General features: G+C 44.3%; 4 protein-coding genes and 1 long non-coding RNA gene across 6 annotated transcripts; 3 read left to right on the forward strand and 2 right to left on the reverse strand.

Annotated features, from left to right (window-relative positions):
* The first annotated feature begins 4,095 nt into the window (after positions 1–4,095).
* Positions 4,096–4,713, forward strand: LOC109767859 (uncharacterized). Its single transcript, XM_020326584.4, has one exon. The coding sequence runs from the start codon at positions 4,285–4,287 to the stop codon at positions 4,492–4,494; it is 210 nt and encodes a 69-aa protein (XP_020182173.1). The 5' UTR covers positions 4,096–4,284; the 3' UTR covers positions 4,495–4,713.
* A 9,244-nt stretch (positions 4,714–13,957) lies between these two features.
* Positions 13,958–15,265, reverse strand: LOC109767857 (glutenin, low molecular weight subunit 1D1). The gene is given in 2 exon segments (XM_020326580.4): positions 13,958–14,304; positions 14,307–15,265. Coding segments are annotated over 2 exon segments (945 nt in total). The 5' UTR covers positions 15,211–15,265; the 3' UTR covers positions 13,958–14,263.
* A 534-nt stretch (positions 15,266–15,799) lies between these two features.
* LOC120966771 (uncharacterized) lies at positions 15,800–17,336 on the forward strand. Its single transcript, XR_005761013.3, has 2 exons — positions 15,800–16,436; positions 16,665–17,336. It is a non-coding gene; the product is annotated as an uncharacterized lncRNA (long non-coding RNA).
* Positions 17,337–28,730: 11,394 nt separating this feature from the next.
* LOC109767858 (glutenin, low molecular weight subunit 1D1) lies at positions 28,731–29,922 on the reverse strand. Its single transcript, XM_020326582.4, has one exon. The coding sequence runs from the start codon at positions 29,868–29,870 to the stop codon at positions 28,953–28,955; it is 918 nt and encodes a 305-aa protein (XP_020182171.1). The 5' UTR covers positions 29,871–29,922; the 3' UTR covers positions 28,731–28,952.
* Positions 29,923–30,021: 99 nt separating this feature from the next.
* On the forward strand, positions 30,022–40,224 carry LOC109767861 (putative disease resistance protein RGA4). 2 transcript variants are annotated; one of them, XM_073503417.1, is made up of 6 exons: positions 30,022–30,953; positions 31,041–31,129; positions 31,310–31,398; positions 32,081–36,851; positions 37,044–37,493; positions 37,596–40,224. In XM_073503417.1, the coding sequence occupies exon 6, from the start codon at positions 37,633–37,635 to the stop codon at positions 40,210–40,212; it is 2,580 nt and encodes an 859-aa protein (XP_073359518.1). In that variant the 5' UTR covers positions 30,022–30,953; positions 31,041–31,129; positions 31,310–31,398; positions 32,081–36,851; positions 37,044–37,493; positions 37,596–37,632; the 3' UTR covers positions 40,213–40,224. The 2 variants fall into 2 exon arrangements, with proteins under 2 accessions (XP_073359518.1, XP_073359526.1); XM_073503425.1 differs by having other exon boundaries at positions 32,084–37,493.
* The last annotated feature ends 31,672 nt before the right edge of the window (positions 40,225–71,896 follow it).

Consider the following 71,896-nt stretch of genomic DNA (forward strand, 5'->3'; position numbering starts at 1 on the left):
GTATTATCTGCCCGTAAAGTAAGAATCATCGATTGTTTTTTCTTTATTATCTGTGATGATATTATCCATGCGTATATATGTATATCCGACATGTCCTTTGAGATGGTTGCAGCAAATCAATTAAATTGTCAATGTCTGTGTGGCCTTAGGTGTTACTTATCCTCTACACAATTAAGCACTTTTTCCTCCCACAGAGGAAAAAGTGCGAGGTGTCCAGCCAGAGACACCTAGCTCTCACCCTCTCACTGCCCACCTGCCTGCCTGCCTGTCTGTTAACAACAAGCTCATTAAAAACAAGTGAAATCACTCTTCTCCTTCTCCTTGATGTTAATCTTGTGTTGAAATCACCTAATTAGCTAGCTAATCATAATCCTCATTTTCTTAAAAAAAGAAAGGAAAGAAAGTCCCATGCATGGAATTAAAAAGTGAAATTTTAAGAAGTTTTCTTTCTTGAAGTTGGTTGTTCTCTTTATTGATGCCCTAGTGCTTGGTGTTGTTGATGTTGAAATCACCTACTTAGCTACCTAATCATAATTAAGAATTAAATAAACACATCCATGGAGTTAACAATATGCTAGAAAGAAAAACGTTGATCTGCCTAACTGAATGGGAAAAACATGTCTCCATCATAGCATCAACAAAAAGCATGTGAATACACTTGGGTGGATCACGCATTCAGGAACGAAAGGGGTTGAGCTTGTCTGGTGAATTTTATTTTTGTCTTCTTATCATCGTCGATTTTATGGGAGCAGAGAAAGACTAAGCAAGCAAGGAGCCGGCAGGAAAGAAAGTGTTTCATTGTTTCCCCACGATATGAGAATAGATGAAATCAGGAATGAGTATGGCTGAGTTGCGTAAACTGTAGATCGGCCTAACTGAATGGGGGAACCAGTCAACATCATGCAGCAAACAAAAGCCATACTGCCGTTTCGATACACTTGGATATAATTAAGGAGCACAAACTGATATGCAGCAGATCTTGCTTGGTAACTCTTGTCAGTGTTCTTTTTCTTGTTATATCCTCGACGATATATTCATCCATGCAAATAATGGCTATTTTTTTAAAATAATACATTTTTTAATTAATTTTCATAAATATTACGCTGGATAAAAAAATTTCAAAAATAATACACCGTCGGCCCGTTGCAGGCCGACTGGGCCTAGTCGGCCCACAGCAGGCCGATTGGACTCCTGTCGGCCAGCTGTAGGCCGACTGGAGCTAATTGGCTCGCTGTGGGCTAATTTTTTTGCAAAAAAAGTAGGCATAAAAAATATATGTTTAAAAAAAGTTAATTATGTAATTAAAAAATGTTAAATGTGTATAAAAAAAATGTTCCTGATGTATACAAAAAATATACAATATATATGCAAAAAGTTGACATAAAAAATATGTTTTAAAAAGTGTTAAGCATGTATTTAAAAATTGTTAAATGTGTGTATAAAAAATGTTCCTTATTTATACAAAAAATATAGAATGTGTATGAAAAAAAGTTGACACCAAAAAAATATGTTTGAAAAAAAATATTAATCATGTATTTGAAAAAATGTTACTTATCTACACAAAAAATATAGAATGTGTATGAAAAAAGTTGACACCAAAAAAATATGTTTGAAAAAAAGTTAATCATGTATTTGAAAAAATGTTCAACGAGTACACAAAAATGTTTCATGTATTGGAATGAAAGGTTAAACGTGTATAAAAAATGTTCCAGCTCCGGATCCGGTATGGGAGCATCACAGACCTAAGTATGATTGGTTGCTCTTTTTGTATGGAACTGGAATATTTTTTTCAAACATATTTTTTTGGTGTCAACTTTTTTTCATACACATTCTATATTTTTTGAATAGATAAGAAACATTTTTTATAGACACATTTAACAATTTTTAAATACATGCTTAACACTTTTTAAAACATATTTTTTATGTCAACTTTTTTGCATATATATTGTACATTTTTTGTATACATCAGGAACATTTTTTTATACACGTTTAACATTTTTTAATTACATAATTAATATTTTTTAAACATATTTTTTATGCCTACTTTTTTTGCAAAAACAATTAGCCCACAACGAGCTAATTAGCTCCAGTCGACCCACAGTGGGCCGACAGGACCCAATCAGCCCACAGTGGGCCGACAGGGGCCAGTCCAATCGGCCTGCTGTGGGCCGACTAGGCCCAGTCGGCCTGCAACGGGCCGACGGAGTATTATTTTTGAAAAAAATTACCCAGCGTAATATTTATGAAAATTAATAAAAAAATGTATTGTTTAGATATTTCGATACGTTTTTTAAATATAAGTTTCTAAATAATGTATTCCCTCCATTTCTAAATATAAGTTTTTTAGATATTTCAATAGGAACTACATATGGATGTATATAATCATATTTTAGAATGTAGATTCACTCATTTTGCTTAATATGTAGTCTGTGTTGGAATCTCTAAAAAAGGCTTATATTTAGGAACGGAGGGAGTATAGCATATCCACTGTGTCCTTTGAAATGGTTGCAGCAAATAAGCGGAGTTGTCATGTCAATATGCCATGGCATGGACCAGCTAGCTAGCTAGCATATTGTTTTTGTGTGTGTGGCTTTAGGTGTTGCGTATCCTCTACACACACATTTTTCTTCTCCTCATTTTCCTCATTTCGCCCTCCGCCACTTGTTCTTGCTCGGTGGAAAGCGAAGTTTCAGGCACGGCCATAAAACATGAGAGACCATCATCATCTTCTTCATGCAGCTTCCTGAAGGTTAATCGCAATTACATCTCCCGCATTGGTTCCACTGGATTGTATTCTAGATTAAGGTACGATATGCTCGAATAGATAAGAAAAGTTCAGGCCAAGTCGTTGTCAGTTGGGAGGAGATATTGGTCACGCAATGAGCATTGCCAGTTGACCTCAGCACTCACTCTCATGGAGGACAGGACGAGAGTGAGAGGTGTCCCGCCAGAGAGACCTCACTCTCACACTCACTGTCCACCAGCCTGCCTGCCTGCCTGCCTGTCTGTTATCAACAAGCTCATTAAAAAAAAGCAAAATTGCGGTTGTTCTCCTCCTTGATGTTGTTGTGGCATTGAAATCACCTAGATATAGCTAGCTAATCATAATTGTTTGAACTCCCCATCCATGGAGTTAAACAAGTGAAATTTAAAAAAGGTTTCGTTTCTGAAGTTGTTCTCCTCGCTCCTGTTGTTGTCGAAATCACCTATTTAACTACCTAATTATAAATGGTCAAAGAAAATACACAAACCTTCCCGCCAAGTTAGGGTTTCCTTTTCACTTTCGTGACTCCGGCGGCTAGGGCACTCATTCCCTTCAGGCTTCGCCGGTGAGCCCATGGATCCACCTCCCCTCTGCGTGCCGCTCAGGCGGCCGTGATGGGGAAGGGGGATCTCGGTGCCTCGACTTTGGGTAGTAGTTTAGGTTAGGGTTTTTGTTCTCGCATAAGCGGCGTTTAGGTAGATGTCGGTGGTTCATTTCGAGTTGGTCTTCCGGACATCGATTCTCATCGAGTTTGTCCATCGGGATGGATTCGATGGAGCTCCGGTGTAGATCCATGATGTCTCCTTGGTGTGATGAGGTTACAGTTTCTCGTTGTTTGTGTGCGATGATTAGATTTGGAGTCAGATGTTTTAGATCTATTCAAGGGTTCAGTGGCGATGATATCAGCTCTAGTACGCCGCACCTTAGGGGCACGTGCATGAAGACTTCCCGACTGTCATCAACGAAGTCAAACCGGCTCAGGTAGAGGAGAGCATCAATAGCTGCGCATAGATGGCCACTCCGACGGTGGCAGTGGTCCTTCGGTTGTGCTCGATTTTATTTTATTATGTATATAGGATGCTTTGCCCTTTTTACAAACCTTTGTAAAAGATCTAGGTCCTTTTTCGCAAAAAGGACTACCTAATCATAAGATTTGATTAAAAAAAATTCATGCATGGAGCTGCTAACAGTATATAATAATTTAGAAAAAAACTTTTCTTTTCTTTTCTGAAGCGCAAGTGCAAAAGGCGTGACTAGAAAATACAAGTGCAAAAGGTGTGACTAGAAAACGGGCGATGTGGTCGTAGGCGGTAGGGAAAGCGAGACGTCACCAACCGAATGGCGATGAAAGGGAGCCCTCACGCCTTTCCCTCCACAATCACACCATCCTTCTCTGCTCTACTCTGCGCCCCCGCTCCTGTTCTGCTCTGCTCCATTGCCTTCCTTTCTCTGCCGCGAGGAGCTAGCTAGAGAGAAAGAAAGAAGCTTGCCGGAGTCGGAGAAGGGGAGGGAGAGGGAGGATGTCGGACTGGGGGCCGGTGGTGATCGCGGTGGTGCTGTTCGTGCTGCTGTCGCCGGGGCTGCTGCTGCAGCTCCCCGGGAAGCACCACTTCGTGGAGTTCGGCAACATGCACACCAGCGCCATGGCCATCCTCGTCCACGCCATCATCTACTTCGCCCTCATCGCGCTCTTCGTCATCGTCATCGGCGTGCACATCACCACTGACTAGAGACCGGCTGAGCTCCATCACCCCGGCCGGCCAGCTCCAATTAAGCTGCTCTTCCCCTTCTTCCGTTTTCTTTTTTTCATCCGATCCATCTGACTCCTGCCTATCTTCTGTTCTGTTCTGCTCTTGCTGCTTGCAACTACTTGTAGTAGTACATGTGATCATGTTTGTTTGTTGCCGCGTATGTAGCTTCTTGATTAATAAAGAGATGTGTTTACTCAATTTTCCATGGAGTGGCACATACAAAGTTATTTAATCATCTGAAGCTCTAGATTAACCGGTAGATGTGTACATATAGTAAGGTTTGCATTATTTTTTTTCTTGCAAAGCAACGACCTTCTTTTCAGCTACAGCGCTTTTCAACTACCCCTACAACCCTCCCTTGTGATATCCAGAGTATGGATTGATTATAATCAGTAGTTTTACCCATGTGTTATTCTTGGGTTCATGATTCTGCTGATACAATGAATTAGCTACTTGATGATAGCTGAATTTAACCAAGTAATTATGCAATACTCCATCAATTAAGTACGTACGTTGATCAATGAGAAAACTAGCTACCCACACATACGCTTTCCATCACACATAATACATGCTTGAATACTTTTTAAAATTTTGTTAGTCCTGTGCATTCCAATCAAAGAGGAAGATGAGGGAAATCATTGTGCTGTTGATGCCTGCCCGGGTCGGGTGGGCGGCTGGCCGGTGTGCACGTATGGCACGCCCTAGTCTCACACCAATCAGTCGATCAGTCGTGATCAAGCTGACGGTGATCACTGCCGGTCCAACCACTACCATGGCAGCTACCGCCTTAACGTTGATGCTGCGAGAATGTTGCCTAGCTACAAAAGCAGCTCTTTATATTAGTAGTAGTATTCTTTCTCCTTTCATTTTCTTTCTGGCGATTAAGGAGATTTTCTTAATTATAAAACTGAAATGTTTTCATAATCAAGCACACACGACTTGATCGATTCGAAAATAGTTACTTCCTCCGTTCCAAAAAAAGAATGTCGCGGTTTTAGTTCGTAGTTCTCAGCTGACTACTTGTACCCGTCTCCTCCATTAGAAGAAAAAAAAAAGGCTAGATTTCTCTTTCATTTCGTGCTTCGCTAATCTCAGTGTCCCGGATCAAACCGACGGCCCTCCGTGGCGTTCACGTCGTCGTCGGAGAAAATAGAGGAGCCACTTGAAATCTCCTTGTCTCGATTGTGCTAAGGCGCCTTCACGACGTTATTAATGTTTTGTTTTTGTGAAATATGCAAGCATTTCAGAGGGAAGAAAATAAATTAAGCGGGAGATGAATAAAATAGGTTGTTTTGTAGTAGCTGCTACGCAAGCGTCACCTTCATGCGTCTACACTTCAATCGACGATCGTCCTGGTTAGTGGCAACGACAAAAGGGCATGACGATTCCGGTTACCACTAGCAACTTGTCCTCCTGGAAGGAGCTATGGCGCCTAATCCGCCTAGGTGGCCTGGTGCGTGGTCTCGATCAATGCAGATAAGTTGGATGAGAAGAAGAAAGCCGTGATGTACACATGGGTGGCCATGCGCTCATGTAGCATGATGACTTTCTCTACCGGGACATCCCCATCGATCGACAGCATTATTAACATTGGGAAACCTCATTTACTAACACTTTTATGGAATATGGGCTTTGTTTATTCCAATTTAGCTACTTGTAAGTTGCCTCAAAATAATATATGGGTCAGTCGAGTTCACATGAAGGAAACAGCCGCCGGCTCGCCAGCGAAGCCCTTTGTGTCTATCTTAGGATGGCAGGCGACCCCGGTGTCTACATTAGGATGGTAGGCTCGCCGGCTATCTATTTTAGGGGGGAGGGTGCTGGTCCGCCGGAAAAATCTGTTCATCGCCAGGGTTAGAGGGATGGCCAGAGACGATGGCAGCGCGGCGGTGCGCGGGGAGGCAAGGCAGGTGCCGGAGCGCCGCTGGCCGCGGACGGCTTAGGGTAGAAGATGAACAGGGAAAATGATTGAGAGGTAGAAAAAGGCATCTACACCGTTGGATCTGTATCTGAAGGGTGGAAACGATTCGACAAACGCAAAATTCATTTTCACTCAACTGGTCTCTAACCTATGTCAGTTAGGAATCAGCAGAGCATGTACGGCCAGGCCTTGGCTAGCTAATTGGACGACATAAATCGATGAAATTGGCCAATGTGCATGTGACAACAAATCAATCAGTACCAAGCTAAATAGTTATCTCCATTAACTTTATACAAATTTAGTTTGCATTGCTAATCTAACTAATGATGTTTCATACAACCAATTCTTATTAAAATAATTACAACCAAATTCCGTGGCAATCGCGTGGGTATTTATCTCCCGCTTATTAATAAAAAAAAGGTAGGAACAAGGTAATTAAGGAATGTAATGAGTGCAAATTGGTTAGTATTTGGCTTGGCTGGATTATATAGAGAGCTCAGCCTCTGCATTTGTTGGAGCTCTCGCAGCCGCGGGTGTACTTGTTGGCCTCGTCTTCCACGTGGGTCAGCCCGTTACGTCCCGGCACCTCGTCCCCCTGCATCACGTCGTACAAGATCATCTTGGCGTCGGCGCGCCCCGCATGCTGCGCCAGCAACAGCACCGCCATCGCCACCGCCACCACCAGCACCTGCCCCGCCGCCGGCGAGCTCTCCTTCCCGTGGTACGCCATTCTAACTAGCTTCCCGACGATGACGACGTCTCCTTCTTATGGTTTTTCAAACAGGGCGATCTCCTTTCCATTGATTGCTCAGCGAGAATTTAGCCGGCCGGGGTAGATTTGCCTCAACTTGACCGGTGGCACGGTGATTAAGCTTAGCATGCAAATTAAGTGATGCACGCCGTTCGTTATTCTTAGCCTCTTAGGCTCCGGCCATGCAATGGACAGTTAATTAGGGACCGTGCCTATATTGCTATATCAGAAATGGCGCCAAACAGAGGAGGCAGAAACAGAAACAGGGCGACGCAGCAATCGGCTCTACATTTCTAAGGTCGATGAAAGGGAAAAAAAAACCACGGCTAATCCGAGACATTGACACCGAACCGTGTTTTAGGGTAGGAAGTACAAATATGAAAACCATGCCTAATTAATAACCTCGATGACAGTGTTCCTCACCACCCCGGTCCAACTATCGGTTCCGGTGTCACGTTTGAATTATGCTGCGCTAGCTGTACTTAGATGCCTTTTTTTGGCGGGGAACAAGTGGGATCAAGGGTGCTTCGGCAATGGCCACGATCAAAAGACTTACGGTGTCTTATCAAGTGGGACCGGGGTGCATTACGGTGTCTTCTTTTTGTCAAACTATTTCATCTTTCATTTTAAGTGTGATTGATAGGTTCATGTTATGACCGCAGTTGCTTTGGTAAGAAACTGAAAGAGCAAACCGTTGTCGTGTTACGACAAAAACCATCACTGAATACAAGCTGCTTGCCTACAACAGCCACACCTTGTGAAAGATGGCAAACACCCAATCATGTCTGGTTCGATATGCACGCGGCTATGGGTAGCTTATAGCGACACGAAAGCCAGCGTCTCCTGAAGAAACGCCCGGGTGGGCCGCCCTAGAGACAGATTTGTTCAGTTCTACCCTCAGTTTTGTTTTTTCTCAGATTTTCTCTATATTTTTTACTTCTTTTTTTTCATATTAAAATAAATAAATATATTCCACAAAAAAATGCTGAAACTTTGAAAAAATCTTTGTGCATTGTTAAAAAAAATATTGACAGCATTAAACAAATTGTGGTAACAAAATAATCTTCACTTACTTAAAAAATTGTATGTCAAATTATAAAAAATGTTAAATTTGTTTAAAAATATTCCTAATGTAATGTACAACATGAAACAAATTATACATCAAAACATATATTTGAAAAGTGTTAATTGTGTATTTGAAAAAATGTTAAATGTGTATAGAAAAAAATGTTCCTAATATATAAGACAGATGTAAAATGTACATGGATTTTTTTACATCAAATGATATATTTTAAAAGTATTAATCGTGTATTTGAAAAATGTTAAATGTGTATAGAGAAAAAATGTTCCTGGTGCATACAAAACAATTTCTAATGTGTATGAAAAAATTAGACATGAAAACATGTATTTTTTTTAATATTAATGATTCTATTTAAAATTATTTCTCATGTAGATGAAAAGAAACCCGACTTAAAAAAGACTCGAAAAGAAAAAGAACGTACAGAGATATGAGAGAACACGTTAATGATCCAGCCCATACATGCGGACTCCAGAGGTGAGCCTGAATATGCGTGATATAGCTATGACGATTTGACACCCTTCATTGCTTCACGAATGCTATATCTCGCTGAAAGCGAGATTAGCATTTGCCACGCCTGAAGGTGCAAGAATAGCATCAGGTCGTTGTAAGGTTTGCAATCCTACCATCAGAACTACTATCCGATTCAAAATCATGTTTCTGACAACCTTGGGTCGTTCGCTCATGCTCAGGTCATTCGCTCACTCGGTTCCACATACTAGTTTGGTTAGTTTTTTCTTCTTATTTTCTTTCTTCTTTTGTTTCTTCATTGGTTATCTTTGTTTCTTTCATGTTTTACACTTGTTTTCCTTTTTTACTCGTTTATCTATCCTTTTTTTTCTTTGTTTCTTTCACAGTTTTCTTTGTTTAGGGTTTAGGGATTTCATTGTTTTCCTTTCTTTTAGTGTCAACCTTTTGACATATATTTTTTGTATATATCAAAAATATTTTTGATAGAGAGGTTCAACAGTTTTCAAATACATGATTACCTTTTTTAAACTTATATTTTTTGACGTCTACTTGTTCCATGAACATAGTATTGGGGTTATATATAAGGGATAGGCCTAAGTACACATATGGCCCAGCCAAAAGCCCAGGCTAATCAAGGATACGGTCCCAAATGGGGCATTGGAGCTACAAGCCCAGGGCATCAGATACAAGGGGAATACTCGCTAATTAAGGAGTCCAGTGTCTAAAGTAGGATCACACGCCCCCTAACAGACAAGACTCGATAGTCGGTCATGAGCAAGATAGGAGCAGTAAGATCATCTACAGTCGGACATCGGCAAGACAGGAGTAGTCGGACCATCTACAGTCGGCTACGTCCTAGGATGCCGTGACCCCCCATGAGCATTCATCATTGCCGTTACACCAGTTAGCAGTAATAATAGCCACGAATAGTCAATCATGCATGTGACCATCAATAGTATTTACACCAGCCCGTTATGGCACTCCCTCCTAGCGCACTCCATATATATAAGACAAGAGTAGGACATCACACTGAGGGTTGAACTCTCTCACATTGTAATCTACGCCAAGAGCGAGATCACACAGGAGTAGGGTGTTACCAACACCGTAGAGAGCCCAAACCTGTATAATTCTGTGTGTTTAATCCCATCTGCTTTACGTACCAATCAGGTAATAATTGCCTCTACATTCACATCACCATAGTATTGTCATGATTATATCCATGACAAGAACTATTTTTTTTTCCAAGCGTGCAGTGGACGGTCGAGGTTATTACTTTCAGCATCGACAATTAATGTGGTATAAGTAATTCGAGGACGGTCGACGACGCCTCCTTTGTGTGGTACGCCATTATCGCTTGTGGTAGTTTATTTACTGTCTTGTCGCCTATGGCTGTCTTGTCGCCTATGTAATTTTGTGGAACATTGATCTGCCTAAACTTGATCGGCTGCACGGCGATTGAGCTCAGCAAAATGCTACACGCCCTCCGTCTATTCTTATTGCCCGGCCATGCAACCACTGTATTGTTATGTGGGGTATTACGTGAACCAGACGTGCCTATACCAGTCGGGAGGTGATGATGAAACGAACGACGAATGCACCATGTGATTAAGTATTTGGATCAGTCCTCGTCTTCTTTGTCTCGATCTATGGTGTAGACGTTGCTAGGTGGTCTACGGATCTGGTTGTAATTTTTATTATTTCTCGTGTTCGTTGTACTGTCGTGATTGAAGATGAATATATTATATGTTTTCTTGTAGAAAATATTCTACGCGACTTTAACACCTCAATGTCTAAGTCGATCGGAATCCCACATGACCGACTATCATCGATCGATGGGTTTTGAACCAAGTTGGACCCGCGTGTTTTAATGTTTGCAAGGGTGCTCGAGGTTATTAATTTCAGCATCAACAATTAACGTGGTATAAGTAACTCGAGGAAGGCTGATTCTTGAAAGAGAATATTGTTATCGTGATAGGATGGAAGTTACCATCAGTGATTTGCAGCACGTAAGGTCGATACGAGGTGTTTGTAGAGAAAAAGAATACTCCTTGGTGTTGAAGGAGACATAGTGGACTAGGAGGAGAAGACGGCAAGAAGAAAAGAAAACGCTCCATTATGTCATGTTCGATGGTCTTCTTAGACTAGTGATGCTCGGCTCTTACGGCCTTCGTGTCGCGAGACAAACCCATTTTGGTTGACCCATGACCCATTCGAAAGAATGATATTGATGTGACAGAAAAAAGAGAAACCAAAACACCACTAGCTCTAGAACCTTACCATGTAAGGCGCGTGGGGAAGGTGCTTAGATAAATAAACTAGTATTTCTTAAAGCATCGGTGTTTATTTGTATAGGGTAAACGCTTAATTAGGTGTCTCTCATTAAAAATAGACACTGGTGCTTAGAAAACGCTTTAAAAACTTGGTTTATTTTCCTAAGCATCTCCCTAAACACGTAGCATTATACAGGGCCTAAGAAGGCTATCAGAACATATATGGATCGAAACAATTATCCGTCCACACATGTCGCCTCTAACATCGAGCAGCCGCCGCCAACAACACATGCTACTAACAAAGAAAATCTTATGTACATGCCATGCAAAAGAAAGATGCAAGGATACTGGGGTTTCGGATCCCTCGGGACAAGATGAGTAGATTTTTTTTCTTGTTGTTGTTTTTAATAAAACTTCATCTTTATTAATTAGAAACAACTGTTACATCGTCAATAAAAAAAAGTACAATCTCATTCATAGGCTCCTCAAACCAATCACTAATAACAAAAAAATTCGCTAGCTTAGCAATTTCATGAGCCACCTTATTTACTTTCCTGTTACAATGTTCAAATCTAATAAAAGAAAAACCACAAGCCAAAAAATAGCAATCATAGAAATCTATAGCCGCCACACCGGCCGAGTGTCCTGCATTCTTCATTGTGTCAATCACTTCTATATTGTACGAGTTAACAACAAGACGATTGCAACCCGCCTTCTGTGCAAGGAATAACCCAAACTTTAGCGCCACAACTTCTGCTACTAATACATCAGCACGACAATCAATCCTCCAATTTCCACCGACAATGAACCTGCCTTTGTCATGTCTAAGAATCACCCCCACTGTACCCTGAAGCAGATCATGATCAAAAAAGGCATCAACATTCAGCTTCCCAAAAACCCTAGGAGGGATGCTCCATCATCCCCTCTTTTATTAGTTGCCTTAGGGGAGTAGGCATTAACATAGTTTGCCATTATGGCACGAGCTCCTATCGAAGTTTGATTTGTATCTTGAAACTTTCCTTCGTGTACCAGTTTATGTCTATCCCACCATAAATACCAAGCTGTTATAGCGATTAATTCACGTGCATTCTGAATGCTCCTTATAGATATTTCCTGATCTTGCATATAGATATTTTTGTTGTTGTTGTTGTCATCAAGGGGGGGGGGGTGAGAAGGGTTGAAGCTTTTGTTTTCTTTGAGGGGGAAATCAAAGTGGGGGGCTGGAAGTGAGTGATTAGGCCCAACATAAACGCTCAGTGTGTGTCGTCACGGGCACCAAATTCGAACTGGGCTATAGTTTTCTGAGAACCCAACGTCACAAACCCAACCCACAGTATGCCAATCTGCATCTTCCTCTCCCTTGTTCACCCTCCTCATCGGCCAGACCGCCTCGAGCCGCGGCCGCTCGCTGGCACAGCCTCCTCCCCTTCCTCCCCACCCCCAACCTCTCCTGTATCCTCTTCCGATCTCCCTCCTTACTTCTCTACCAGATGGTCTCTACAAGAAGGTCTTCGAGCTCCTCGTCGGTTTCAGGCCGTACGTCGACGCAGCCTCTTTGGCCTCCCCATGAACATGAGCTATCGACCCTGAAAGCCTGTCTCTTCCATGATTCGATTCAGATAAATTCAGGAGCCGCATGAATCAGGAAGGTCATGGAGCAGAATTCAGTCGTGTAGCCTGATAGTGATGTACATTTGTGGCTTTTCTAGCTAAATAGCTTTGTACACTATATGGATGCCACTTGAAATAATCGTCAAAATAATTCTTCTGCATGCGTTATACAGATGGAGAAGAAGAAGTTCGCGTGGAACATTTCGTTTCTTATCGATGTCCGAGAGAAAGGCTCCTAGGAAGTTCGTCCGCTCGGTGGATTATAAGTTTAAGTTTGTTAAAACATCCAATCATCCATATAATCTCTGTGTTTCTTCTGTTTTCTACCAGTCATATTTCATATGTGCATTAGAGGAAAAATGCTTTCAGCGGTCATGTTGGAGCGTGCATACCAATCGCACATTGCAAATATGATCCTAGCCATTAATATGTTTAATTCCACATTTTCTTGATCTAATTTGTAAATGATTGGACAGCCTGCTATAGTCTTATAGAATTATGAGCCGCCAAATCCACATTTCTCTTGGTCTAATTTCTACTCCCTCCGTTCCAAAATAGATGACTCAACTTTGTACTAACTTTAGTATAAAGTTAGTACAAAGTTGACTAAAGTTAGTATAAAATTGAGTCATCTATTTTGGAATGGAGGGAGTAAATGATAATGTGCAGCATCTATCTCCTGGTGAACCTTTTTTTCTTGCGACTGTATCTCCTGATGAACCTATTTTACGATAAGATTTTTTTAGGGCATTCTTTGATGATTTTTTTCCTGTAGCCCTAAATAAAATTAAATATAATCAAGTGCAATTCACGGTAAGTTTTCTGCTCCTAGCTAGTTGTGAAGAACAAGTTCAATTCAATCTGATTTAGTTCTTGACATGACCGTGTTGCCAGCAACTCCTTTTCTCTAGGTAGCACAATAATTGTACTGGTTTGATGTAAAGGACATAAATACAAGGAAATAAATTGGAAGCTTATTTCAAATTAACTAGCTAGTGGTGTTTGTGAAGTTCAAGAAAAAGCTGGTCTTTTCTCGACAAATAAGTTAAGATGCAAAGAATGAATGAATGTATTTGCAAGAAAGCAAACATGATTAACGATAAAACTGGTTGTGATTGTCACTATAGACAATGGTAGTAGTTGGAACTAGATACAAACCAATAAAAAACAAGATCTCAAATCTCAAACCGATAAAGAGTTCAACCCAAATTTTACAGTAACACTATTATATTTAAATAGTAATTATTCCAATACATGCATAATTAATTAAGGCACCAGGTTGCGCTTGTGACCAGGAAAGACAAACTTATGAACTTGCAAGCATGGCAATCAGATGGACATCCACACAATGCCAATATGAACATTGTCTTGATACAACTTTATTTGTATTTTATTTCAGAATTTAAACAACTAGTTTGGGCGGGTCACACACAAGGTTGTGTGACACTTTATTTGTCACCGCTGCATCGACATATCCATCGACTAAACAACGGTGATCCAACTATATATTACTAGAGACCTTTCCTTATCAGTAGGCACCAACTCCGGCGCCAACGCCGAATGGCACACTAGTGGTGGTTCTATACAACGGCACATTGACACGGCACATCGTTGGTAGGGTACGGAGCGCAATGGAAGTCATCACCTCAAGCTGAGCTATCTGGTGTGGCTGCAAAAAGGTACCCTGTGCCAATTGTTGTTGTTGAGGTTGTTGCCCGAGTTGCTGCTGCGACTGCTGTTGGGGTTGGGAAACACATTGGCCCAACTGTTGGGGTTGCTGCTGCTGAGATTGGATGGAACCCTGAACCTGTTGTTGTTCTTGCAGGATGATGGAGTAGATGATAGCACGGATTGCCTCATAGCGGGATTGCTGGGGGATTTGCGGCAACTGCTGGCAACATTGTTGTTGCATCACATGGCAACTGCTCTGCTGCAACATTTGCGACCTAGCAAGACTTTGTGGCATTGCCACAGGGCTGCATTGCTGCTGGAGGAATACCTTGCATGGGTTTAGCTGCTGCAAGATAGATGGATGAACAAATGGTATTTGTTGTTGCGGTAGAACTGGTTGTTGTTGTTGTTGCGAAAATGGTGGTTGTTGCGGTAGAATTGGTTGTTGTTGTTGCGAAAATGGTGGTTGTTGCGGTAGTACTGGTTGTTGTTGTTGCGAAAACGGTGGTTGTTGCTGTGAAAATGGTGGTAGTTGTTGCTGCGAAAATGATGGTTGTTGCGGTATAACTGGTTGTTGTTGCTGCGAAAATGGTGGTTGTTGCTGTGAAAATGGTGGTTGTTGTTGCTGCGAAAATGATGGTTGTTGTTGCTGCGAAAATGGTGGTTGTTGTTGTGAAAATGGTGGTTGTTGTTGCTGCGATAATGGTGGTTGTTGTTGCTGTGAACATGGTTGCTGTTGTGGAAATGGTTGTGGTTGTTGTTGGACGGGTTGTTGTTGTTGGTGGTGCGATAATGTTTGTTGCAGTGGTAATGGTTGTTGCTGCGATGGTTTCTCCAAACCAGGGATGTGGCTATTCTCAATTTGTGCAATGGCACTTGTTGCCGCAACGGCGAGGAGGGCAAAGATGAGGAAGGTCTTCATGGTGGATTAGTGTTAACTAGTGTTGCTTGGTTTTGATGCTTGTGCTTGTGATGATCTTTATACTTCATGCCTATTTATAGTAGCCTGGGCACCACCTCTTTTCTTCTTTGCATTAGCTTTAATTATTCTGTTTGGATGCATCTGAAATGATTTTTGGTACAATGCGTTAGGTTGCACTAGCTACACACGTACTTTTGGATTGATCATCAAAGTTGCTTTTTAATTGTGCATATGATCACACACAAAGTACAGAAACCCTGATGTTTGCTATATATGACTCACCTTATTCACTTTACATGTCACACACTTATCAGGATAGTATCACTTTTGCAACCGAGTTTGGAACCTTGTATAGACTGTCAGCCGTAAACAAGAAAGGCAAAGCTTGTGTAGGACTAAGTTTGCAATCGTGTGTGGGCTGTTAAGATATGCTCGATTATTAAAGCCTTGCGTGTGGAGGGTTCTTCTAGAGTTGGTTGCTTTTCATAAAAATAACTTTGTAGTTTCCTCTAAGATGATAAGATGAACTGACGCCTCTAGAGCATGACATGACTCATCGAATTCCCGTTATATGTAAAGGATGGTAATTTCTTACAAGCTACTCCTACTAGCATATATCCGGTCCTAACTCTAGACACGTCATCATCAGTTCCATCTTTTTTTCGGAGATAAATCATCAGTTCCATCTATGTTTTTTTTAGACAATCAGTTCGATCTTTTTTTTAAGACATGACACAATCAGTTCCATCTCTTTTTCTTTTGAGAATCATCAGTTCCATCTATGTGTGAAGGATTTTTTTTGGGGAATGATAGATGGAGCCAGGAGGGAGTGATTAGGCCCAACGTAAGAGTTGTGTGTTAGGGCACCAAATTCAAACTGGGATATAGTTTTCGGAGGCCCCAACGTCACAAGCCCAGCCCACACTCCGCCGATCTGCGTCGTCTTCGTCTCCCCTTCCCCGTCCTCCTCGCCGGCCGGACCGCTCGCCGGCGCAGCCTCTCCCGGACCCCACCGCTCGCGGCCGCTCCTCGTACGTCCGCGGCGACGGAGGCGTCAGCCTTCCTTCCACCCCCCGCATCCGGCTTCCCACCACCCTCCGCATCCGGCACCCCACCACCACCGCCACCGCTCGACAAAAAGGTCACTTTTGAAGCTCCTCCGTCGGCTGCGGGCCGTACGTCGGTCGACGGCAGCCACTCCGGCCTCCCCTCCCCATCTACACAAGGTATCGACCCTGTCCGTCCATCTGTTCCAACGATTAGATTCACATGGATTCGAGAGGCGTACCCATCTCCATGCCACCCGCATGAATCAGGAGGGTCAGGAAGCAGAATTTTCAGTTGGGTAGCCATACAGTGATGTACATAGGTGCTTTGCTAGCTGAGTAACTCTGTGCTTTATGTGGATATCACTTCAAATAATCATCAAATTTCCTCCTATGCATGCTATGCAGGTGGAGTGGAGGAGAAGCAGTTGGCATGTGTTAGCGTTCCAGGCCCAGCTCCCAACCTCTGGCATATGTTCGAACATTTTCGGTGCGCATCGGACACACCACTATAAGCAAAGAGTCCACCACATCCCAAAAGACTAGCCTGAAGGGAGTGTGGCACTCCTCCTTATAAGGTGGTCCTAGCCCCCTCCCATATTCGAGGTGGGACTAAAGTCACTGGCAACGCCCAATGGCCAGCGTCTCTGACACCCCATCCCCCTAAAACAGGGCAGACTGGGGCCCAGCTATGATACCAATTGTTAGCGTCCCAGGCCCAGCTCCCAACCTTCGGCATATGTTCGGACGTTTCCGGTGTGCATCAGACACATCACTATAAGCAAAGAGTCCACCACATCGCAAAAGACTAGCCTGAAGGGAGTGTGGCACTCCTCCTTATAAGGTGGTTCTAGCCCCTCCCATATCCGAGGTGAGACTAAAGTCACTGACAACGCCCAATGGCCAGCGTCTCTGACAGCATGGACACTCAGTTTCTCTCTGATGTCTGAGAAGAAAGTCCGTCTTGGGTGCAGCGATGTCCAAGTTAGTTACATCATCCAATCATCTGTCTAATCTTAGTGTTTGTTCTATTTTGTACTGTCATATTTCATATGTGCGTCAGAGGAAATTCGCTTTCTAGAGGTATCTTGCAGCTGGCCGAGTCCCAGATCTCATTTCAATGGCCATAGGCAGTGATCAATAAAAGGGCACTGGAATATATCCAAAGCATGATATTGATGTGACAGAAACAAGAGAAACCAAGACGCCACTAGCTCTCGAACCTTACCATGTAAGGTGCGTAAGAAAGGTTGTTAGATAAATAAATCAGTATTTCTTAAAGCATCGACGTTTGTTTGTATAGGGTAAACGTCTAATTAGGTGTCTCTCATCATTAGAAATAGACATCGGTGCTTAAAAAATGCTTTAAAAACTCATTTTATTTTTCGAAGCACTTCGCTGAACACCTAGCATTGTACAGGCCCTAAGAATAAATGGAGTCGAAACAATCATCCGTCCACACATGTCACCTCTAACATCATGCCGCCGCCGCCAACAACACATGCTACTAACAAAGAAAATCTTATGTACATGCCATGCAAAAGAAAGATGCAAGGATACTGGGGTTTCAGATCCCTTGGGACAAGATGAGGATATTTTTTCTTGTTGTTGTCCTTTTCAATAAAACTTCAACTTTACTTATTAGAAACAACTGTTACATCGTCAATAAAAAAGGCACAATCTCATTCACTCCTCAAACCAATCACTAGTGACAAAAAATTTCGCTGGCCTAGCAATTTCATTTGCCATCTTATTTACTTCCCTATTACAAAGTTCAAATCTAATAAAAGAAAAATCACAAGCCCAAAAATTAACAATCATAGAAAACTACAACCGCCGCTCCGGTCGAGTGTCATCCATTCTTTATTGTGTCAATCACTTATGTACTGTACGAGTTAACAACAAGACGATTGCAATCCGCCTTCTGTGCAAGGAATAACCCAAACTTTAGCACCACAACTTCTGCTGCTAATACATCCGCACGACAATCTATCCTCCAGTTTCCACCGACAATGAACCTGCCTTTGTAATGTCTAAGAATAACCCCCGATGTACCCTGAAGCAGACCATGATGAAAAGATACATCAACATTCAGCTTCACAAAAACCCTAGAAGGGATACTCCATCCCCCTGTTTTACTAGTTGCTTTAGGGGAGTAGGCATTAACATAGTTTGCCATTATAGCACGTGCTCCCCTTGAATTTTGGTTTGCATCATGAAACTTTCCTTCGTGAACCAGTTTATGTCTATCCCACCATAATATCAAGCTGTTATAGCGATTAGTTCACATGTGTTCTGAATGCCCCTTATAGATATTTCCTGATCTTGCATATAGATATTTCTGTTGTTGTTGTTGTGATCATGGGGAGTGAGAAGTTTTGTTTTTCTTTGAGGGGAAATCAGAGTTGGGGGCTGGAAGTGAGTGATTAGGCCCAACATAAGCGTTGTGTGCGTGTCGTCACGGGCACCAAATTCGAAATGGGTTATAGTTTTGTGAGAACCCAACGTCATAAGCCCAACCCACAGTTTGCCGATCTGCATCTTCCTCTCCCTTGTTCGTGCTCCTCGTCGGCCGGACCGCCTTGAGCCGTGGCCGCTCGCCGGCGCAGCCTCCTCCCCACCCTAACCTCTCATGTATCCTCTTCTGATCTCCCTCTTTACTTCCTCTCGTAGATGGTCCCCACAAGAAGGTCTTCGAGTGAGGGAGTCCTGGACTAAGGGGTCCTCGGGCGTCCGGCCTGTTATTCATTGGGCCGGACTGATGGGCTGTGAAGATACGAAGGCCGAAGACTACACCCGTGTCCGGATTGGACTTTCCTTGGCGTGGAAGGCAAGCTAGGCGACCAGCTGTGAAGATTCCTTCTTATGTAACCGACTCCATGTAACTCTAGATCTCTCCGGTGTCTATATAAACCGGAGAGCATAGTCCGGATAGGGGACATTCATTACCATATACACATAGGCTAGACTTCTAGGGTTTAGCCATTACGATCTCGTGGTAGATCAACTCTTGTAACACTCATATTCATCAAGATCAATAGAGCAGGAAGTAGGGTATTACCTCCATAGAGAGGGCCGGAACCTGGGTAAACATCGTGTCCCCCGTCTCCTGTTACCATCGATCCTAGAAGCACAGTTCGGGACCCCCTACCCGAGATCCGCCGGTTTTGACACCGACATTGGTGCTTTCATTGAGAGTTCCACTGTGCCGTCGACAAAAGGTTCGATGGCCCCTTCAATCGTCGATGGTGACGTTGTCCAGGGAGAAACCTTTTTCCCCGGACAGATCTTCGTGTTCGGCGGCATCGTACTGCGGGCCAACTCGCTTGGCCATCTGGAGCAGATCGACAGCTACGCCCCTGGCCATCAGGTCAGATTCGGAAGCTTGAACTACGTTGGGGACGTCCGTGGAGACTTGATCTTCGACGGATTCAAGACCGCGGCAATCGCTCCCCGCCGCCTCGATGGACATGGCTTAAACCTGTCATCGGGCCGCATCCAGGAGATAGCTCCTACAGCAACTCTGGCCTTAGATCCGGAGCAGATCAAGTCGTCCCGGGATGGGAAGCTCAACCCCATCACGAGGGCTACCGATTCGGCGGCGTTCGAGCCGCACACAGATTCTACTGCGTATGATATCCGCATCAGCGGAACCCCGGATTCGTCCCCGGCGACAGGTTCCGAACCTTGCGAGTCTGCAGATGCCGAACTCGATCGGTTATCGATCTTCAAGTTCAGCGCCGCAAACGTCTTCCAACACTCGCCCATGGGCGATGTACTAAACTCACTAAAAAACCTATCTCTGGTAGGCGACTCGCCACTGAACTATGTTCGGCTCGAACTTACGGCTGATGATGGAGAATTTTGCTTCCCACCCACCACCCACTTCATAGCCACTGTCGAAGACCCAACCAACACGCTTGACCTCGGCCCTGAAGACATCGACGGTACGGACGACGATGAGGGGCAAGGCCAGAACTCACTACCCGCTAGACGCGGGATGACCACTTCATGGTACGACGTGTGTATGATAGACACACCCAACGATGCTTTCGACGATGACAAGGAGGATCCAATTGAGGATAAGCCTCCTGGTGCACAGTTCGAACACCGGCGCGCCTTGCGCCGCTCCAAGTCACGACGCTCAAGAGAAAATAACACTTGCACCGGAGAAGACAACACTCCGGACGATGAAGACCCTGTTGAGGTAGGATCCGAACAGGAGGAACAGGAAGGCGGGCAAGACAGCCCTGATGAACAGGCAACATATGGAGACTCAGAGGATAGCAATTATCTCCCACTCTCCGAGGAAGAGGAGATCCTCGACAACGAGGATTTTATCGTGCCTAAGGAACCTCTCGAGTAGGAGCACTTTAAACGCCAGCTCATAGCCACTGCAAGGAGCCTAAGAAAGAAGCAACTGCAGCTTAAAGCGAGCCAAGATTTGCTCAATGATAGATGGACCGAGGTCTTGGCCGCCGAACAATACGGCCTTATTGGCCCAGACAAGAGCCACCCCAACAGCAGGTGGCCCCCTCAATACGATGGCAGGGCGTTGAAGCCCACACCACCATCGAATAAGGATGTAGGCCGACCACAGTTCGGTCCGGACAAAGCAGTAGCCCAAGCAGAGCATCATACCAACCCATCCGGCCATCAAAACAAGAACAACATAGCTCGGGGGAACACTCGCGACATCCAAGGACCTGGAGGGTAGAACATGACACACGAAGTCAATACACAGATCGCGGGGACATGCCCCGACCGTAATGATGGTCACCTATTCGGACACAACAGAGCCGACCACGCTCGGTCCGAACTCCGTAAACAGAGTCCGCCGGAGGTGCTTCATAGTGTGGCTCAACATAGAGGAGCCGCACACCCTCTTTGCTTCACCGACGAGGTAATGGAGCATGAATTTCCAGACGGGTTTAAACCCATTAATATCGAATCATACGATGGAACAACAGATCCCGCGGTATGGATTGAGGATTACCTCCTCCATATATATCCACATGGCTCGCGGAGACGACCTTCATGCCATTAAATACATACCTCTCAAGCTTAAAGGGCTAGCCCGGTACTAGCTAAACAGTTTACCAGAAAATTCTATTGGTAGCTGGGAAGACTTGGAAGACGCCTTTCGAGACAACTTCCAGGGAACATATGTCCGGCCACTAGATGCTGATGACTTTGGTCATATTGTCCAGAAGCCCGGCGAGTCCGCCAGGGAGCTCTGGACTAGGTTCTTAGTCAAAAAAAAAACATATTGTCGACTGTCCGGACGCAGAAGCCCTCGCAGCCTTCAAACATGGCATCCGGGATGAATGGCTAGCGCGTCACCTCAGCCAGGAAGGACCCAAATCCATGATAGCCCTTACTGCTCTGATGACTCGCTTTTGTGCGGGAGAAGACAACTGGCTCGCTCGTAAGAGCAACAACGCCAGTGACCCGGGCACTTCCGAAATTCAAGACGGCAACGGTAAGCCTCGACGAACCGAACACAACAGTCGCAATAATACTGAAGGATTACGCGACACAGCGGTCAACGCCGAATTTCACAATTCGAAACCCGGTCAATGGAAGAAGCCACTAAAGGCAAACCAGGATGGATCATCCACCCTTGACAGAATATTGAACCGACCTTGTCAGATTCATGGTCATCCTGATAAGCCAGCTAACCATACCAACAGAAATTGTTGGGTCCTCAAGCAGGCAGGCAAGCTCAACGGCGATAGCAAGGGGAGGAGGCCACCAGGCGATAAAGACAACGGAGCGTTTCGCCAGCCGAATATCAGGGGCCAGAAGCAGTTTCCCTCCGAAGTTCGACCACTCTCGGAACGGAAATAGCAGTTCGGCATCCGCCACCCACCTACCATACCGGCGAGATTCACACCACGCATACATCACTACGCACTCAAGATACCATGGGCATCGGCGGAAGCACAATATGGACAAGCCTGCAAGAATCCCCGTGACGTTCTTATCCGTTTTTCTTATTTTTCTGTATCATTTCTTAAGAACAGGTGACCAACACGACAGCATCTACAACGGACTCTATCGGAGTTCGGATCCGTACACTCACCTAAGGGGCTACTTCCCTTAAGGATTCCCCTCCCCGAGGACGGGCGGCGCAGACGTGCGACAGGAGGTCCAAAATAACTTTTTGTAGACCATACTCTTTATTCCGAGCCTGTATTAAGCCTTTTTTTCCTTTGTACCCGACCCCGAGCATGTCAAATAGCCGGGCTTGTGGTTTCTTTTTTATTATTTTTAAATTCGTCATTGGCATATTGCTCCGTTCCCAGTAAACCTCGTCCGAACTAATCTTTCATACTCTTGCAACAATGAGTACGGCCTCAATGGCTGCGTTACAGATACACCTCGGCATACCCTGCCAGGGGCTCGGTATGGGAACGAAAGAGTTGCCAGCAAAAGTCCGAACAACTCTATAGCGTACTTGGGCGTCGCAAGTTTGGCCTTATATGCATCAGCTCCGAATCATTGTCTTGGGTCAATAGTTGGGTTGCCCGGCTCCTGTGCTTGCTATCCTACGTTCCGCTCTATCGGCTAGGGTAGTAAAGGGAGAACTACTGCGATTGTGCCCTGTTCTAAACCGGACGAGCACCTCAGTAGAGAAAGCCGAAAACTGACTGTCATGGTGTGGCGAGAGCTGATTAACCACTTGACGACTTCTTGGAATCCTTAGCGATTCTCCGTGTCATACGAGGGATCTTTTTCAGATCAAATATGCAAGGCATTATACGCCGCATACACACCAGAGGCAATGTCGTAGCCCCACCATAAAACTCCTATGGCTAAGTGAAAGTATTAACGCCTTATAGTCCGATTGCCTGGTTCGCTGCATTATCACCTCCTTTACGGACCAAGACATTGGACAAAGAGTGATTAAATGTTTTTTTGAACACCCCCGTACTTCCTACGAGGGGGCTGAAGCCGACGACTGGAAAACTTTCATATTATATTAAAACGGCCGCAGAGGAGGAATTCAAGCTTTGGAGCAAAAATATAAAATAGATCAATCATAAAATTGTCTTTTACAATTCTAATACACCTCACTCGAACATTATGTTCTTCGAGCATTGACCCTCTATCAGGCGGGCGGCTTCTAGGACGTCTTCAAAATAATGCTCCGGCTCATTACGGTCCTTGCCCTTGGGCGGACCCTTCGCCGCAACATCGATGGCCTTCATCTTCCCCCAGAACGTCTTGACTCGGGCAAAGGCCATCCGTGCACCCTCAGTGCATGCCGACCGCTTCGCAGCATCGATACGCGGCACATCATCAACAAGACGCCGCACCAGGCCAAAATAGCTCTTGGGAACAGGCTCACTCGGCCACAACCGGATTATGACGTTCTTCATGGCGTCGCCGGATATCCTATGAAGCTCGGCCCACTGGGACATCTGTTCATTTAGCAACAGAGGGCGCTTTGAGGCGCCAAATTGTAACCAGAAAAGCTTCTCCGTCGCATACCCCTCTTGCGCTTGGTAAAATTGCGCTGCATTGGAAGAACTCTTCGGCAAGTCCAAAAATTCAGTCGGAGAACTCCAGACCTGGTTTAGCTGAGCATAGTCCGGATCGCCAAACTTAGTCTGAAGCAAAAAGGGCTTACCGGCCGCTATCTCCTTAGCCTGCCGAATCTCTTCCCAAGCTGCCCTAGATTCAGACCGAGCTTCACTCGCCTCTCGAACGGCCTTATCAAGTTCAGCCATTTTGGCTTTATTCTCCTTCTCAAGGAATTCACAATGGCTGGCAGTATTCTTCAATTCAAGCGCCAGTGCGGATATTTTCTCCTCACTTCGGCGCCGAGCTGCTTATTCGGCTCTTAGATCAGCCGATGCCTTCTCGGCAGCCGCATCACTACACCGGGCCTGCTCCTTGGGCCGGGCTAGCTCCTCCCAAGGAGCTTCAACGGAGGGAACACCATCTGCAATCATGCACATTAAACCCTTTTCGGCGTCAGGCCTACATTACAAGAACATTCGTGTAAGGAATGCTCGAACTATATACCTTGCGAGTCGTCAAGACGCCTGTTGATCAATGCAATGTCATCTTCTGCAATATCCAGCTTTCGCTGCAGTTCGGCCACTTCCGTATTTCGGGTAGCCGCAGGAGGGGAGGCAGCCTGTATTCCAAGTTGATTCAAGGTTAGTAACTGAGCATATCTTTTTTATCCTCCGATCGCTTCCTTCGGAAGGCAATCCGAGTCTCAGGGGCTACTGCATATACAACAAGTGCATTCTGTCAAAATCATTCAATTGGCAAAACTACATCACAAACCTCAAAACCTCTTAGAAGGCTCCAGAAGGCCTCGTTCAATCCGCTTTTCGCGGATAGAACCTTTTCGACCACCGTAACCATCAAGGCATGGTGCTTCTCTGAAATGGACGCTCGCCGCAGCATGTCCGTCAACATTTCCGGCGCTGCGGGGTCTTCGGAAACCGCCGCCGGAGTACGGCATTCCTTTGAAGTAATCTGCTTATTCTCCCCCAGAATCGTCTCCGGCTGTAAACCGGACGGTTCGGGGCCGTCATTCTTGATTCCCGAACCCTGGGTGACAGAGGCACCACCTTCGGGTAACGCCTTCTCCGTTTCCTGCACCGCTTGACGATGGGGAGGAGCCCTTCGGGACGATACCTCGGTATCATCCCCCCTGTTGCGCGAAGAAGCCGGAGATGGCGTGTCACTCTCCATCATCTCCGGAAGAAGGTCTCCCGAGGAGGAGGATGATTGAGAAACACCAGGCGTTAACCTGCGTGGATGTGCATATGTCGGATGATTACTTCACTAATAGGAAAAGAATGAGGTATGTTTAAAGTGCCCCAGCCTCACTTACGGTTTGGCCAGAGGTTCGTCCTCGCCAGAAAGCCTTACGGCAGCATCGCTTGGCCGGCCCAAACTGCCCGACGATGGCATTTTTCCTCTCTTGGAAGGCTTCCCCTCCTGATCTTCGGAAGCAGCCCTCTTTTTGCCATGGAGAGCTTCCTCCGCACCTTTGCCCTTGGGCAAAAGAGTTTCGGTTTCCCCGAACACAATGTCTAATTCGTCCTCAGGGCGGGTATCACCTTCGGGTTCCCCGCTCTCGCCCTCCTCCGCAGAAACCTGGTACGGTGTGGGAATCAGCATTCTCGTCAGCAGGGCGGTCGCAGAGTCTTCGGGAAGGGGCGTCGGACACCAGATTAACACTGCTTTCTTTATCCAGTCCTGTATAGGGACGGATTGTTCAGTATGTTGTCAAGAGATGCTTGAATGTGTTCAGCGTTTGAGTACTTACCGCGGTGTCTGGATGATTGCAGTCAAGGCCGACATCTTCGGTGGTGTCCGGCCATTGCTCTCGTTCCCCGAAATATAATTTCCACATTCCTTCGTGCGTGGTGCCGAAGAAGTGCTGAAGAGGCCGCCGCCCTTCTGAATTAAACTCCCACATACGGAGAGGCCGCCGCTGACATGGCAGGGTCCGGCGGACTAGCATTACTTGAACGACGTTCACAAGACCGATGCCCTTCTCGGTAAGGCTTCGGATGCGACCTTGCAGAGTCTGCACTTCATTGACGGATCCCCAGTCCAGTCCCTTATTGATCCATGAAGCGAGCTGAATTGGAGGGCCGGGTCGGAACGCAGGCGTAGCCTCCCACTTGGAGCCCCGCGGCTCGTTGATATAAAACCACCCGTGCTGCCATAGGTCGGAAGACTTGGTGAAAGATCCTTCAAACCAAACCGCGCTGGCAAGCTTGCCTATTGTGACGCTGCCGCACTCTGCCTGCTCCTCCTCTGTCACCTGCGGCCTCACATCAAAGGTCTTGAGCCACAAACCAAAGTGCGGAGGAGTCCGAAGGAAGGCCTCACACGTGACGATAAATGTCGAGATGAGGAGAATAGAGTCCGGGGCTAGATCGTGAAAGTCTAGCCCATAGTAGAACATGAGCCCCCAGACGAAGGGGTTAAGCGCGAACCCTAACCCATGGAGGAAGTGGGACACAAACACTACCCTCTCGCCGGATTTGGGGGTAGGAACGACCTGCCCCTGTGCAGGAAGCTGATGAAGGATTTCCGGGGTCAGATACCTCGCTGCGCAGAGCTTCGCAATATCCTCCTCTGTGATAGAAGAAGCCACCCACCGGCCTTGACGGCTGGATTCGGACATGATTAGGGCTGGTGGCGATGGGAACCCGAGGGTTGGAACTTGGGGTGGCTAGGGTTGAGGAAGAAGCAAGCGCAAAGGAAGAAGACGAGTCTGGGACCCTATATAAAGACCCCAAATACTAAGGGTATCCACCTGTGTCTTGAAACTTACCTATCCCCAGAGAGTTGTACCCAGGGGATGGTTGGGTTACCCACGCTTGCATTAATGAAAATCCCGTGAATAAGGGAACACGATCTCTGCCTTGGCAAGACGTGCCAGTAAAACCGCGTCCCGAGACGTGGGGCGACGTGCCAGCCAACGGTTGGAAATAGTAACCGGGCAGGCGTGATGCGATGTTGTAAACAGTTATCAACAAATTAGACTCGTGGAATATTGTATTTTTTGCAATTATATACACAGGTCCAAATATATCTACTGCATCCGAAGACTATTCCGGAATTCGGAAGGAGGGAACCCGCCTTGCAATGCCGAAGACAATCTGCGCGCCAGACTCCTCGTCATTGAAGCCAGGTTCAGGGGCTACTGAGGGAGTCCTGGACTAAGGGGTCCTCGGGCGTCCGGCCTATTATTCATTGGGCCGGACTGATGGGCTGTGAAGATACGAAGGCCGAAGACTACACCCGTGTACGGATTGGACTTCCCTTGGCGTGGAACGCAAGCTAGGTGACCAGCTGTGAAGATTCCTTCTTATGTAACCGACTCCATGTAACCCTAGATCTCTCCGGTGTCTATATAAACCGGAGAGCATAGTCCGGATAGGGGACATTCATTACCGTATACACATAGGCTAGACTTCTAGGGTTTAGCCATTACGATCTCATGGTAGATCAACTCTTGTAACACCCATATTCATCAAGATCAATCAAGCAGGAAGTAGGGTATTACCTCCATAGAGAGGGCCCGAACCTGGGTAAACATCGTGTCCCCCGTCTCCTGTTACCATCGATCCTAGACGCACAGTTCGGGACCCCTACCCGAGATCCGCCGGTTTTGACACCGACACGTAGCTCCTCCTCGGGTTCAGGCTGCACATCGACGCAGCCTCTCCGGCCTTCCCATGAACATGAGGTATTGACCCTGAAAGCCTATCTCTTCCGCGATTCGATTCACATGAATTCAGGAGCCGCATGAATCAAGAAGGTCATGGAGCAGAGTTCAGTCATGTAGGCTAAAAGTGATGTACATTTGTGGCTTTTCTAGCTGAATAGCTTTGTACTCTATGTGGATGCCACTTCAAATAATCATCAAAATAATTCTCCTACACGCGTTATACAGATGGAGAAGAAGCAGTTGGCGTGGACATTTCGTTTCTTTTCGATCTCCGAGAGAAAAGCTCCTAGGATGTTCGTCCGCTCGGTGGATTGGATATATATATAATAAGTTTATGTTTGTTACAACATCCAAGCATCCATATTATCTCACTGTTTCTTCTGTTTTCGACCAGTCATATTTCATATGTGCATCAGAGGAAAAAATGCTTTCAACGGGCATGTTGGAGCGCGCATACCAAGTTCCCACAGTGCAAATATGATCCTAGCCATTAATATGTTTAGTTCCACATTTTCTTGATCTAATTTCTAAATGATTGGACAACCTGTTATAGTCTTATAGAATTATGAGCCGCCAAATCCACATTTCTCTTGGTCTAATTTCTAAATGATAATGTGCAGCATCTATCTCCTGGTGAGCCTTTTTTTTTCTTGCGACTGTATCTCCTGGTAAACCTATTTTACGATAAGATATTTTAGGGCATTTTTTGATGATTTTTCCCTGTAGCTCTTAAACAAAATCAAATATAATCAAGTGCAATTCACAGTAAGTTTTCTGCTCCTAGCTAGTTGTAAAGAACAAGTTCAATTCAGTCTGATTTAGTTCTAGACATGAACGTGCCAGCAACTCCTTTTCTCTAGCTAGCACAATGATTGTACTGGTTCGATGTAAAGGGCATAAATACAAGGAAATAAATTGGCAGCTTATTTCAAATTAACTAGCTAGTGGTGTTTGTGAAGTTCAAGAAAAAGCTGGTATTTTTCTCGGCAAATAATTTGACATGCAAAGAATCAATGAATGTATTTGCAAGAAAGCAAACATAATTAGCAACAAAACTGGTTGTGATTGTCACTGTAGACAGTGGTACTAGTTGGTACTAGATACAAACCAATAAAAAACAAGATCTCAAATCTCCAACCAATAAAGAGTTCAACCCAAATTTTACAGTGATACTATTATATTTAAATAGTGATTATTCCAATACATTGATAATTAATTAAGGCACCAGGTTGCGCTTGTGACAAGGAAAGACAAACTTATGAACTTGCAAGCATGGCAATCAGATTGACATCCACACAGTGCCAATATGAACATTGTCTTGATACAACTTTATTTTTATTTTATTTCAGAATTTAAACAACTAGTTTGGGCGGGTCACACATGACATTGTGTGACACTTTATTTGTCACCGCTGCATCGACATATCCATCGACTAAACAACGGTGACCCAATTATATATTACTAGAGATCTTTCCTTATCAGTAGGCACCAACTCCGGTGCCAACGTCGAATGGCACACTAGTGGTGGTTCTGTACAACGGCACATTAACACTGCACATCGTTGGCAGGATACGGAGCGCAATGGAAGTCATCACCTCAAGCTGAGCTATCTGGTGTGGCTGCAAAAAGGTACCCTGTGCCAATTGTTGTTGTTGAGGTTGTTGCCCGAGTTGCTGCTGCGACTGCTGTTGGGGTTGGGAAACACATTGGCCCAACTGTTGGGGTTGCTGCTGCTGAGATTGGATGGAACCCTGAACCTGTTGTTGTTCTTGCAGGATGATGGAGTAGATGATAGCACGGATTGCCTCATAGCGGGATTGCTGGGGGATTTGCGGCAACTGCTGGCAACATTGTTGTTGCATCACATGGCAACTGCTCTGCTGCAACATTTGCGACCTAGCAAGACGTTGTGGCATTGCCACAGGGCTGCACTGCTGCTGGAGGAATAGCTTGCATGGGTTTAGCTGCTGCAAAATGGATGGCTGAACAACAGGGATTTGTTGTTGCACCAGCTGTTGGTGTTGTTGTTGTTGTTGTGGAAAAGGTGATTGTTGTGGAGGTAAAACTGGTTGTTGTTGCTGTGAAAATGGTGGTTGTTGCGGTAGAACTAGTTGTTGTTGCTGCGAAAATGGTGGTTGCTGTGGTAGAATTGGTTGTTGCTGAGAAAATGGTGGTTGTTGCTGCCAAAATGGTGGTTGTTGCTGCGAAAATGATGGTTGTTGAGGAAATAGTTGTTGTTGTTGTGAAAATAGTGGTTGTTGTGGAAATGTCTGTTGTGGTGGTAATGGTTGCTGCTGCCATGGTCTCTCCAAACCAGGGATGCATCTAGTCTCCATCTGCGCAATTGCACTTGTCGCCGCAACGGCGAGGAGGGCAAAGACGACGAAGGTCTTCATGGTGGATTGGTGTTAACTAGTGTTGCTTGGTTCTGATACTTGTGCTTGTGATGATCTTTATACTTCATGCCTATTTATAGTAGCCCAGGAACCACCTCTTTTCCTTCTTTGCATCAGCTTTAATAATTCTGTTTGGCTCCATCTGAAATGAATTATTTTGTTACATTGTGTTAGGTTTGCACTAGCTACAAGCGTACTTTTGGATATATTGATCATCAAAGTTGATTTTTAGTTGTGCATACGATCACACACAAAGTACAGAAACCCCGATATTTGCTATATATGACTCACCTTATTAACTTTACATGTCACACACTTATCAAGATAGTATCACTTTTACAACCGAGTTTGGAACCTTGTATAGGCTGTCAGCCGTAAACAAGAAAGGCAAAACTTGTGTATGACTAAGTTTGCAATCATGTGTGGGCTGTTAGGATATGCTCGATTAGTAAAGCCTTGAGTGTGGAGTGTTCTTCTATATTCGGTTGCTTTTCAGAAAACTAACTTTGTACTTTCCTGTAAGATGATAAGATGAACTGACGTCTATAGAGCATGACATGACTCATCGAATCCGCTTTACATGTAAAGGATGGCAGTTTCTACAAGCTAGAGACATCAATGCTGAGGTGGAGTGATAGATTTCTTTTTTCGAGGCGTAGGTGGATTGATAGAATTTTATATTTTTGGAGTGGAGGTGGAGTGATAGATTTTTTTTTGTTTGGAGGTGGAGCGATAGATGGGGGTGGAACAGAGGCCCCCAGCCTGGAGCAAAAAAATTTTTGAGCAGGGGCAGGAACGAGCGATTAGGCCCAACGTAAGTGTTGCGTGTGTTAGGGCACCAATTCGAACTGGGCTATAGTTTTCGGAGGCCTCAAAGTCACAAGCCCAGCCCACATTCCGCCGATCTGCGTCGTCTTCGTCTCTCCCTTCCCCGTCCTCCTCGCCGGCCGGACCGCTCGCCGCCGCAGCCTCTCCCGGACCCCACCGCCCGCGGCCGCTCCACGTACGTCTGTGGCGGCGGAGGTGTCAGCCTCCCTCCCACCCTCCGCATCCGCCCGCCCACCACCACCGCGGCCGCTCGAGGCACCCACTCGTTCCCCTTCCCATTCCTTCCTACCATCAACCTCTTTCGGATCCTCTTCTAACAGCTCTTTTTTACTTCCATTGCAGATGGTCTCGACAAGAAGGTCCCGGAGCTCCTCCGTCGGTTGCGGGTCGTACGTCGACGGCAGCCACTCAGGCCTCGCCGTGGACACAAGGTATCGATCCTGTCTGTCCGTCTCTTCCAGCGATTCGATTCACATGAATTCCGATTGTCAGGAAGCAGGATTCAGCCTGACAGCAATGTACATACGTGCTTTGTTAGCTGAGTAACTCTGTGCTTTATGTGTATGTCACTTCAAATAATCATCAAATTTCCGCCTATGCGCGCTGTGCAGGTGGAGTCGAGGAGAAGCAGTTGGCATGGACATTCCGTTTCTCTCTGATGTCTGAGAAGAAAGTCCGTCTTCGGTGCAGCGATATCCAAGTTAGTTACAGCATCCAATCATCTGTATAATTATAATCTCAGTGTTTGTTCTGTTTTGTACTGTCGTATTTCATATGTGCGTCAGAGGAAATGTGCTTTCTAGAGCCATGTTGGAGCGGGCCGAGTCCCAGATCTCATTTATATGGGCATAGGCAGCGATCAATAAAAGGACACTGGAATTTATCTTCACTGTTGTTCATATGGCCGAGTCCCAGATCTCATTCATATGGCCACTGTTGTTCGAGGTCTCTGTCTGTATTTTTGTTGCTTCCGTTGTATGGTTGCAAAGTTAGGCTTCATCTGATTTTAGTTAGTGAAGACGATCTCGTTAATCTGATAAAAAGAATTCCACATGGCCCTTTATTCCGCTTTTCAATGTCTCACAATAACGGAACATATTAAGCTCACCAAATGGTATCTCTCAAAAATAAAGAAAACCCACAAATTGTATCGCATACTTGTACATATCTTTCATCTTCGAATAACAGGAGATTGTCAAGCTGTGTTTTTATCATATCAGTATATTAAGTGTATCCTTTGTCCATATGAGCAAGGGATGGTCATCTGCCAGCTTATTATGCTAATCTCTGAGCTCGATCATGCCCCTTCAATGTTAGTTAGAGGTGTCATTAATAAAGGACAAGAAAAATTAATCACTTGCCACCGGGTCTTCTCTCTTCAGCAGGAAGCATGTGATGCATTCAAGATTCACGAAAACCAATATTGTGGTCCTCCCTGTGGTCACCCAGCAGTGGAGGTAATTGTTTAGCTTGCATCCTGCAACTTCTTGTATCTGGAAAGAACACTCCTATTTGCTGAGTTCACAGGCAATGTATCTTCACTTTTGAAAAACTGCATTGGATGTACCAACATAAATATATTAATATCATGATGATCTAATAGCAAATTATATGGCCATAGGCAGTGATGATCAATAAAAGGGCACTGGAATTTATCTTCTAATGTATACGTCACTATCTTTTTAGCTCTCTGTCTTTATTTTTGCTGCCTCCGTTGTATGGTTAAAAAGTTAGGTTTCAGCTGATTTTAGTTAGTTATAAGCGGATCTCGTTGAGCTCTTTATCTTTATTTTTGCTGCCTCCGTTGTATGATTAAAAAGTTAGGCTTCATCTGATTTTAGTTTGTTAAGCGCACCTTGTTAAACTGATAAGAAGAACTCCATACAGTCCTTTATTCTGGTCTTCACTGCCTCAGAATAACAGAACCTATTAAGCTCGTCGAAGTTGTATCTCATAATCATACATACCTTTCATCATCGAATAACGTAAATTATCATATCAGTACAAAAGTATATATCATTTGTCCACATGCAGAAGAGATAATCATCTGCCAGCCGATTATTCTTATCTTTGAGATCCGATCCTGTACTCAATGTTAATTATTATTATTTTTTCGAAACGGAGGCAAAAGATTTGCCTCATCGATTAATTAAGGAGAAGAGAATTGCCCAGTTAACTCAATGTTAATTATAGGTGTCATTAAAAAAGGTAAGAAAATAACCACTTGCCCCCGGGTTTTCTCTCATCCGCAGAAAGCATGTGATGCATTCATGTTTCAATGAATTCACTAAAACCAATGTCGTTGTCCTCGAGATGAATTGTACTCCCTCCGTCCCATAATACAAGAGCGTTTTTGACACTACAATAGTGTAAAAAACACTCTTATATTATGGAACGGAGGTAGTATTTGGTAGGTGCAATGTATGCGTGCTGTCACCCGTCAGTTGAGGTAATTGTTTAATTTGCATTCCTGCGACTTCTTGTATTTGGAAAGAAAATTCTTACTATTTTCCGAGTTCACAGCCAATGCATGGTCATTTCTGAAAAACTGCATTGGATGTACTGACGTAAATACGTAATATAATGACCTACTTGCGATATTAAGAATGAGAAATCTTCATTCTGACTTGCAATAAGAGGGTTTGTCAAGCTTTTGCCTATTAAGAAATGAAGGTACCCAGTGCTGTCACCAGCTAATACGGTATGCAAGATCGGATAGTTTGTGATTGGTTCCCAGAAATCAAGCTCGTCCACTTGGCTCCCAGAAAGTCAATGCTCATTCTGGCTTCCATTTTCCTTACACGCAAGCCAAACATGGCTTGCTCACACCATTCTCTTCTCCATTCTGCACTGTGCTTGCTCAGAAATTCTATGTACTGACGTAAATTACTACTGTGCTAATCTGTGCTAATTCTGAAAATATGCTTCCCCTAGTCTCCCACAATATTATGTACAAAACCCAAAAGGGTCAGAGTTCTTAAGAACATGCCAGTGCTGATTTGTGTTTTTCCTGCTGATATGCACTTTGGTATATCAAAATGTACACTTAATTAGATGTTTTAATTTTGAAGTCACATTTAGAGAGAGGGACAGTGCACCAACCAGCTGGTGCAAATAAATGACCTGTGAGACGACCTGAGCGTATTCTGAAAAAGAAACCCGAAAGACCAGCTAGATCCATCCACCATTATTGCCAATATAAAAAAAATACAGGCGTTGCTTCCGGGCTCTAAAAGCCATTTCTGGGTCTTCTCCAAAGTTTTAAATAGCGCGCTAAGCCTCTTAGCGGCGGACCTCTTCTAAATGCTATAGCGTGCTATAGCGATGCTATAGCACGCTATTTAAAATGTTTTCTCATGTGTTTGGACAAATGACCCTTAGCGCATGACCTTTTTCAAATGCTATAGCGTGCTATAGCGGAGCTATAGCGGGCTATTTAAAACCATGGTCTTCTCTCTTCAGCGGGAATCGAAGCATGTGATGCATTCAAGATTCAACCAATTAAGAAAACCAATATTCCGGCCTTCCCTACTTGGCAGCAACTCTGAGATGAATTGTGTTTTGCACAAGTAGGTATCCTGTCACACGTCTAGTCAGTTGAGGTAATTTTTAGATTTGCATTCCTGTGACCTTTTGTATATTTGCAAAAAGAAAATCGTATTTGCTAAGTTCACAGCCAAGCAATGTACTGGCATATAAATACCTAATATAATGATCTACTTGCAATATTCTGGTTGTCTTTGTCGCTGTGCCTTATTAAGAAATGAAGATATGCCCAGCTGTTAACGTGGTGTTCCCAAAAAGAATGCCCAGCTAATGCTGAGCTGTTGCAAGAGTGGATAGTTCTGATTGGTTACCGAAAATCAAACTCATCCACTTGGCTCACAGAAAGTCAACACTCACGTTGGCTTCCATTTTCCTTACAGGCAAGCACATCTTGCTCTCACCATTCTCTTCTCCATTCTGCACCGCATTTGTGTTTTCACCATTCTTTTCTCCATTCTGCACTGCCCTTGTTTTCCATTGTATGGTTAAAAAGTTAGGTTTCATCTGATTTTAGTTAGTTAAGCGGATCTCGTTAAGCTCTCTATCTTTATTTCTGCTGCCTCCGTTGTATGGTTAAAAAGTTGGGTTTCATCTGATTTTAGTTGGTTATGAGCGGATCTCATTAAGTTGATAATAAGAACTCCATAAGGTCCTGCCTCACAATAATAGAACCTATTAAGCTCGTCAAAATTGTATCTCATACTCATACATATCATTCATTGTCGAAAAACATGAATTAGCATATCAGTACAAAAGTATATATCATCTGTCCATATGCACAAGAGATAATCATCTGCCAGCTGATTATTCTTATCTTTGAGAGCCGATCCTGTCCCTTCAATGTTAATTAGAGGTGTCATTATAAAAGACAAGAAAATAACCACTTGCCCCCGGGTCTTCTCTCATCAGCAGAAAGCATGTGATGCATTCAAGTTTCAATAATTCACGAAAACCAATATTGTGGTCCTCGAGATGAATTGTATTTTGTAGGTGCAGTACTGTATGTGTGTTGTCACCGTCGGTGGAGGTAATTGTTTAATTTGCACTCCTCGACCTTTGGTAATTGGAAAAAAAGTTGTACCATTTGCTTTGGTCACAGCGGATGCATTGTCACTTTTGAAAAACTGCATTGTATGTACCGACTACCGACGTAAATATATAATATAATGATGATCTAATAGCAAATTATATGGCCATACGCAGTGATGATCAATAAAAAGGCACTGGGAATTTATCTTTTAAGGTATACGCCACTATTGTTTTAGCTCACTGTCTTTAACTTTGTTGCTTGTATGGTTGAAAAGTTAGGCTTCATCTTATTTTAGTTACTTAAGCCGACCCCGTTAGGCTGATAAAAAAAACTCCATACAGCCCTTTATTCTGGTTTTCACTGTCTCACAGTAATGGAACCTAATAGGTTCATCAAATTGTATCGTATACTCGTACATATCTTCCATCGTCAAATAATAGGAGATTGTGAAGTTGTGTCTTATCATATCCGTATATTAAGTATATCATTTGTCCATATGAACAAGTGATAATCATCTGCAGCTGATTATGCTACTCTTTGAGATCGATCCTGCCCCCTGCAATGTTAATTAGAGGTGTCATTAGAAATGGACAAGAAAATAACCACTTGCCTCCGGGTCTTCTATCTTCAGCAGGAAGCATGTGATGCGTTAATTAGAGATGGATTGTATTTTGTAGGTGCACTGTATGTCTGTTGTCACTCGTCGGTGGAGGTAATTGTTTAATTTGCATTCCTGCAGCTTCTTGTACATGGAAAGAAATCCTTACCGTTTGCTGAGTTCACATCCAATGCATTGTCACTTTTGAAAAACTGCATTGGATGTAACATACATTATATAATGATATACTTGCAAAGAAATGAAGATACCCCGAGCTGTTGGTATGCAGTGCTAGTTGCCTTATTTCATGTCAGCTGAGGAAGAATGCCCAGTGCCGAGATGTTGCAAAATTAGATAGTTGTGGTTGGTTCCGAGAAATCAAGCTCAGCCACTTGGCTCCCAGAAAGTCAATGCTCTTCCGTTTTCCTAACACGCAAACCAAGCACAGTCTTGCTCACACCATTCTCTTCTCCATTCTGCATTGTGCTTGTGCTAATCTGTGTAGTATTTTTACTGGCAATTTGGGATATGTCGGTCTCACCATGAGGACTCTGCTAATCTATGCTAATTCTGAAAATATGCTCCTCTAATCTCCCAAAAAGTTCAGAGTTCTTAAGGACATGCCAGCAATGATTTGTGTTTTTCCTGCTGATATGCACTTTAGTATATAAAAATGTACACTTAATGAGGTGTTTGAATTTTGAAATCACATTTCAGGAGAAGGGACAGTGCACCAACCAGCTGGTGCAAATAAATGACCTGTGTGACGACCTGAGCGTATTCTTGAAAAAGAAACTAGAAATACCAGCTAGATCCATCCACCATTATTGCGAATATTATAACACAAAAAATACAGGCGTTGCTTTGTAGCTCTAAAAGCCGTTTCTGGGTTTTCTCTCTTCAGCAGGAGGCATGTGATGCATTCAAGATTCAACCAATTAAGAAAACCAAAGTTTTGGCCTTCCCTCTGCACAAGTAGGTATGCTGTCTCACGTAGGTAATTTTTAGATTTGCATTTCTGCGACTTTTTTGTATTTGGAAAAAGTAAACCGTATTTGCTAAGTTCACAGCCAGTGGAACGCAAATTTTGAAAAACTGCATTGGTTTTACTGGCATATAAATATCAATTATTATGACCCACTTGCAATATTCTGGTTGTCTGGTGCTCCAGCTGTCCCTACTAAGAAATGAAGATACCCCCAGCTGTTAATGTGGTATGCCCAAAAAGAATGCCAAGTGCTCACACCAGCTGTTAACGTTGCAAGATTGGGTAGTTGTGATTGGTTAACAGAAAGCCAAGCACGACTTGCTCACACCATTCTCTTCTCCATTCTGCACCTGCACCTGTGCTCACACCACTCTTCTCACCATTCTGCACTGCCCTTGTGTTCCACTGTCTTGTGCCGTGTGTGTACCGTTCGGCGCCGGCCGCCATAACTTCACCGGAGTCGCCTCCTGCTTCTGCGCCGCGTCACCGGCACCGACAAGGCCCTGAATCTGCTGCTGCTGCTACCTCCGATACAATGCTGGAGCTGGCGCCGACGTGCCTGTGAGGACCACGTCTTCCTCGCTGCTGCTGCGTTGCTGGTCCTGGGTGCTGATCAGGGGCGAGCTCGTGAAGGTAAATATGGCTGGAAGATTGTATTTTAACCTTGTAATTTGTCCCAAGCTCTACTTATAGACGTCTTGCTCACACCATTCTCTTCTTCATTAATTTCTGCAGTGGACCTGTGTTAGAGGAGTTTCTTCCAAGTGTTCCAATGGCAGAGCTGGTGGTCACCATGGCGATCGGGCCATTGGTGTCCATGCTGAAGGACAAGGCGTCCAGCTACCTCCTAGACCAGTGCAAGGTGATGGAGGGAATGGAGGAGCAGCACAAGATTCTCAAACGCAAGCTTCCGGCCATCCTCGACGTCATCACGGACGTTGAGGAGCAGGCCATGGCACAGAGAGAAGGTGCCAAAGCCTGGCTTCAGGAGCTCAGGACAGTCGCCTATGGGGCAAATGAAGTCTTTGATGAATTCAAGTACGAAGCCCTACGCCGTGAAGCCAAGAAGAATGGACACTACAAAAAGCTCGGCTTTGATGTAGTAAAACTCTTCCCCACTCACAACCGTGTTGCGTTCCGTTACAAAATGGGTCGCAAGCTTTGCCTGATTCTGCAAGCCGTTGAGGTCCTCATAGCAGAGATGCAGGTCTTTGGGTTCAAGTGCCAACCACAGCCACCGGTGCCCAAAGAGTGGAGGCATACAGATTATGTTAGCATTGACCCACAAGAAATTGCCAGCAGATCCAGACACGAAGATAAGAAGAACATTATTGGTATACTTGTTGGTGAAGCTAGCAATGCAGACCTCACAGTTGTTCCTGTAGTTGCAATGGGGGGCCTTGGCAAGACCACATTAGCGCAACTCATATACAATGATCCTGAAATTCAGAAGCATTTCCAGTTGCTGCTCTGGGTTTGTGTCTCTGATACCTTTGATGTGAACTCCCTGGCCATGAGTATAGTTGAAGCATCTCCCAATAAGAATGTTGATCTAGACAAACCACCACTGGATAGACTTCAAAAACTGGTCAGCGGACAGCGGTATCTCCTTGTATTGGATGATGTTTGGGACAACAAAGAGTTACATAAGTGGGAAAGGCTGAAGGTCTGCTTGCATGGTGGCATGGGCAGTGCAGTGCTGACAACAACTCGTGATAAACGAGTTGCTGAAATTATGGGTGCAGAAAGGGCAGCCTACAATCTCAATGCTTTGGAGGATCACTTCATAAAGGAAATTATTGTGGATAGCGCATTCAGTTCAGAGAATGGAAAGCCTCCCAAGCTACTCAATATGGTTGGTGAGATTGTGAAGAGATGTTCTGGCTCTCCATTAGCTGCAACTGCACTGGATTCTGTACTTCGCACCAAGACCAGTGTGGAAGAATGGAAGGCTATATCATCTAGAAGCAGCATTTGCACTTATGAAACTGGAATTTTGCCAATACTCAAGCTTAGCTACAATGACTTGCCCGCACACATGAACCAGTGCTTTGCTTTCTGTGCCATATTTCCCAAGGATTACAAGATCAATGTGGAGAAGCTGATCCAACTATGGATTGCAAACGGCTTTATCCCAGAACACAAGGAAGATAGTCCTGAAACCTTTGGAAAACATATTTTCGATGAGCTGGTCTCGAGGTCATTCTTTCTGGACCTAGAGGAAAGTAAGGACTCCAGCGGGTATTATTCCAGAACATGTAAAATTCATGATCTTATGCATGATATTGCAATGTCTGTTATGGAAAAGGAATGTGTTGTTGCAACTATGGAACCAAGTAAAATTGAGTGGCTTCCAGATACTGCTCGGCATTTGTTCTTGTCATGTGAAGAAGCAGAAGGTATTTTGAATGATGCTCTGGAGAAAAAAGCCCCTGCCATTCAAACACTGATATGTGATAGTCCTATTCAAAGCTCATTGCAGCATCTATCAAAATACAACACTTTGCATGCCTTGAAGCTCTGTCTGAGAATAGAATCATTTCCGCTCAAACCAAAGTATCTGCATCACCTGAGGTACCTTGATCTCTCGTGGAGTGATATCGAGGCACTTCCTGAGGATATAAGTATTCTATATAACCTGCAAGTGTTGGACCTTTCCAACTGCCGTTGTCTTGAACGACTTCCAAGGCAAATGAAGTATATGACTTCCCTCTGCCACCTCTACACTCATGGATGTTGGAAGTTGAAGAGCATGCCTCCAGGACTTGAAAATCTCACTAAGCTGCAGAGTCTCACCGTTTTTGTAGCAGGAGTTCCTGGCCCTGATTGCGCTGATGTTGGAGAGCTGCATGGTCTAAACATTGGTGGTCAGCTAGAGCTATGCCAGGTAGAGAATGTTGAAAAAGCAGAAGAAAAAGTGGCAAACCTTGGAAACAAGAAGGATCTCAGTGAACTGACAGTAAGCTGGACTGAGGTTGGCGACAGCAAGGTGCTCGACAAGTTCGAACCTCATGGTGGGCTGCAGGTTCTGAAGATATATTCCTATGGAGGAGAGTGCATGGGTATGCTGCAAAACATGGTTGAGATCCATCTTTTTCGTTGTGAAAGATTGCGATTTTTGTTCAGATGCAGTACAATCTTGACTTTTCCAAGACTGAAGGTGCTTATGCTAGAACATCTGTTGGATTTTGAAAGATGGTGGGAAATAGATGAGAGGCAAGAAGAACAAACAATATTTCCTGTGCTTGAGAAGTTGTTTATTAGTAATTGTGGAAAGTTGGTAGCATTACCTGAAGCACCATTGCTGCAAGGACCACTAGTAGAAAAAGAGGCTTCCATACGCCCCCATTAGTCCCCAAAACAATCGAACCGCGACAAAAGGGGCCTTTAGTCGCGGTTCGGGAGGAGACCCGCGACCAACTATCTGGGCCCAGCGCGCTCGGTCGACAGCTGGCGGACGGGAGGGGCTTTAGTCCCGGTTGGCCTGGCCAACCGGGACTAAAGGTCCCCGAGGGCCTTTAGTCGCGGTTGGCCAGGCCAACCGGGACTAAAGGCCCATCCAGCTAGCGGACGGGAGGGGCTTTAGTCCCGGTTGGCCTGGCCAACCGGGACTAAAGGTCCCCGAAGGCCTTTAGTCGCGGTTGGCCAGGCCAACCGGGACTAAAGGCCCATCCCTATATATAGGACTCGGCTCACTTCACAATTTTCAGAAGGGGGTGGTGGGTTTGCTTTTGGTTCCTCCTATGCACACAAGGTGTTCGATGAAATGCCCGAGAGCCTGAAACAAACATGATATGAAGTGTTCGAGCCACACTTGAGCTTTCTCATTTATTTTTCCTCCGCGATCGCGGTTAGCAACTTGAACCTTTCATGTGTCATTGATAAAATATGCATGTGTGTAGTTCATTGTTTAATTTGTATTATTTCTAGCTAGTTAGTTTAACAAATGCATGATGGTTAATTATATACTTTATATACTAATAATGCAGATGAATCGGCAATGGATGTACGGTCCCCGACTCTCCGGCGAGTTCACTACGGGTTTGAAAGATTTCCTCGTAGTGGCAAATGCGAACAAGCAGCAAGGTTTTATTATCTGTCCATGTGCTGTCTGTAAGAATCAGAAGGGTTACTCCTCCTCAAGAGACGTTCACATGCACCTGCTTCGGCACGGTTTCATGCGGAGCTATAATTGTTGGACCAAGCATGGAGAAAGAGGGGTTAGAATGGAAGAAGATGAAGAAGGGGATGATATCGATGACAACTATCATGATCATTTCGGTGATACTTTCATGGAGGATGATGCTGAAGGTGGGGAAGGGTTAGGTGAAGGTGAAGAAGAGGCACATGATGAGCCCGCTGATGATCTTGGTCGGACCATTGCTGATGCACGGAGACGCTGCGAAACTGACAAGGATAGGGAGAATTTGGATCGCATGTTAGAGGATCACAAAAAGTCGTTGTATCCAGGATGCGATAATAGTCTGAAAAAGCTGGGTTGCACACTGGATTTGCTAAAATGGAAGGCACAAGAAGGTGTAGGTGACTCATCATTTGAAAATTTGCTGAAAATGTTGAAGAATATGTTTCCGAAGAATAACGAGTTGCCCGCCAGTACGTACGAAGCAAAGAAGGTTGTCTGCCCTCTAGGTTTAGAGGTTCTGAAGATACATGCATGCATTAACGACTGCATCCTCTATCGCGGTGAATACGAGAATTTGAATGAATGCCCTGTATGCACTGCATTGCGTTATAAGATCAGAGGCGATGACCCTGGTGACGATGTTGAGGGCGAGAAACCCAGGAAGAGGGTTCCCGCCAAGGTGATGTGGTATGCTCCTATAATACCACGGTTGAAACGTCTGTTCATGAACAAAAAGCATGCCAAGTCGTTGCGATGGCACAAAGAGGACCGTAAGTCCGACGGGGAGTTGAGACACACCGCTGATGGAACGCAATGGAGAAAGATCGATAGAGTGTTCAAAGATTTTGCAGCTGACGCAAGGAACATAAGATTTGGTCTAAGTACTGATGGCATGAATCCTTTTGGCGAGCAGAGCTCCAGCCATAGCACCTGGCCCGTGACTCTATGCATCTACAACCTTCCTCCTTGGTTGTGCATGAAGCGGAAGTTCATTATGATGCCAGTGCTCATCCAAGGTCCATAGCAACCCGGGAATGACATCGATGTGTACCTAAGGCCATTAGTTGATGAACTTTTACAGTTGTGGGCCAGACCTGGTGTACGTGTCTGGGATGAGCACAAAGGAGAGGAATTTGACCTACGAGCGTTGCTTTTTGTAACCATCAACGATTGGCCTGCTCTCAGTAACCTTTCGGGACAGACAAATAAGGGATACAATGCATGCACGCACTGCTTACATGAGACTGAAAGTGTACGTTTGGTTAATTGTAAGAAGAACGTGTACCTGGGTCATCGTCGATTTCTTCCCCGAAATCATAACGTAAGAAAGAAAGGCAAGCATTTCAACGGCAAGGCAGATCACCGGCCGAAGCCTGCGGAACGTACTGGTGCTGAGATATTTGATATGGTCAAGGATTTGAAAGTCATCTTTGGAAAGGGTCCTGGCGGACAATCAGTTCCGCGGGGAGTTGACGGGCACGCACCCATGTGGAAGAAGAAATCTATATTTTGGGAGCTAGAATATTGGAAAGTCCTAGATGTCCGCTCTGCAATCGACGTGATGCATGTTACGAAGAATATTTGCGTGAACCTGCTAAGCTTCTTGGGCGTGTATGGGAAGACAAATGATGCAAAGGAAGCACGGCAGGACCAGCAACTTTTGAAAGACCCAGATGACCGGCATCCGGAATGGTTTCAAGGTCGTGCCAGCTACGCTCTTACCAAAGAAGAGAAGGTCATTTTTTTGAATGCCTGAGCAGTATGAAGGTCCCGTCTGGCTTCTCGTCGAATATAAAGGGAATAATAAACATGGCGGAGAAAAAGTTCCAAAACCTGAAGTCTCACGACTGCCACGTGATTATGACGCAATTGCTTCCGATTGCTTTGAGGGGGCTCCTACCGGAAAATGTTCGAGTAGCCATTGTGAAGCTATGTGCATTCCTCAATGCAATCTCTCAGAAGGTAATCAATCCAGAAGATCTACCACGGTTACAGAACGATGTGGTCCAATGCCTTGTCAGTTTCGAGTTGGTGTTCCCACCATCCTTCTTCGATATTATGACGCACCTCCTGCTCCACCTAGTCGAAGAGATTTCCATTCTCGGTCCTGTATTTCTACACAATATGTTCCCCTTTGAGAGGTTCATGGGAGTATTAAAGAAATATGTTCGTAACCGTGCTAGGCCAGAAGGAAGCATCGTCAAGGGCTATGGAAATGAGGAGGTAATTGAGTTCTGTATTGACTATGTTCCTGACCTTAAGCCGATTGGTATTCCTCAATCGCGGCACAAGGGGAGACTAAGTGGAAAAAGGCAAGATCGGAAGGAAATCCACGATATGTATGGACGGTCATTCTATGACTGAAGCACACCACACAGTTCTGCAAAATTCCAGCTTTGTGGCTCCGTACTTCGAGCAACACAAGAATATTTTACGCTCGGACAACCCGGGGAAGCCTGAATCCTGGATTAGAAAGGCCCACATGGAGACTTTCGGCAGTTGGTTGCGAAAACATTTAACGAATGACAATGATGTTGGAGATCAGCTGTACATGTTGGCCAAGAAACCATCTTCGACTATAACGATTTTCCAAGGGTACGAGATAAATGGGAATACATTTTACACCATCGCCCAAGATAAAAAGAGCACCAACCAAAACAGTGGTGTCCGCTTTGATGCAGCAACCGAGAATGGGCGAAAGGTCACATATTATGGTTACATAGAGGAGATATGGGAACTTGACTATGGACCCTCCTTTAAGGTCCCTTTGTTCCGGTGCAAATGGTTCAAGCTAACAGGAGGTTGGATAAAGGTGGACGAGCAATACGGAATGACAATGGTGGATTTCAACAATCTTGGTTACCTTGACGAACCATTCGTCCTTGCCAAAGATGTCGCTCAGGTTTTTTATTTGAAGGACATGAGTAGCAAACCGAGGAAACGGAAAGATAAGAAAACGATCAGTACATCATGCGATGATCCAAAGCGCCACATTGTTCTTTCAGGGAAAAGATACATCGTGGGAGTGGAGGACAAGACAGACATGTCAGAAGATTATAATATGTTTGGTGAAATTCCGCCCTTCAAAGTGAACACTGACCCAAGCATTAAGTTAAATGATGAGGATGCTCCATGGATACGGCACAATCGTAAGCAAGCAGGGACACAAGGGAAGAATTGATGTGTAATAATTTATTGTACCAAACTTTGTATTTGGTCGATGAACTGAATGATGTATCAAACCTTTTGTCAAACCTTCAAGGGATCGATGAACTGAATTTTTTGATATAATATTTGAATTTTTAAGATTTTAAAATAAATTAGTTTTATTTTTCTGATTTTTTTGATATATAATTGTATTTTTAAGATTTTAAAATGACTTAGTTTGATTTTTCTGATTTTTTTGATATAATATTTGTATTTTTAAGATTTGAAAATGAATTAGTTTTGTTTTTCTGATTTTTTTGATATATAATTGTATTTTTAAGATTTTAAAATGAATTATTTTTATTTTTCTGATTTTTTTGATATATTATTTGTATTTTTAAGATTTTAAAATGAATTAGTTTTATTTTTCTAATTTTTTTGATATATAATTGTATTTTTAAGATTTTAAAATGAATTAGTTTTATTTTTCTGATTTTTTTGATATATTATTTGTATTTTTAAGATTGTAAAATGAATTAGTTTTATTTTTCTGATTTTTTTGATATATAATTGTATTTTTAAGATTTTAAAATATATTAGTTTTATTTTTCTGATTTTTTTGATATATTATTTGTATTTTTAAGATTTGAAAATGAATTAGTTTTATTTTTCTGATTTTTTTAATATATAATTGTATTTTTAAGGTTTTAAAATGAATTAGTTTTATTTTTCTGATTTTTTTGATATATTATTTGTATTTTTAAGATTTTAAAATGAATTAGTTTTATTTTTCTGATTTTTTTGATATATAATTGTATTTTTAAGATTTTAAAATGAATTAGTTTTATTTTTCTGATTTTTTTGATATATTATTTGTATTTTTAAGATTTGAAAATGAATTAGTTTTATTTTTCTGAATTTTTTTGATATATAATTGTATTTTTAAGATTTTAAAATGAATTAGTTTTATTTTTCTGATTTTTTTGATATATTATTTGTATTTTTAAGATTTTAAAATGAATTAGTTTTATTTTTCTGATTTTTTGATATATAATTGTATTTTTAAGATTTTAAAATGAATTAGTTTTATTTTATATGAAAAAGGACCTTTAGTCCCGGTTGGTGAGGCGGACCGCGACTAAAGGGTACCCTTTAGTCGCGATTGTTGTCCTCAACCGCGACTAAAGGCTCTTTCTGCGCAGGAACGAAAGCGGCGCCAAAACCCTTTAGTCCCGGTTGGGGAGGCGGACCGCGACTAAAGGTACCCTTTAGTCACGGTTGGTGTGGCCAACCGCGACTAAAGGGTACCTTTAGTCGCAGTCCGCCTCCCCAACCGGGACTAAAGGTATGTCTATATATACTGCACTTAGCAGTTTTCGCCACTTCCCATTCTCCTCTCTCGACGCCGAAGCCCTGCCCCGACGCCGATCGACGCCGAAGCCCTGCCCAGACGCCGACGCCGACGCCCTGCCCGACGCCCTGCGCGCCGCCGCCCGTGCCCTGCCCTTAGCGCTCCGCCGCCGCCGCCGCAGCGTGCCCCTGCCCTTGCCCGCCGCAGCCCCTGCCCTTGTCCGCCGCCCGACGCCCTGCGCGCCGCCGCCCCCGTCCCCAGTGAGCGCCGCCGCCGCCCGTGCCCTGCCCTTAGCGCTCTGCCGCCGCCGCAGCCCGGCCCCCTGCCTTTGCCCGCCGCCCGCCGCCCGCTGCCCCTGCCAAAGAAACCAAAAAGAAAAAGGAAGAAGAAGAAGGAAAAAGGAAGAAGAAGAAAGAAAAAAAGAAAGAAACCAAATGAAAAAAGAAGAAAAGAAAGAAGAAAGAAAGAAGAAAGAAAAAGGAAGAAGAAAAAAGAAAGAAGAAAAAAAAAGGAAGAAGAAAAAAAAGAAAACAAAACAAAAGAAACCAAATGAAAACCAAAAATAAAGAAGAAAGAAAACCAAATGAAAACCAAAAGAAAGAAGAAAAAAAAGGAAGAAGAAAAAAAAAGGAAGAAGAAAAAAGGAAGAAGAAAACAAGGAAGAAGAAAAAAAGAAGAAAGAAAAAGGAAGAAGAAAAAAAGAAGAAAGAAAAAAGGAAGAAGAAAGAAAAAGGAAGAAGAAAAAAAAGAAAACAAAACAAAAGAAACCAAATGAAAACCAAAAAGAAAGAAGAAAGAAAACCAAATGAAAACCAAAAGAAAGAAGAAAAAAAAGGAAGAAGAAAAAAAAGGAAGAAGAAAAAAGGAAGAAGAAAAAAAGAAAGAAGAAAGAAAGAAGAAAGAAAAAGTAAGAAGAAAAAAAGAAGAAAGAAAAAAGGAAGAAGAAAGAAAAAGGAAGAAGAAAAAAAAAGGAAAGAAAACAAAAGAAACCAAATGAAAACCAAAAAGAAAGAAGAAAGAAAACCAAATGAAAACCAAAAGAAAGAAGAAAAAAAAAAGGAAGAAGAAAAAAGGAAGAAGAAAAAATGGAAGAAGAAAAAAATAAAGAAGAAAGAAAGAAGAAAGAAAAAAGGAAGAAGAAAAGAAGAAGAAATAAAAAAGGAAGAAGAAAGAAAAAGGAAGAAGAAAAAAAACAAAAGAAAACAAAAGAAACCAAATGAAAACCAAAAAGAAAGAAGAAAGAAAACCAAATGAAAACCAAAAGAAAGAAGAAAAAAAAAAGGAAGAAGAAAAAAAAGGAAGAAGAAAAAAGGAAGAAGAACAAAATGAAAACCAAATGAAAACCAAAAGAAAGAAGAAAGAAAAAGGAAGAAGAAAAAAAAGAAGAAAAAAGGAAGAAGAAAGAAACCAAATGAAAACCAAAAAGAAAAACAAAGAAAACAAAACAAAAGAAACCAATGCAAAAGAAACCAAAACAGAAGAAAAGGAAAAACAAAATAAGAAAAGGAAAAAAGAAAAGGAAGAAGAAAAGGAAGAAGAAAAGGAAAAAGAAAAGGAAAAACAAAATACTTGGCAGTGCTCAATAATCTTATTTTTTAATTCCTCCTCCTCTATGTCCCCTTAATCTTATTTTTTAATTACTTTATACTTAAAGAATTTTTACTACATGCAGGAGTGACATATGGCGGAACTGAGCATTAGTGACAACAGTGGGCTGACATCGCTGGAGTGTCTGTCGGGAGAGCACCCCCCATCGCTGGAATACCTTTATCTTCAAAGCTGCAGTACCCTGGCATCCCTGCCGAATGAGCCGCAAGTATACAGGTCTCTCTACTTTGTTAGAATTAGAGGCTGCCCTGCTATAAAGAAGCTCCCTAGATGCCTGCAGCAGCAACTGGGCAGCATCGATGACGAGAGCAAAGAACTAGATGCCCGTTATGAAGGTACTCACGACTTTCTGTCTTTGACCAACGTACCACGTCAACACCTCTTATTCAAGTTTCTTCTGACATCATCTGTGATGTTTGCAGTAATGGCATTGAAACCGAAGACATGGAAGGAGATACAAAGACTGGTCCGTGAGCGGAGGCGGACCGCTCGACAAGGCAGGGAATGAACGCCGGCAATCCACCATTGAGGAGTAAACAGGGCAGGGAAGCATGCATTCTTTTAGCTTCAAACAATGTACTTCTATGTTATGTCATGACTGGTTCAACGTTGACCTTTTTATCTTGTTCAGATTCAGATACTTGTAATGTGGATTAATTCATCTCCTTTTGAACATTTCCTGGGTTTACTAGAATTCGGGACGTGTGCTGATGTTTGTGAGCTATCTATGTATGCATCAAGTAGCTAGGAGTAACAGCTATTTGGTTGAGGAGACATTGGCGTTCCTTCAACTGGTTCAGAAACTTTGCAAACTGTGGTTTTTATCAGCTCTGATTTGATGATTTCAATAATAGATACTGGAGTAGTTAATTACCGGGAGATGCCAAATCATCCATTTCCAGAGAGTAGGAATGAAAGCTTCAACTCGTTGAGAACTGTCTTGATGCTCTGCTACCTGTGATTGCTTGTAATACTCAACTCTGGTGTCAGACACTATGATGCAGGAGTGGGAGTGTCAGACACTATCTTAGCAGTGGTGTACAAACTAATTTAAACTGGGACTGAACAGTCAGCATAGCAGTGTGTTAACATCACTAATTGTAGCTGTTAAAATTAGGAGTGAACATTCAGCACTGCAGTGGGTTGGTACCCCTTTGGCTTCATAGCCTCAGAACCCAACCCTGGGGCCTGGGATTCCCCGCTGAAAATTAACAAGTATGTTTGTCTGATGAGTGATGAGAATTAGCAAGTAGTATTAGTCTTTACGAGAGCACGTGTGTTGAGGGAGGCTGAACCTTACTTATTCTGGCTCTCATAAGTACACAACTGAATTGTGGATAGATGTGTTGCCTTGGTGTCTTTCTTCAGCAAGGGTGTATATTGTAAAATTTGAATACATTCCTAGTCATTCGGTTATGCTGATGGGCGTTGTAGACAGTACTGTTAGAGTTATAATATAAGTCATGTATACCCCTTTGTATTTATCCCGTAGTATAAGGGGTTTCCTGCATATGTACCACACCTGTACATGTATATATATCGGCCTATGGCCTCATGGGAATACAAGTTGCTTATTCCTAACATGGTATTAGAGCTCTAGGTTTCTTTTTCGCACGCCGCAACTCGTGCCCGATCCGCTGCCCCGGCCGACGCATCGGCCTCCTCGTCACGCGTCGTGCGCAGCTCCCTCTGCGCCCCCGCTCGTCAGCCGCCGGCCTTGGTCTCCCGCCGCGCTCCCACTCGTCTCGGCGCCCTGCATCGGCGTCTCGGCGCCCTGCATCGGTCGCCTCGCCCCCGCTCGTCGGCCGCCGCCGAAGCTCCCGCTCGTCTCAGCGCCGCCGAAGCTCCCGCTCGTCTGCTCTCCCCGTGGACTCCCTCTGCGCCGCCGACGCTCCCGCCCGCCAGCTCCCGCCGCCCCTGCGTTCAGGCGCCGCTCCCGCCTGGCAGCTCCCGTCGCCCGCCGGGTGCCTGCTGCTCCCTCCGTTCCCGCGCTCCAGTGCCTGGACTTCGCATCCCCTTCCCGCGGCCGCCGATCTCTGCTTAGATCGAGCATCTCGATTGGAAGGTCTGATCTCTGCTAAAAAAACAAAAAACATGTCGGGCTATGTTGTTGTCCCTCACTGCCCGGTGATTCCTGACGGAGTTTTCAGTGTTTGCTCTACTGACCCCGTCTCGCACATGTGCCTTTCTTCCGCGCTTGGTGATCGTTCGTCTGTGCTATCGTCCCCTGTGGCGACTCTCGCATGTGGTGATTGTCGCTCTACATCGACTCTTCCTGCGACTTTCATCGGTGATTATAGTTCTACACCGGCTCCTCTCACGGCCCCCATCGGATGTGTTGATGCATATGACACTATTGACCCGCGTCTTCCTTTGGCGCTTGGGGCTTGTCTGCATGTGCCCTCGTCTCCGTCACCGGCCTCTACGGATGATGTTGCTTATGCTATGTCGCCTCCTCTGGCGGTTTCCACAGGTGGTGGTGGGCCTGGTGGCTGCTCCTCTCCCAGTGCTACTGCGTCATCTACTTCAGCTATGTACTTCACCGAGCAGGAGATTGTGGGACTTCGTGGTCTGCTCACTGCCTCCGGCTCTTCATTGCCGGGTGCATCTCCGTCGACCTCTTCAGTTGAGCTCCTGACCGAGCAGGAGATTACGCGCCTTCGGTGCTTGCTCGCTGCATGCTCTGGTTCTTCACCGACGGGTTCTGCTGGTTCTGCTACTGACTCCTCTGGCATTGTGAGACCACCTTCACCACAGTCAGGTACATCTCCATGGATTCTGGATACTGGAGCATCTTTTCATATGACTCATGATTCATCCACCTTGTCTTCTATTCATGCTCTTGATTCTCCTATTCATGTTATTACTGCTGATGGTACCTCCCTCCCGGTTAATGGTCGAGGCATTCTTAGCACCTCATCTTTTCATGTTCCTGATGTTGCTCATGTTCCTCGACTTACCATGCAGCTCCTTTCTGGTGGTCAGATTGTTGACTCCGGTTGTCGGGTGATTCTAGACTTTGACTCTTGTTCTGTTCTGGACCGTCACACTGGTGCTCTCCTTGGTGCTGGCCCCCGACACCGTGACTCTCAGGGTCTCTGGGAGCTTGACTGGCTTCACCTTCCCTCCGCTGCCACCGCCGCCAGTCTTTCCCCCTCTGTTGCCTTGTCTACTAGCTCTTTTCAGCAGTGGCATCATCGCCTTGGTCACTTGTGTGGCTCTCGTCTCTCATCCTTAGTTCGACGTGGTCTTCTTGGCTCTGTCTCCGGCGGTGTGTCTTTAGACTGTCAGGGTTGTCGGCTTGGTAAACAGGTCCAGTTACCTTATCCTCATAGTGACACTGTGTCTCAGCGTCCTTTTGACCTGGTTCACTCCGATGTCTGGGGTCCAGCTCCATTTGCCTCGAAAGGAGGTCATCGCTACTATATTATTTTTATAGATGATTTCTCTAGATACACCTGGATATATTTTATGTCTTCTCGTAGTGAGGTGTTATCTATCTATAAGCGTTTTGCTGCCATGGTTCACACTCAGTTCTCTACTCCTATTCGTGTTTTCCGTGCTGACTCTGCTGGAGAGTATATCTCCAAGATGTTGCGTGGAGTCCTTGCTAAGCAGGGTACACTTGCCCAGTTCTCTTGTCCTGGTGCTCATGCTCAGAATGGCGTGTCTGAGCGCAAGCTTCGTCACCTTCTTGAGACGGCTCGTGCGATGATGATCGCTGCCTCTCTTCCGCCTCATTTTTGGGCCGAGGCTATCTCCACCTCCGCCTATCTCATCAACCTTCAGCCGTCTGCTGCTTTGCAGGGTGGCGTTCCTTTTGAGCGTCTTTTTGATCGTTCTCCCGATTATTCGATGCTTCGCTTGTTTGGTTGTGTTTGCTATGTTCTTCTTGCCCCTCGCGAACGCGCCAAACTGACCGCTCAATCTGCTGAGTGTGTCTTCTTAGGCTACAGTGATGAGCATAAGGGCTATCGTTGTTGGGATCCTATCGGTCGTCGGATGCGTATCTCTCGCGACGTGACTTTTGATGAGTCTCGTCCTTTCTACCCACGCCCATCTTCCTCGATTTTTTTAGTGGAGGATATCTCTTTTCTCACTTTTCCTGACTCACCTATCACCCCCGTCGCGCCTGTGCCTATTCGTCCCACTCCCTCTGCTTCTCCACCCCTAGTCGATTTGCAGCAACCATCTTCTCCGGTCTCCTCGCCTAGCATGTCACCGGATTCTACACCTTCATCTCCGGTGCCTTCTTTGTCGCCACCCACACCTTTATCTCTGGTGACTTCTTCGTCGCCACCCCCCGATTCTACCTTGGCGATTCCTCCTTCTATTGTTCCATCTTTTCCTCAGCATTACACTCGTCGTTCAAGACCTGTGGATGCCTCCTTGGATGAGTCGTCCTCTTCCACTCAGCCTACTTATGGCTTGCGTTCTCGTCCTCGTCCGCCTGTTGATCGCTTTGGATTTCCCACTGCTGGTGCTGCTGTTCTTGAGCCGACTTCTTATCGTCAGGCTGTTGTTCATCCTGAATGGCAGTTTGCGATGGCAGAGGAGATTGCTGCTCTTGAACGCACTGGTACCTGGGATCTTGTTTCTCTTCCTCCCGGAGTCCGTCCCATCACTTGTAAGTGGGTCTACAAGGTTAAGACTCGCTCCGATGGTTCTCTTGAGCGTCACAAAGCTCGTCTTGTGGCTCGTGGTTTTCAACAGGAGCATGGTCGTGATTATGACGAGACTTTTGCTCCTGTGGCCCATATGACCACTGTTCGTACACTTCTTGCTGTTGCCTCTGCACGCCACTGGTCTATATCTCAGCTTGATGTTAAGAATGCCTTTCTTAATGGTGAGCTACGTGAGGAGGTGTACATGCAACCACCACCTGGGTATTATGTTCCTGATGGCATGGTATGTCGTCTTCGTCGCTCTCTCTATGGCCTTAAGCAAGCCCCTCGCGCCTGGTTTGAGCGTTTTGCCTCTGTGGTCACTACTGCTGGTTTTTCAGCAAGTGCTCATGATCCAGCATTGTTTATTCACCTTTCTCCTCGTGGTCGGACTCTTCTTCTTCTCTATGTTGATGACATGATCATCACTGGGGATGACCCCGAGTATATTGCCTTTGTAAAGGCCCGTCTTAGTGAGCAGTTTCTTATGTCTGATCTTGGACCTCTTCGCTACTTTCTTGGGATTGAAGTCTCTTCTACCTCTGATGGCTTTTTTATATCTCAGGAAAAGTATATCCAGGATCTTCTTACTCGTGCTGCTCTTACTGACGAGCGCATTGTTGAGACTCCTATGGAGCTCAATGTTCATCTCCGTGCTACTGATGGTGTTCATCTCCCTGACCCGACGCGTTATCGTCATCTCGTTGGCAGTCTTGTCTATCTAGCTGTCACTCGTCCGGACATCTCTTATCCGGTTCATATTCTGAGTCAGTTTGTCTCTGCTCCCACATCGGTTCACTATGGTCATCTCCTTCGTGTTCTCCGATATCTTCGGGGCACGATCTCTCACCGTCTGTTCTTTCCTAGCTCCAGTTCTTTACAGCTTCAGGCCTATTCGGATGCTACGTGGGCTAGTGATCCTTCTGATCGCCGTTCACTTTCTGCTTACTGTGTTTTTCTTGGTGGTTCTCTCATTGCCTGGAAGACGAAGAAATAGATTGCAGTTTCCCGTTTGAGTGCTGAGGCTGAGTTGCGAGCCATGGCTCTTTTGACGGCAGAGGTGACTTGGTTACGGTGGTTACTTCAGGATTTTGGTGTTTCTGTCACTACACCGACTCTGCTCTTATCTGACAGTACAGGTGCTATTAGCATTGCGCGCGATCCTGTGAAGCATGAGCTCACCAAGCATATTGGTGTTGATGCTTTCTATGTGCGCGCTGCTATGCAGGATCAGGTCGTTGCTCTTCAGTATGTGCCTTCCGAGTTACAGTTGGCGGATTTCCTGACGAAGGCCCGGACTAGAGCACAACATGGCTTTTATCTCTCCAAACTCAGTGTTGTTCCTCCACCATGAGTTTGAGGGGGGGGTGTTAGAGTTATAATATAAGTCATGTATACCCCTTTGTATTTATCCCGTAGTATAAGGGGTTTCCTGCATATGTACCACACCTGTACATGTATATATATCGGCCTATGGCCTCATGGGAATACAAGTTGCTTATTCCTAACAAGTACAAGATACTATACCACATTACACATGGCCATCCTGCTGCTCTTTTTATGTTGTGGGCTGTGAAGCCGTCGTGGCGCCTCTACTAACGACTCCATTACTGATTACGTACGGTGACGGTGAGTAATGGATCAAATCTCCAATGTGTGTAACAGTTTGCTGGTCTCATATTACCAACGCTGAATCAAGCCATCAACTCTTCATCTTCAGATTTCTTTTGTTCTTTTTTAGTGGGGAACAATAGCAATATTTTTTACAGCAATTGCCATTTTTTTGGAAGGGGAGTATAGAAAATCATAAAAGGAGACTCTTCACTTTTGCATTGACAAAACTATTTGGCCGCAGAAGAAAAGCCTTTTGGCATGGTAGATGAGTTTTGCTTGGCTGTAGCGGATTTAAATTGAGTGGCGGTCTATTTCATGAGCTGTTTTAGCAATGGAATACTGCTATTCAGAGCTGACTCTGTTTAACTCTGAGTAATGCAGCAGTAAAACTTACTGACCGTGTGTGAGAATTATAGTTTGACTACTTCTGGCCAAGCGAATTCAGGCCTAGGTAAACGGCTTCAGTTTATGGTCTGCATACAGAAACGCAGCAGGGATAAACGGCTTCTTCTCAAGGATTTCTGTAGTGTTTACTATCTTTGCAGTCTCCTGTAGCCAGTCAGTTCTATAGTATTGTTGGTAATGCTCCACAAACTCGCCGTCGCCGTCGCCATACTAGCTGCTAGTTAATGTCAGGTTGTATCCTTATTTCATAAATCAATTAACATGAACACGCCTCATGCTCTGTTGGTAGCTTACTCAGCATCCACTTATGTAGAGTAGAAGTAGATCAGATTACATGCATGCATGTGGATACTGTTCCTAGTCAACAGTAGCTAGTACTGTAGTTGCTTGCTAACCTGATTAATTCTCTAACCATGCTGCTTTCTTGTGGACATTACGTAAATGGAGTGTTGTGCAGGTGCTTTGGCAAGAGGTTGGTAGGTTATCCCGGCCCAAGTGATCAGGAGAAGGGAAGTGTTTTTCGGTGTCGCTGGAAGAGAAAGGTTTGGCTTGTGAAGGCGTGGAAAAAATTGAAGATGTAGAGCAATCAGTCTTGATTCGCTGTCATAGAGTTGAGCTTTTTCAGAAGTGGGATGGTGTTGTTGTTTGAGAGTTGCAGCTAGAACTGACTCTGTTTCATTCTGAATAATGCAGTAGTGGCCTGAATGTTGGGCACAAGACACATCCCAAGAGCCATGCATTTGTGTACTATCTTACGCTGCATCATTTTTTGACATTAACATCTTAGGCTTCTCGGTACACCTATTTAGCATTTGCCTGTCTATTCTAAGACCATGTCTACTCTTCGTCATGCAGTTGTTGTCGCCCAACTACAAAGCAATTCATGATATTTTTTCCATTAAACCATATGGTCACTTGTATGCAAATAGCTCTACTATGTCACACAATTCTGTTGCGCACTCACATGACAAAGAAATGATAACGGCTCCTGAATTCATGCTTAACAGTAAACACATGTCACACGCTTACACCTGGATGTAACAAGATCCTAACGAAGACTGCAGTATATATAAGCTAGGCCTGTTTGTACTCGATCACATGACTTGTCTTAGCTAGGATGCAGAAGTGAGTGTTCTAAGAGAAGTTTCGAATTTACTGTATGCACTATTCCGTTTCTGTCAATCTGTTTGAAATATTGGAGGAAAACAAAAGATCATGGTAAGAATGTGATTATATATGTATAGCTTCACTGAACAAAATGTTGTCAATTTCAGAGCCGATTAGTGATTTCTTACTGGCATGTTACTTATAGTTCTTCAAACCTCTTATCTGAAAAAAATTCCTTCTTTAATCTTTACCAAATGAATTTACAACACTAGCTTGTGCTTGACTATGGTTAATGTTATTCTTATTACTACAGTCAACTTCCCTGCAGCTGCTCCCACCACCTCAGGTAATCTCTTGCTTAATTCGGTTTTGGTTCCAAAGAGTTATTTTAGAGAACAGAATTGATTTGATCGATATTTTAGTTTCCTCTGCTGCACTAGATGATATTTTGCAACAATTTATAGGGTTGGGAACTTAGTGACACAATGCGGGTTCAGAATCATCAACAATCTGACGCTTGCAATGTGGCTGGCAGCCGTGTTAATCTAGTTTCAGTCACTGCCGATGTAAGTCTCTTGCCCTTGGACCCATTTCACTACAGCATAATCGTATTATACTTCAATCTTTTTTGCTCTGTGTTACAAGAAAATAAAATTTCGTTTTTTTCACTATTCAGGTTACGAAATGACATCTAGCTAGAAGAATCGACCGAGTGGATGCTAGTGTAGATGAAGCTCAAGAGACGATTGAGCTGAAGGGACAAGGGTTGATGAGGTTGGAACATTCGTGCCACACACTTACCATCTTCTTTTCTCTGGTTCTTGTGCAGTGTGAAGTGAAGCAATGATACAAAATTAATTTGTATTTGTAGGTTACAGTCATCCATTTCCCAGGCAAAAAAGGAAAAAACAGTCATGCATTTGAATTTGAGCACTTTCCAGACAGAATTACAAGAGGTTGATCATACACTCCTGATTAGGAACAAGTTCTATTCACAAACAAGTTTGGAAGAACCAAATTCGAAGACTAAGCACCCCAGAATTCCGCTCCTGGTGGGTATTAGGGGCTGAAGCACGAAGGAGCAGTAGTTCTCTAAAATGCAGGACTTAAAATAACCTAGAACTATCCAGGTGCAGCCGTCAGTTAGATGTGAATCATATGACCCTGCAATCCGTACGTTGTGGTTCACCCCTGCCAGGCATCCAAAACAGGGGATCTTATTGTGAGTTTTGGCGAGTTCTCCGTCTGCTTCATGTATTTGTCCAGCTGAATCTGGGGCTGCAATCTTAATCTAATTTACCATTATAATGATTATCTGAGCACTTATGTAAATTAGTAAATTTGCTTATTCCGATGGAAATCTTGATTACCGAGGTTTCACTATCACTGTCGTAGACTTGATAGGTTTCTGTTGCAAGAAAAATAAATTTACTCGGATTGTCCGATTTATGGATTTACTCACTCATAATCAATAATGTGTCTGCCTAATTATAATCTTATTAAGCAATTTAATGGCACTTTTAGCAAATAGGTTGCATTCTTCTGTATCAGCGGGCTGCAGTCATGGTGTTTGGTGCAATGGCCGGAACGTCGAGTGCTTGTGCTGCTGGTACCAGTAAGTTATAGCATGTTACCAGAAGATTTGTGTCTCAACACGAGTGATGGATTAGCAACAACGATGTTTTCTTCAATTCTCATTGAGTTGTGAGCTTGTTAGTATTTTCTTCCTGGTTTTGGACCTTAAAGATGTCATATTCCCTCTGTTTCTTTTTAGTTTGCATATAAGATTTGATCAAAGACAAACTTTATAAAGTTTGACTAGTATTGTAGGAAAAAATATCAAAATTCACACAGTGGAATCAATATTATTAGATGTATGATGAAATTAATTTTCATAACGCATAAATTTAGTACTGTAGATGTTGATATTTTTCTATAAAGTTTGTAAAACTTTACAAACTTTGACTTTGACGAAATCTTATATGGAGACTAAAAAGAAATAGAGGGGTACTAAATTGGGTGGTGTGCATCATCGGACTGGAAGTGCGTGCTCGCAGGCTGAGGCGACGCTAGCTGGCCGTCGCTGGTGGTCGTGCTGCTGCTGGTGGCTGGCATGGGGGCGTGCCTAGTGGGGGGGAGGGTTGGCTTCGCCTACAGCTGTGGTCACCTTGCTGGGGGCACGGGTGGTGCGTATCGGTGGGGCGGCGGCGCTCGGCTGGGTGTTGTGCCCGGGCGGATCTGGACGGGGCTCGGGGTGAGTCGGAGTTCGCGCTCCAGGTAGGGGTGCTTGGACTCGTTCCAGGAGGTGCCCTTGAGCGTTGAGATCCCTCTCCTCACGGGTACGGTGGGCATTGGTGGTGGTCGGGGCTTCCCTCCTGTCGAGCAGATCGGCTCATGGGCCACGAACATGGCGTCGTGTGAGCATACTCGGCGATGGCAGTCGGTAGTCATGGGGTAGTGTCTCCCCTGGTCCACCTGGACCGGCCGGAGACGCATGCGTTGATGCTTCCTACCGTGGAGGCGTCGACCCAAAGACTGAAAGGTGTTGCCTTTTACTCCTCCTACTGTGGTGCTACACCGTGACGTGGGCGGTGGGTGTAGTCCCGGACATGGATGCCGGGGTGGCGGCCCCGGATGGTGGTCCGCATGGTTGGCTCTCCGGCGGTTACCATGACGGCAGTGATGGCCCTTCCTCTTGGTCGTGTGGGCAGCGAGAGGGTCGCAACGGGTGGCTCGGACACGCTCTCTATCTCTGACGGAGATGGTGTCCCTTTCCGGCTCTGACTGGGGAGTTGCTGAGTGAAAGTTCTGCACTTTATCGCCGACGACATCTTCTTGAAGACGTCGTCTTGGTACTCCTCTTTGTGTCCAGGTTCCGAGAGGAAAACCCTGTCTGGTGTGGGGTCGGCAACGGCGACGCTTGGCGCCGTTTTCGCTCGTGGGGGCGTTGTCTTGGAGCTTAGGTGGTTTAGGGCTTAGCATGGTGTTGCTCTCAGTTCCTCCTGTAACCAATTTCGGTAGCATAGCCACTCGCATCCTGCATGATCCGACTTTCCTGGGATCGGCATTGTTTGAGGGTCACCCCATCTCCTTTTTATCATTCGGCCGTGTAATATGTTTGGTTGTTCCTTTATATATAAAAAATGGGGCGAAAGCCTGTTTTGAGAGAAATGAGTTCCTAGCAGGGTAGCATTGTCAAGATGATATTAAGCTTGTAAGTGAACGTGGATTTTGTGGGGCTCATGTGCACTTTTTATTTTTGTTAACAAAGGAGGTAAATGCATTTTCTGTCCTTGTGCAATCATGGTTAAGACTCGGTACTTTCAAAAACGGACATGCGGCAAAGAATAAAAATAAGAAAATGTCTTTGATGGGAGCTTATAAAACATAGGTAAATGTGACCAATTTCGGTTTCACACATTTTCATGATTCAGTGGAGCTGGACTATTCTCTTCTTCCTCGCCGATCAAGTGGTGACGCTCATGCGTGACCAGACCAGAACTAGCTGACATAAAATTTATGTTCAGCTCTACTTCTTGAAAGTTGATGACTCCGGATCATTCAAGACTATAACACTAGTTCGCAAATGCAATTGTCATTCAACTACTCACACATTTATGTACTTCTCGCAGTTCTTTCAGTGTGAGTTCTCCTCCAGCCAAACACAATGTTTTCATTCATTTTGTTCCTCATGCAACTCAAAATGGTCACATGATTCTGTATTGTACTCACGTGTTCAAAATGACATGATAAGTATCTGCTGAATTGCTTGCTCATACCTATATATCCTATGCTCACACTATTTTGTTTTCATAGGAAGACCTAACCAAGACTAGCGATGTATGGTAGTCCTATATATACCTTCTGCCCTGGGATATCAAATAAGTGAGTGGGATATGAATACTAATTTGTTTATCTCTTTATCAAGCTTCAAATCGTCTGAAATATTGGAGAAAAACAAAAATACCATGGTTTTACTTGTTGTAAATCTGTATTGACTTATGCTAGAAAATAGAGTGTTGTCGATGGTTCCAACTATTGTCCTCTTAGATACTCAGTTCGAAGAGCTTTTCTGAATTGCAGACCCGACCGCCTGTGACTCTAGCCATTTGATACCCACAACGGACTGTTCGAGAGGTTAACAGCTGTCCTTTCCCACTGCCTACTTCCAGTTTGATTGTTTGACATCATATCTAAGACTTGTACAATATTTTGCTGGACCGTCAACTCAGCGGCATTATTTGATGACAAAGCATGGGATATGATGCTCCCAGTGTAGTGCAACTAAATCAAGTGTGGAATTGTCTTTCGTTGCTAAGGAATTAGCTGGGTTAGGTGTAGCGTGATGGCAAAAATGTGGAGACAAATGAAGGAGATGTAAATCAGTAACGTTTGATATAATGGGATGGAAAAAGCGATTCTTTCCAATGAAAAATCCATATGTATATGCATGGTTTGATATAGTTTAGCTCACCAAAAAGGGCATTCATGCATGCAAACACTTTTGTTGATAAAGAAATCAATGTGAAATTATCTACCAACGACACTTTGCAGCCACTGCCACTCTTTTCCCCCTGTTGCTGACAGAGATTCTCTCGCCGTTGGCATCAATGTTGCACTGAGCAAGAATTGTGGAAAGTCTAGAGGGATATGAACTGAGAAAGCAGCGGGCAACACTAGGGTAGAACAGAGAAGCATCAAACCAAATAAAAATTATTCACAAGATATTGGCCAGGGAGTCCCCCTTTTCGAAAAAAAACAAGATATTGGCACACCCTATTTACTGCAAGTAGTGCAAGAGCGGAAGCTTGTTCAGTCCAGCAATTTGCTTCAGAGCCTCGCTAGAAATCTTCTTTTCCTTCACAAGTGGTTTGAATTATCTATGAAAAAGGTCATTACTATTAGTAATTTATTCTTACAGCATGTATGTCACTCTGCCTTGTCGTGGGCTTTATTAATTTAAAACCGGACGTCTGTAGCGTCTTCGTTCTAAAAAAAACTATTAGTAATTTAACCGTACATGTCACCATTTCCAAATTGTTCTTGTCTGGGTTTCTTTGCCACGACATGCTGACCGGAAACACCGAGTTGAAGGCTTAGCTCAGGTGAGCCTGTCATGATCTTTAAAGAAAAACATTTGTTATGATGCCAATGGACCTCTACGGTCTTATTCCGTAGTCGAGTGATCATTTGCATGACTGGAACTAACATGCTATGTAAATAAAGTTCTTCTACTAGAGAGTTGGTGAAATGTGTTGGAAAAATGAGCAATTTACCAAATGATTTTATTAACAAAAAAACTAGATCAATCTAGAGCAAACACCAGAACAAGAGATAAAATAAGTCATGCGTTCTAACAAAGAGAAGGTAAATGGCATATGTAAATATGAACTGTAGCCTAGCAAATCTAGAGCAGACAGTAGAGGTAGTTGCATATACAATGTAAAACCTAATATATCTAGGGCAAACACCAGAACAAGGTACTGTAGTAGAACCTCGAACAGGAAGGAGAAGATCACATACGAGACAGCAGCAACATTACTGGACTTGGGGTCAACATCCTCGCCAGCCATGTCGTCGAGGAGGTTGTCGACGTTGGGGAAGAAGTCGTCGTCGGGGAAGTAGTCGTCGGAGTCCAGATCGTCCGTGACGAAGGAGTCAGTAGTCGCGCAGAGCGCTCCCCAAAAACCTTATCACCCTTCTCTCGTACAGGACTCAAAAGGTGCGGTTTCGGAGGCCTACTGTCCCGACCTGCGGTCACGCCGCAAGCCGGGATGGGGAAGATCGTAGCAGCAGCGCAGTGCTCAGGAACCTTGTGGCGAGAGGAAGAGGATCTTCTGGTGTGTCTCTCTGGAGAGGAGCGACATCTCTTATATAGGCACAGGAGAAGGACGCGAACAGGCTGCGGCGGGAGGTGAAGCAACGGAGGGAGACGAAGCGAACATGCAGAACGCGAAGAGGTGCGCCGTTCGTATTCAGTCTCCACTACAACACAACGTTTCAGCTCCTGTGTGACCGTTCGTATACCCGTCGTGCGTGGCAAAAATTTAGACATCGGCTCGGCTCATTCCCGCAACCTGCGGCGCGTCATGACGAGGCGAGGCGTGGCGTGGCGTGGCGTGGCGTGGCGAGGCGAGGCGGGCGGCGGAGGAGGAGTGCGCGTGGATGTCCCTCTTGTTCTCATGCTCATACATGTGGGGAAAGAACCTCCCTTATAAAGAGGTCCAACTCCCTCTAAACTAGCAATGTGGGACTAAACTTTTGTTCCACCTCTTGCCTTGCACGAATGGGCTGCATGGGCCTCTAGGATTTATTAGGAATTTCTGAAACTGCTATTGGGCTAGGCCCAAAATAGACAAAATTCCAGCAATCCCCCACCAGATCCCAGAGGCACACAAAATTTGCCTTTGGTTCCAAAATACTGTTTTATATACCGGTACTACAGTGGAGACTGTTAAGTTGAACTTCCACCTAGAACTCTATGCTACACTAGTAAGCAACTTGAATAGTGGACTGGGCCTTAAACTGCAAGTTTTCTGCGAATCTAGCTTCACATAAAGCCTTGACCGATACGTGGCTACCGTGGATCTTCCCCGCGGGTGGAGCTTATGCGTCATACTCCGAGACCTTTCATGAGTTTACTAGAGAGAACCCTGCTCTCATAGATTGCGACGTTTAACAATCAGACTCATATAGATGTGTTCTTCAAAAGATGTTCTGCAGGACAACATCTCTACTTAAATGAGCCACTTAGAACACATTAAGATATACATCAATCTGCCATGCAGTTTTAGGAGAGTATTGCATCTTCATGGAGTGGTATTGTTAATAGTAAGTATACTCTCCTCTCAGTTGATCAACAACTTGTCTTTCACATATAATTCACGGGATCTCCGATCACAAAGAATAGGTTACCACTGTGAACAACTCATATTGTGGGTCTCATACCCATCTCCCTCGATGCATTATCTATCACATTACGTGATAGACCCTTAGTAAAAGGATCTGCCAGATTTTTAGACGTTTGGATATAATCCAATGCAATAACTTCGGAGTTTCTCATTTTCCTGACAGACTTTAACCTTCTCTGAACGTGTCTTGATGACTTCATGTTATCCTTTGAGCTACTCACTTTCGTGATCATAGTTTGATTGTCGCAGTTCATAAGGATACCCGGTACAGGTTTCTCAACAACCGGCAAGTCATTCAAGAGCCGGCGAAGCCAATCTGCTTCGACCGTAGCTGTATCTAGTGCTGTGAGTTCTGCTTTCGTTGTTGACCTCGTTAAGATGGTCTGCTTGCAAGACTTCCAAGAAACAGCGCCACCTCCATGAGTGAATACATAACCGCTCGTGGCCTTTATCTCATCAGCATCTAAGATCCAGTTTGAGTCACTATACCCTTCAAGCTCCTTTGGGTGCCCGGTCTAGTGAATTCCATTATTCGCAGTGCCTTCAAATAACGCAAAACTCTCTCTAGAGCTTTCCAATGCACATCTCCTGGTTTTGAGACAAACCGACTCAGTTTGCTAACAGCAAAAGAGATGTCAGATCTTGTAGCACTGGCTAAGTACATAAGCGAGCCAATAATCTGAGAATACTTCAATTGGTCCCTAGCAATTCTTCGATTCTTTCGAAGCAACACACTCGCATCATATGGTGTTGGAGAGGGCTTGCAGTCACTATAACCAAAGCGACTCAAGATCTTTTCCACATAGTGAGATTGAAGCAATGTAATCCCACCATCATCGTCTCTCAACAACTTGATGTTCAGAATGACACCAGCCACTCCTAAATCCTTCATCTCAAAACAACAAGATAGGAAATCCTTGACCTCCTTAACAACATTCAGATTTGTTCCGAAAATCAGTATGTCATCAACATAAAAGCAATGGATAACTCCCTCGCCCCCACCATGGCGATAGTACACACATTTATCAGCTTTGTTTACAACAAAGCCTGCAGCTATTAAAGTTCTTTCAAACTTCTCATGCCACTGTTTGGGTGCTTGCTTAAGTCCATACAAAGACTTCAGCAACTTGCACACTTTTCCTTCCTGGCCATCTACTACAAACCCATCTGGTTGTTCCATGTAAATTTCCTCATCCAACTCTCCATTTAGGAAAGCAGTCTTAACATCCATTTGATGAATGAGAAGACCATGTGAGGCTGCTAGGGAAAGTAATACTCGAATAGTGCTCAGTCGAGCCACGGGTGAGTAAGTATCAAAGAAGTCTTCACCTTCCTTTTGGGTATAACCCTTGGCCACGAGACGTGCCTTGTATTTCTCAATAGTACCATCAGGCCTAAGTTTCTTCTTAAATACCCATTTGCACCCTATAGGTTTGCACCCATAAGGACGATCAGTGATCTCCCAAGTTTCATTTGCCAAGATGGAATCCATCTCACTACGGACCGCTTTCTTCTAGTAGTCAGCATCTTCAGATGCATAGGCCTCTGAAATAGAACTGGGAGTGTCATCTATGAGATACACAAGAAAATCATCACCAAAGGACTTTGCAGTCCTCTGTCTCTTTATCCTAGTAGGAACTTCATTGTTGTTCTCCACAGGATTTTCAAAGTGCTCCATCGAAATGACAGGTTTAGTAATTGTAACTGGTTCCTGATTCGATGAACTAGGCATCTCCTGATTAGATGAGGTAGCCATATCCTTCATGGGAAATATATCTTCAAAGAAAGTCGCATCATTCGACTCCATAATCGTACCGACATGCATGTCAGGTACCTCTGATTTTACAACCAAGAATCTATAAAAATGCTATGAAAAGCATATCCCAGAAAAACACAATCCACAGTCTTTGGTCCAAGCTTGCGCTTCTTTGGAATTGGCACATTGACTTTCGCCAAACAACCCCACATTCGTAGTTAAGAGAGTTTAACCTTTTCTTCTCCCATTCCTCGAATGGAGTTATCTCTTTGTTCTTTGTGGGAACTCGGTTTAGGACATGACATGCTGTCAATATCGCCTCCCCCCACCATGCCTTGAAGAGACCCGATGTGTCTAACATGGCGTTAACCAAAATCAGTTAGAGTACGGTTCTTTCTTTGGGCCACCCCATTTGACTGAGGTGAATAGGGAGGCGCCCTCTCATGGATTATACCATGTTCCGCACAAAAGGAATCAAATTCATTCGAGAAATACTCTCCACCACGATCGGACCTAAGCCTCTTGATCTTTCGATCAAGTTGGTTTTCCTCTTCAGCTTTATAGATCTTGAAATAGTTCAAAGCCTCATCCTTAGATTTAAAAATATACACATGACAATATCTAGTGGAGTCATCAATTAACTTCATAAAATACTTCTCTCCACCTTTTGTCAAAACACCATTCATTTCACATAGATCTGAATGTATGAGCTCTAGTGGTGCAAGATTTCTTGTTTCCGCAGTCACATGAGACTTACGAGGTTGCTTAGCTTGCACACACACTTGACACTTAGATCCCTTGACAGTGGTGAAACTAAGGATTAAGTTCAACTTCACTAGTCGCGACATGCAACCAAAGTTAACATGACAAAGACGTGAATGCCACACATTTGATTTACTATTGTTGCAAACATGATTAACAACTTTATTGCAAACGTCTGACAAGGATAAATGAAACAGGCCTCTTGACTCATAGCCATTACCAACAAAGGTTCCATACTTGGATATTACAAATTTATTCAACTCAAAGACAAGCTTGTAGCCATCTCTACACAGAAGAGATCCGCTAACAAGATTTTTATTGACAAAGGGGACATAATACACGTTCTTCAGCCGCACGATCTTCCCCGAAGTAAACTTCAGATCGACCGTGCCAACACAACGAACAGAAGCACTTTAACCGTTGCCCATCAGCACGGTGGAAGTCCCTGCGGTCTGATAAGACGAAAACATGAAAATATCACATTAGCACCCGTGTCAATTAACCAATCAGGAGAATGACATACTGAAGGAATAGTGGGAAATATACCATACCCAACATCCTTCATGTCAGTGTCTCCAATGACAACATTAGCGGTCTTGCTGCCTTTCCCAGTATGACGCTTGTCATAGCGATTAGGGCAACTAGGGGCCCAATGATCAGGATCTCCACACACATGACAAACACCTTTCTTCTTGTCATTCTTCTTCTTGAAGTTCGTGTGTTGCACAACCTTGTTCTTCCCATCAAACTTTGCTTTACCATCAAACTTGCCCTTGTTCTTGAACTTGTGGGGCTGGAAGTTCTTCTTCTGTACCAGATTGGCACTAGATCCTCCCTCAATACCTCGAGCACTTATGTCCTTTACTCTCGCCTTTTCTTCCACATCAAGAGTACCAATGAGATCCGAAACGGAAAACTCCTGCCTCTTATGCTTCAGTAAGGTAGCAAAGTTCCTCTACGAAGGAGAAAGCTTAGTGATGATACCTCCGGCAACAAACTTGTCCGGTAGCATACAACTGAAGTGCTCAAGTTCTCTAGCAAATGACTGTATCTCATGAGCTTGCTCAACCACGGAGCGCTCTTCAGTCATCCTGTAATCATAGAATTGCTCCATGATGTACAACTCAGTGCCAGCATCCGAGACCACAAACTTGGCCTCGAGTGCATCCCACATATCTTTTCCATTATCAATTGACGCATAAGCATCAACTATGTTCTCACCAAGAACAGTCAAGAGAGCAGCCTCAAACAGAGTATCCATTTTCTGAAAAGCTTGTTCCTGTTGAGCATCATACTCCCCTTCAGATTTGCCAAAAGTGGCGTCATAGCAACTCATGGTTTGAAACCATAAGACTGCTCTCACACGCCACTTCTTATAGTGGATGCCCTCAAACATAGGAGGTCTCATGGAAGCAGCAAAACCACTTGGTGTAAATTGCCTATAATAAGGTTTTTGGATTGTTGGAAATATGAGCAATTTACCGAATGATTTTATTAACAGAAATACTAGATAAAGCATGACTAGTATAGCAGTGACAAAATAAGTCATGCGATTTGACAAAGAGAAGGTAAACAACATCTTCATATATGAACTGTAACTGAACATATCTAGAGTAGACAGTATAGCAAGTTGCATATATGAAATAGAGCCTAACATATCTAGGGCAAACACTAGAAAAAGGAACTGTAGCAGAGCCTCTAACAGAAAGAGGAAGAACACATACGGGACAGTAGCAGCAGAAGCGCTGGACTTGGGGTCGGTGTCCTCGCCAGCCATGTCGTCGAGAAGGTTGTCGACGTCGGGGAAGTAGTCGTCGGAGTCCGGAGCGTCCGTGACAAAGAAGTCAGTAGTCGCGCGAAGCGCTCCCCAAAAACCTTATCACCCTTCTCCCGTACATGACTCAAAGAGGTGCGGTTTCGGAGGCCTACTATCCCGACCTGCGGTGCACGCCGCAAGCCGGGATGGGGAAGGACGTAGCAGCAGCACAGTGCTCAGGAACTTGTGGCGAGAGGAAGAAGTATAGGCGCAAGAGGAGGAGGTGAGAGGCTGCGCCAGGAGCTGAAGGGAACGCGGGAGACGAAACGAACAGGCAGCATCCGAAGGGTGCAACGTTCGTATTCAATATCCACTACAGCAAAAACTTTCCAGCTCCCGAGTTACCTTTCGTATACCCGTAGTGTGTGGCAAAAAATTAGACATTGTCTCGTTCCCGCAACCCGCGGCGGGCGGCGGAGGAGCGCGCGTGGATGTCCCTCTTGATCTCATGCTCATACAAGTGGGAAAAGATCCTCCTTTATAAAGAGGTCAAACTCCCACTAAACTAGCAATATGGGACTAAACTTTATTAGTATCCCTTGCCTTGCACGAATGGGCAAAGTGGGCTTCTAGGATTTATTTAGGAATTTCTGAAATAGTTATTGGGCTGTCCTAAAATAGACTAAATTCCAGCAATGTCCAATTGGGAGGTGCTTGAGTAGACGCTTGATGGTGGGGAACAAATCAAGCACCTACAATAGCACCGCACCCACCAATGCGAAGAGCTATTTCCAAGGTGCTTATACAGCCAAAATTACAGTAATAAAGCACCTAAGCGATTGGGGCAAAGTACAGTGTTGGATGCTAGTTCTGATTGGAAACAAACCCCGCGCTAGTAAAACTACCGGGATTGTTTTCCTTAGCTCCCACTTAATGGCCGTCATTGGAGATGGCCTTAGGGCATGTTCAATGGAGTAGGTCACTGGCTTATAAAGTAGGTGTTAGATTTCCCTAGCTCCCACTTAATCACATCCGTCTAGGCATATAAGTCAAGGTGGATATATATTAGCCCCTGCAATCCTTGGTGGCCTCGCAGCCGTCGCTGTACTTGTTGGCCTGATCCTCCGCGTGTGTCAGCCCGTTGCGCCCGCCCACCTCGTCAGCTTGCAAAGCGCCGTAGGTGAGCGTGCCGGCGGCGTCCGCGCCCTGCTGCGCCAGCAGCAGCACCGCCACAAACGCCGAAACCAGCAGCACCTGGCTCGCCATCGACGACGCCTCCTTTGTGTGCTACGCCATTATCGCTTGTGGTGCATCCGGACGATATGGACCATCTGTCGGAGTGAATTCGATGGTTCAGATCCGATGCAATACGCCGATGTCACGTGTATTATATCAGACCCCAAGGGGCATTTTCAGGAAAAAAATATTTCAAACTGATCTGATTTTCCCTCCCAAATATTTCGAGGGTATTCTCGGTACAAATTTCAGGGCTATTTTCGGTTTGATTTTTATCCCGTTCGCTAGGGTTTATTCCTCGCCGCTGCTAGGGTTTTAGTCCTCGCCGGTAGGATCTAGCCGCGCGTCGCGGCCCTCCCTCCCTTCACCCCAATTCGCTCGTGATCTCAGAGTGCCTTTTCAACGAAGAACACGAGAGGAGGCGCACTTCCCTCCCCGCGGCAGCCTCCCGCGAAGATTCGGCGCCATCCCACCTCCCAGTCCTCCATGCGGGTGCCTATAGCCACAAGGTTATAGGCAACCTCTTTCCCACACCCCAATTGGTTGTTTGCGTCCTCTACGCCTCTCTGCCATGGCCGCAGCTTTGTTCTACAGGACTAGATGAAGCCGTCCGCCGGCCTGGACAGCTAGCCCCATTCGTCCAGCCCGACTGCAAGATCTACGAACGCTCAATCGTTGCATTCATACACTTATACATTCATTCAACATGTATTCTTTCAGTTTGGCTGATAGGTGAGATTTGGAGATCAATAGAGATGATAAGCTATTAATTTTGGAATGTACTATAAACAATTCATAATTTATGTTGCTCAATATTTATGATGCTCGCTTCTTCTTGTGCAATTGCTGGACTGGGATCAACAGACTTGGCATGTGCTTTATAAGAAAAATTAGATTCACATGGGATATCCACCGTTTGAAGATTGGTGTTAATTCTTATTATGATGTTTTATCCTTGTTAAAGGGAGAGTAATGATCCTCGCAAAAAGCGGAGAGAAAGGAATGACCATTCGATTCTTCCATATGTTGCATTTCATTCTTGCGTGTTTAGTTATGTCCAACATTTGTTACATGCACACACTTGACAAGGTTAGTACAAGTAGTAATCTTTCCTCTATGTGATTCCCTGAGGCAGGATGGATGTACCATGGCCACCCTACTGTGCTCAGTTCAGCGCACGTCCTACCATGCCACACCATGGTCGTTGCAGCACCTACAGAGGCCCCCTATGGTACGTGCTTTACTCTGGTTATCCTGATGCTCTCCCTTTTTGGCTTTGCGGCCTGCCTACGAGACATTGACTGTGCCGTTTTCTGGGATTGCGTGTTGATTCATGCAGTATTTTTTTCTGTTGTGAGTCTATTCTCATGCTCGTACCATTTTCTCTCGTATGAAAATAGACATGTCATAATCCATTATTCTTCTAGGGTTGCCCGTGCACTGTAATTGGTCCGAACCTTGCCCAGGCACTGCTACTGTCACATGGTTTTAAAAAGCAAATATAGATTTCTACGAGATCCCGTAGAGACCAAATTTATTTCAAGCAAAGTATTGTACCCAATATTATTGAAGTTTCACAACTTGACTCATCCGCAATGGACTAAGAACACGGCTAGGAAACCTTCTTCGGGACTAAAACCCAACCACACCCTACTCTATCGCTTTATGGCCAAGTGTACACTCCACATGTAAGAATGAACCGCAATGCTGGACTAACTGCTTGCATCCTCGTCAACTTCAACTGCAGCTGCATCTGAGAGCCTAGCATGGTACTGCTTGAACCTATTCCTGTATTTCATTTTGTTGTAGGGTGAATCGACAAGCACACCAGGTAGCTCTCTTCTGAATTTGTCGATGTAGGCCTGCATGCGAGGATATGTTAATATCGTTCCATAGGTTTCAGAAAATGACAGAATTTTAGGTGTTACTCTACGTACTTCGTCATATTGCAACCTCAGTTTTACTTCCGTAAATAATTCGATGTTCTTCAGCATGTACAGTGCACAACAAGAACTGCAACATTTTATGTTGTTAGATCAGCATTTCAGATATTAACAATCTAAAACAAAAACAAAAGCTAATATTGTTGACTGACGTCTCATCGGATTTTGGCACATTAATATTCCGTACTGGCCATTGCGTCACGTTAATGTCTTCCCATGCATTGCTTTCTATCCTATTGACTCGCATCGCTGCTTGATACGTCTCCAACGTATCTATAATTTTTGATTGCTTCATGCTATATTATCTACTGTTTTGGACATTATTGGGCTTTCTTATTCACTTCTATATTATTTTTGGGACTAACCTATTAACCGGAGGCCCAACCCAGAATTGCTGTTTTTTGCCTATTTCAGAGTTTCGCAGAAAAAGAATATCAAACGGAGTCCAAACGGAATGAAACCTTCGGGAGCGTGATTTTTGGAACGAACAAGATCTAGGAGACTTGGACCCTACGTAAGAGAAGCTTCCAGGAGGCCACGAGGTAGGGGGGCGCGCCTACCCCCCTAGGGCGCGCCCTCCACCCTCGTGGGCCCCCTGTTGCTCCACCGACGTACTCCTTCCTCCTATATATACCTACGTACCCCCAAACGATCATAAAAGGAGCCAAAAACCTAATTCCACCGCCGCAACCTTCTGTACCCACGAGATCCCATCTTGGGGCCTGTTCCGGAGCTCCGCCGGAGGGGGCATCCATCACGGAGGGCTTCTACATCAACACCATAGCCTCTCCGATGAAGTGTTAGTAGTTTACCTCAGACCTTCGGGTCCATAGTTAGTAGCTAGATGGCTTCTTCTCTCTTTTTGGATCTCAATACAATGTTCTCCCCCTCTCTCGTGGAGATCTATTCGATGTAATCTTCTTTTGCGGTGTGTTTGTTGAGACCGATGAATTGTGGCTTTATGATCAAGTTTATCTATGAACAATATTTGAATCTTCTTTGAATTCTTTTATGTATGATTGGTTATCTTTGCAAGTCTCTTCGAATTATGAGTTTGGTTTGGCCTACTAGATTGATCTTTCTTGCAATGAGAGAAGTGCTTAGCTTTGGGTTCAATCTTGCGGTGTCCTTTCCCAGTGACAGTAGGGGCAGCAAGGCACGTATTGTATTGTTGCCATCGAGGATAACAAGATGGGGTTTTTATCATAGTGCATGAATTTATCCCTCTACATCATGTCATCTTGCTTAAGGCGTTACTCTGTTTTTATGAACTTAATACTCTAGATGCATGCTGGATAGCGGTCGATGAGTGGAGTAATAGTAGTAGATGCAGGCAGGAGTCGGTCTACTTGTCTCGGACGTGATGCCTATATACATGATCATACCTAGATATTCTCATAACTATGCTCAATTCTGTCAATTGCTCAACAGTAATTTGTTCACCTACCGTAAAATACTTATGCTCTTGAGAGAAGCCACTAGTGAAACCTATGGCCCCCGGGTCTATCTTCATCATATTAATCTTCCAACACTTAGTTATTTCCTTTGCTTTTTCCTTTGCTTTTATTTTACTTTGCATCTTTATAAAAAAAATACCAAAAAAATTATCCTATCATATCTATCAGATCTCACTCTCGTAAGTGACCGTGAAGGGATTGACAACCCCTTATCGCGTTGGTTGCGAGGATTAAGTTGTTTTGTGTAGGTACGAGGGACTCGCGCGTAGCCTCCTACTGGATTGATACCTTGGTTCTTAAAAACTAAGGGAAATACTTACGCTACTTTGCTGCATCACCCTTTCCACTTCAAGGGAAAACCAACGCACTGCTCAAGAGGTACCAAGTAGGATTTCTGGCGCCGTTGCCGGGGAGGTCTACGCAAAAGTCAACATACCAAGTACCCATCACAATCCCTTATCTCCCGCATTACATTATTTGCCATTTGCCTCTCGTTTTCCTCTCCCCCACTTCACCCTTGCCTTTTTATTCGCCCTCTCTTTTCCGTTTGCCTCTTTTTCGCTTGCTTTTTGTTTGCTCGGGTGTTGGATTGCTTGTTTGTCACGATGGCTCTACCTAGATTTTGAGATCTTCACCTTAAAAGGTTAGAAGAGATCGAAAGCAATGTCAGGAGTTTTATGGTTTTGCAATTCGAGCATAATAATTTCTTCAGAAACGAGCTTAAGGAACAGAAAAGTTTTATGAGTTATGTGAATAAAGAGCTCGATGATATGTCTAAAGAATTTGATGGTTTAAGATCCCAAATTGCTCGTCTTGAGAAGTTGATAGCTGAAATATCGGATAAGCAGGCTACCTTAGTTAATAAGATGGCCGCAAAACCGGATTTCTATGAAAATAAAGATGAAGATCTAAAACTTATTGATGTATCCCCTATTAAATCTTTGTTTTGCAATATGAATCTTGATAATGATGGGACTGAATATGATCCACCTTTACCTAGAAGGCATTCCAAAAATTCGGAGTTTTTAGATCTTGATGCTAAAATTGATAAAAGTGGGATTGAAGAAATCAAAACCCTAGATGTTAATAAACCCACTATTTTGGATTTCAAGGAATAGTTATGAAAATTTCTCTTTGATAGATTGTATTTCCTTATTGCAATCCGTGCTAAATTC

Source organism: Aegilops tauschii, chromosome 1 (genome assembly GCF_002575655.3).
Source record: "Aegilops tauschii subsp. strangulata cultivar AL8/78 chromosome 1, Aet v6.0, whole genome shotgun sequence".
NCBI lineage: Eukaryota > Viridiplantae > Streptophyta > Magnoliopsida > Poales > Poaceae > Aegilops > Aegilops tauschii.

Excerpts from the sequence above, each read along its gene's own strand:
- LOC109767859 (XM_020326584.4), top strand. The coding sequence starts at position 4,285 with ATGTCGGACTGGGGGCCGGTGGTGATCGCGGTGGTGCTGTTCGTGCTG.
- LOC109767858 (XM_020326582.4), bottom strand. The coding sequence starts at position 29,870 with ATGAAGACCTTCGTCGTCTTTGCCCTCCTCGCCGTTGCGGCGACAAGT.
- LOC109767861 (XM_073503417.1), top strand. The coding sequence starts at position 37,633 with ATGGCAGAGCTGGTGGTCACCATGGCGATCGGGCCATTGGTGTCCATG.